This window comes from Triticum urartu, chromosome 7 (genome assembly GCF_003073215.2).
Source record: "Triticum urartu cultivar G1812 chromosome 7, Tu2.1, whole genome shotgun sequence".
NCBI classification, from domain to species: Eukaryota; Viridiplantae; Streptophyta; class Magnoliopsida; order Poales; family Poaceae; genus Triticum; species Triticum urartu.
In genome coordinates, this window is record NC_053028.1 from 601,426,882 (window position 1) to 601,498,970 (window position 72,089).

At 45.0% G+C, this 72,089-nt stretch overlaps 1 protein-coding gene and 2 pseudogenes across 1 annotated transcript in view; 2 read left to right on the plus strand and 1 right to left on the minus strand.

Annotated features, from left to right (window-relative positions):
• Positions 1-33,930: 33,930 nt before the first annotated feature.
• LOC125524033 lies at positions 33,931-36,123 on the plus strand (annotated as a pseudogene).
• Positions 36,124-36,840: 717 nt separating this feature from the next.
• On the plus strand, positions 36,841-51,144 carry LOC125519143 (annotated as a pseudogene).
• Positions 51,145-71,648: 20,504 nt separating this feature from the next.
• The window catches only part of LOC125523903, a 1,482-nt gene continuing 1,041 nt past the window's right edge, over positions 71,649-72,089 (minus strand). The window contains exon 2 of the mRNA XM_048688965.1: positions 71,649-72,089. This exon is cut by the window's right edge and continues 472 nt beyond it. Coding sequence (XP_048544922.1) covers positions 71,871-72,089 — 219 coding nt within the window. The 3' untranslated portion in view covers positions 71,649-71,870.

A 72,089-nucleotide genomic window follows, 5' to 3' on the forward strand; every position in this document is an offset into this window, starting at 1 on the left:
TTTGTATATATATATTTTACATTTTTTGTATATATATATATATATAAACAAAAGATAAAAAAAAAAAGTTTAGAAAGGAAGAAATGATAGAGCGCTTAAGGCCCGTGCACTTATTTTTGTCCCCCATTGGTGCGCCTGGGTTAAACCACAACCTCTTTTTGGACTGTGTTTGTCAAGCCTTGTTGCGATGGCCTGTTAACTTTGTGAACTTTTTTCAGACGGTCAACTATCAACAATTTTGGTCAAAGGTTATCGGTGCTAGGCAAGCGAATTGCAGTGATGAGAACGTTTTTGGTTAGTGTACATTTTTGGTATACATTAGGTACAATTTTCTAATAAATGATACCATTGTTTTAAAATACATGTTGTGATGCCTATCTTTTTATGCACATTGTACATTTCTTATATAAACATATAACATTTTGCGTATATAGGGTTAATATTTTCAAAAAATATTTTTTTGATTCCTAGTTTTTTCCATACACCTTGTACATTTTTATTATACATCAGGAACATTTTGTTATATACGTGTAACATGTTTCAGATACATGATTAACATTGTTTCCTATACATGTTTTGATATCTAAATCTTTTCATACATATTGTATGTTTTTGTACAAATTACAAACATGTTTCTATGCACATTTTACATTTCTCATATCTATCATTAAAAATTTTCCAAAAACATTTTACTGTGTTTTTTAATATATGTATTTTAAATATTTTTTAAGATAAACAAAAGTAAAAAAACGAAAAAAATGTAAAAAAGGAAGAATTAAATGAGCGCTTAAGGCACCGTGCACTGGGCCCACCCATTGGCGCAGGCGCTACAGTGAGCGCTCGTACGGTCTCGCGCTCTTATTTTTGTCCCCCATTGCAGCGCCTAGATTAAACGACAACCCCGTTTTGGACTGTGTTCTCTAGGCCTTGGTGCGATGGCCTGTTAAGTTTGTGAACTTTTTGCAGATGCTCAACGATCAAAAATTTTGGTCAAAGGTCATCACTGCCACACAAGCAAATGCCAGAGATGAGATCGTTTTTGGTTTCCTTTGCAGTTTTCCACCACAACTCTTCATTTTTTGTATATATTGGATACATCTTTTATACATGTTCAACATTTTTTAACATGTTTTGATTTCTATCTTTTTCATACAAATTATGCATTTTTGATGTATATTTTTTACATGTTTAACATTTTTCGATTGGAGGATTAATATTTTTTAAATACACCTTTTGATATCTATCTTTTAGAAATTGTACATTTTTATATATACATTTAATTTTTTTCCAATATATGGTTAATATTTTCAAAAAAAAATTTGATGCCTACTTTTTCCATACACTTGTACATTTTATTATACATCAGCAACATTTTTCTATGCACATGTAACATTGTTCAAATATATGATTAACATTTTTCTATATACTTGATATCTAATTCTTTTCAAAAAATATCTATATATAAATAAAAACATGTTTCTATACACATTTAACATTTTTCAGATGTATGATGAACATTTTCCTAAAAATTTATTTATAATGTGTTTCTGTATTATATATGTTTTAAATATTTTTAAAGATAAAATTAGAAAAACAAAAGAAGAATATAAAAAGAAGGAAGAAATGAATAAGCGCTTAAGGCCGCATGCATGGTTAAAGGACAACCTCTTATTGAACTGTGTTCGTTGCGCCTTGTTGGGATGACCTGTTTACTTTGTGGACTTTTTTTAGATGGTCAAAGATCAGTAATTCTGGTTAAAGGTCATCGGTGCCACGCAAGCGAATTCCAGCGATGAGATTGATGTCGAGCGCTATACGTCGTTAGCCTGCTAAGCGGTTGCGCGGTCGCCGAATAGGAAACACTGATGACGGCAATTAGGACGTGTCTTAGACTAGTCATAATGAAAATAACTTAACTAGTAACATCATACATTTCAATACAAGATTGCTTATGTGGCAGCTAATTAATGAGGAGAAAAAGGTTTGTGGTAACTTAGATAGTTACTGTAACATCACACATTTCAAGGCGTAATGAGTCTATAGTCTAATAAATGAATTCTTTCATGATACCACTCGTATGATACTACCCATTATAAAGGTAGTAACATAGACTAGTAACATCGGCAAGTTACTACTCTACCACTATAAGCAGTCTTATCGCACGATTCCTTTTTAGCTAAACAGTTGGGGCGGTCGATGTAAAATGAGCAGTGATTGAGCCACCCGATCCGATTTTATAAAGATTCTGGATGGTTCCGTGTCTGTTTTTTGGTTTCTCTCCGTCTTCTCTCCGTTGAGTTTTTACTCTTTCTTTCTTCTTAATATTTCTTTTTTTTTAAATTCATTTTTTAAACATTTTGAACTTTTTCCAAACACCTAAACTTTTTCAAAGCTGCAAACTTTTTCAAGGCCATTATTTTTTTGAATTTGCAAACTTTGTTTGAATTGATGAAAACTTTTCAAATATGTGAACTTTTTCACAAGTACAGGAACTTTTTCTTAAATTCCTGATCTTTTTCAAATTCACAAATCCTTTTCAGTTCTGCCAACATATTCTTGAAACCCATGAACCTTTTTCAAATTTGTATTTTTTTAAAAATCATGATTTTTTGAATTTCGTACGTTTTTTCAAATGCATGACCTTTTTTAATCCACAAATACTTTTAGAATTGAAACCTTTTTGTCAAAATCAATGATTTTTTAAAATTGGCGAACATTTTTTTGAACCTGTAAACTTTTAAAAAATCCATGAACTTTTTTCAAATTCACGAGGTATTTTCAAATCCACGATCTTTTTTCGAATTCACATACCTTTTCTCAAAATCGATTAACCTTTTTCATATTCATGAACACTTTTCAAATAAGCAAACTTTTTCTTAAAATTCATGAACTTTTTAAAATTTTGCAACACTTTTCAAATGTGTGAATGTTTTGAATTCTCGAGCTTTTCAAATCCGTGTACGTTTTGTCAAAATCCACAATCTTTTTGCAAATTCACGAGTATTATTTTTGAAATCCACGAATATTTTTCAAACTCATGAACTTTTTAAAATCCATGATCCTTTTTGAACATATGAAGTTTTTAATGTATAAAAATCCAGAAGTCGATTTTTTCTGCTGAACAAGTAACTGTGCGACGAGCTTAGCGAACGGCGAGCCAGGACGGCCGAGTAGTCACCAGCATTTCTTTAATCCACGGGCAGGACGTCCGAGCGAACAAGCCTGTCAACCGCAAGATGCGATACTGGGCCGCGGGCCTTCTACCGTGTGAGCGCCAATGTTAATTCCCGGCGCCTCAAGCGCCGAGTAGGAGAGAGCAACTAACTAACGAGTTTGCCTAAAAAGACACTAACTAACAAGTGCTCGTCCGGGAGCCCCACAAGGGTCACCTAGGGTGGGCTGAAAACGTGCCATTTGGGACGTTTTTAGACGCCGCCACGAGTCAAGCTCTGGGCGTTCCCTCTGATTTTTGTTTTATTTTTCTGCATGCGCTTTTGGTTTTTTGTATGAATGTTTTTTGGGTTTTTTTGGGTTTTCAATTTTTCACTGGTCTTTCTTAATTTTTAGAAAAAAATTGCATGAAAAAATTTATTTTTTTTGCTTCCGCGAGAGGCATAATTTTGCTCATGGCCGTGCTTTTCAGAAACGAAAAAAAATCGTATTTTTTTCCTTTCGCGAGAGGCGCTGTTTTGCTTCCCCGAGTGACACATCCGTGTCTCTCGAAAACGAAAAAAAAACACGTTTTTTCCTTTCCACGAGAAGAATAGATTGGCTCAAGTCATCCAAGCCAAATAAAACGTGGCAAAGTGATGGCTCAAGTCAGAACGCCCGTGAAAAAAGTCCTGTACACATGTGCTTGTATTCGCTGAACTATAACATTCAAGGCTTGAAGCCCACCACCAGTTCAACCCGAGTTTTATTGTCTTGAATTTGCTAAGCACCAAGCACCAATACGTGGTTCGTACTTCCTTGACCGGTGAGTTTCCAGTTTCACCAGTGGAAGCGCGGAGCTGCCATGGGTGCTGCAACGCGAAGGTCCTCCGAGGATATTCTGGAGGTGCTTCAAGAGCAACTACAAGTTTACAGATCTCCTAATTACGATAGTTCAATCTTCATAAGATCTCGCGATCAACTCATGGCTCTAGCACATAAATAGCAAGGTTTCACGCACCTCTGTCCATAGCTAGTTTTGAAAATCTTTCGGGTTTCATCTTCATAAAAGTGACTGAGTTTTTACGTTGGCTCGCTAAGCCTATCACAACCCTCTTATTTTACCCGGGCTTGAGACCGGCTATGTTGAGACAATATAGACGGAGTTTGATAGCCAATAATACAGAAATAAAAAGGGCCCCAATTGATACATTTTACGAGACTAGTCAGCGGCGAATAGAAAGCGGACACGCATGTGCGCCGTACGCAATCACTCACCGGCCGGCTCCCCTGTGCTCAACTGAAAGAAACGCCGAGAAATTCAAGGAAGCAGTTTAGGATGTATTCATCTACTATATATCCCAGTCTCTTTGTACGAGCAAGCAGAACATGCTTTGATCCCAATCTACCATTAGCATTGAGTATGCTAACTGAAAGAAGTTGTGAAGTGTCTCAATATCGTCAACATGGAGACCCCATTGCTTGTATTGATTGATTACAAGGGTCGGTCGAGCCTATGGCAACAACCAGAGATATTACAGTTGGAGAGATAAGAGAGAATAGGAGATTAAACAGGAACCTCTCCTACCTAGCCTAATTAACCTCCTAACTAAACCGACTTGATACACAAGTAGGCGTCCTTGTACAGAATACAACGTGACAGAATAATATGTCTAACACTCTCCCTTAATCTGAACTTCTCAAGTTTAAATTACGTTTAAACTCTTCAAAGGATCTTGTAGACAAGGCCTTTGTAACTTACGTTTAAACTCTTCAAACCAACACTCAAGGTGTTTTTACATATCTCAAGATGCGTTTAGCGGCAGTCCAATGAGCAGAAGTAGGTGCATGGAGATATTGACAAACTTTGTTTACCGCAAAGGAAATATCAAACCTGGTGAGTGTCAAGTACTAAAGTGCACCCACCAAGCTTCTGTACTTGGTACCATCCTCTTGACTCAAAAGTACACCTTCTGCAAGAGACAATTTTTCTGAACTGGAAAGTGGTGTTGGAGATGGTTTACAGCCTGCAACCCTGCCTTGCTCAAAAAATCAGTTGCATACTTTTCCTGAGAGAGATGTAGGCCACCTTCACTGTTTCTCTTTACCTCAATGCCAAGGAAAAAAAATGAAGATCTCCTAGATCCTTGAGAGCAAACTCTGAATTCAAATCTTTTAAAAGAGCTGTTACAACATCATTTAATGAACTAGTAATAATAATATCATCCACATAAACAAGTACAAAGATAGTTGTATGTGACTTATTGTAGATGAACAGTGATGTATCAGATTTGGAAGGAGTAAACCCAAGTGTTTGTAACTTGGAGCTCAAAGGAGAATACCATGCCTTTGGAGCTTGCTTTAGTCCATAGAGAGATTTGTCAAGTCTGCATATGTGAGACAGTTTATGTTTATCCTCAAACCCAGGAGGCTGCCTCATATAGACTTCCTCTTTCAGAACACCATGAAGGAACACATTCTGCACATCTAGCTGTCTGAGACTCCATCCTCTGGACACAACAATGGACAAAACAAGACGAATAGTGGCAGCTTTAACAACAGGACTAAAGGTGTCCTCATAATCCAATCCATACCTCTGTTTGAACCCCTTTGCAACAAGTCTGGCTTTGTAACGATCGACAGTACCATCTGACCTTCGTTTGATCCTAAAAACCCATTTGCAGTCAATCACATTTTTACCTCGAGATGGAGGAACGAGATGTGAGGTATGATTTTCTTTGGAGAGCATGAAACTCGTCATCCATTGCCTGCTTCCACTTGGGATCAGCCAGAGCCTCAGTGATGGTGCGTGGTTCTCCTGTGGAAATAGAAGAAACTAAACCATATTTAGTTTTATAGTTGACTGGTTGAATAACGCCTGCTTGAAGACGAGTGAGCGGACGTGTTGGCACATGCGCAGACGATCCAGGAGAAGCAGCATCTAGCTGTATAGAGGCGGTTTCCAATCCCGAGCCAGATTCACCAAGGATGGCCGGATCTTCTGTGGCAGAAATGGTGGGTGAAGCAGCAGGAGCGACCACAGAGGATCCAGGAGTGCGGAGGAGATCAGACTCGGAACTCGCGCCTGTCCCACCAGCCAGGATGGTAGCATCACGCGCGGACCACCTGGAGTAGACATGCGGGACCGGCCCGAACCAATCAGTCGGCTTGTCTCCAACACTGGATTGGTGCGCAACACCCGTGATGGCCTGGTCAGCCACGGGAGAGACGTGGCAGGCAATGAAGGGTGCGGGGCGGGTGATGGTGGGGGGCCCCGGGCCACCGAGCAGGAAACAGATCCCAAAGAGGATCCGATCGGCCCTGACACGATCAGGGGTGCCGATCTCGAGGAGGGTCATGCCTGATTGCCCGTGGCCGCAGTAGAGCCCCCTGATGCAACGTTTTCTTTCCAATTTTGACTGTTTGCTTGATTTTCCTCCATGCTGCTTCCTGGAACATCAAACTCAGATGGAACAGAGGAGATATTAGTCAATTCTTGGTCAGTAAAATTATCATCACCCCCACGAGAGACACCGGAAAGATGAGAAGGAAGTAGAAGTATTTCCTTTCGAAGGAGGGCACCGACATTGGGATGTAGATTGGCAAATGGAAATTGGGTTTCATCAAAGACTACATCACGGGAGATGTATACACGACCAATAGAGACATCAGGGCATTTTACACCTTTGTGTTGAGCACTATACCCAAGAAAGACACACTATTTGGAACGATACATGAGTTTGCAAGTGTTATGGGGACGTAAGTTTAGCCAACACGCGCAGCCAAACACTCTAAGGGTGGTGTAGTCTGGCATGACATGGAAAATACGTTCTGTGGGTGTTTCATTGGAGATAGTGCGACTGGGCCACATATTAATGAGATGAACTGCGGTCAGAAAAGCTTCACCCCAGAATTTTAGGGGCATAGAGGCTGGCGCTAAAATGGCTAAGCCTACTTCAACAATGTGTCGATGTTTGCGTTCGGCAGAACCGTTCTGTTGATGTGCATGTCCGCATGAAACATGGTGAATGATACCTATCTTTTGAAAAAAAGAATTTAGTTTCTCATATTCACCTCCCCAGTCTGACTACATGGCAATGATCTTGCTATCGAATTTGCGCACAACAAGTGCTTGAAAATTATGGAACACTTGAAACACATCAGAATGTTTTTAAGAAGATATATCCAAGTGCATTTGCTAAAGTCATCTACAAAGCTCACATAATAAGTATGTCTACCAACAGAGGTGGGTGCTGGATCCCATACATCAGAGAAAATCAGTTGCAAAGGTTTTGTAGACACACTAGTTGACACAGGATAAGGTAACTGATGACTTTATGCTCGTTGACATGAATCACAAATAGTTTTTGAATTTCTCTCATGAACAACCGGGAGGTTATTTCTACTAAGAATTTGATGAACAGTAGCAAATGAAGGATGATCTATGCGACCGTGCCACCTTTCAGCAGAAAGCTTGATGGCACCATATACTTGTTTATTGTATTGGCAATACTGAGGAAGCAACGAATAGAGGCCTTGCACGCAAGCACCCCTATGAAGGATTTTCTTTGTGACCTGATCCTTGATAAAAAAAGAATGGGTGAAATTCTAGAAACACATTGTTGTCAAGAGCAATACGATGGACAGATAACAAAGTTTTGGAGGCATCAGGTACATGCAAGATTTCATTGAGTTCTAGATTTTTGTGAGGGGTTTTGATAAAAAAATGACCAATATGACTTATCTCCATACCTGCACCATTTGCTGTGGTGTAGACTTGATCATGGCCATGATACTTTTCATGCATGGTTAGCTTCTCCAGTTCACCGGTGATGTGATTTGTGGCTCCCGTGTCCATATACCAATTGGTATCGACACCATAGGACACATCGGCTGCAGCTGCAACTTTCTTTTTTTGGGAATTATCATCGGCGTAACGCCAATCGCAGTCTTTTGCAATGTGTTTTTTTTACATATTTGACATTTACCCTCATAGCCATCATACCCTTGAAAGTTACTGTTGCGCCCCCTGTTGTTGTTGCCGGGGGGCGCCGATAGTTATTGTTGCCGCCTGAATTGTTCTGGTGATAGTAGTAGCCACCACTGCCACCACCACCACCACCCTGATATCCTCCTCCCCCGCCCCTGTTCTAGTGATAGCCGCCACCAGGGCCACCACCATTGCTGCAGCCGCCTCCGCCAGCAGCATAGCCACCGCCACCAGCGCCATAGCCACCACCGGCGCGATGGCCACCGCTACCAGATCCACCACCAGGGTAGCCGCCGCTGCGACCCCCACTCTGGTTGCGGTAGCCTCCTTTGTTGCCGCCCGAGCGACCCCTAGAGGCAGCATTCATGGATGATTTGAAGCCACTCACCCGTTCCCATGGAACATCTCGACCCGTCGGTCGAAGTTCGCCACCAGTGAAAAAAGTGCGTCGATGGTGATGGGCTCGGTGCGGACGTCGAGTGTAGAGATGATCAGTTGATACTCCATATCGAGCCCAGCGACGATGAAGGAGATGAGCTTCCCCTCCCCGGGTGGTTTGCTCGCCGCCGCGAGCTCATCAGAGAGGGAGCACATGTGGCCGAAGTACGCCGAGGCCGACTGGGATCCTTTCTGTGCATTGGTGAGGGCTGATACGTCTATTTTGCATCATGCTTTAATACCGATATTTATTGCATTATGAGCTGTTATTACACATTATAACACAATACTTATGCCTTTTCTCTCTTATTTATAAGGTTTACATGAAGAGGGAGAATGCCGGCAGCTGGAATCCTGGGCTGGAAAAGGAGCAAATATTGGAGACCTATTCTGCACAACTCCAAAAGTCCTAAAACTTCACAGAGAGTCATTTTGGAATTAATAAAAAATATTGGGCGAAGAAAGCACTAGAGGGAGGCCACCAGCCATCCACAAGGGTGGAGGGCGTGCCCCCTACCTTGTGGGCCCCTTCTGCTATATGGTGTGTTTTGACCTGAAAAAAAACCCAAAAGGAAGCTTCCGGGACAAAGCGCCGCTATCTCGAGGCGGAACCTGGGCAGAACCAATCTAGGGCTCCGACGGAGCTGTTCTGCTGGGGAAACTTCCCTCCAGGAGGGGGAAATCGAAGCCATCGTCATTACCAACGATCCTCTCATTGAGAAGGGGTTAGTCTCCATCAACATCTTCACCAGCACCATCTCCTCTCAAACCCTAGTTCATCTCTTGTATCTGATCTTTGTCTCAAAACCTCAGATTGGTACCTGTGGGTTGCTAGTAGTGTTAATTACTCCTTGTAGTTGATGCTAGTTGGTTTATTGGATGAAAGATTATATGTTCAGATCCTTAATGATAATTAATACTCCTCTGATTATATGAATATGCTTTATGAGTAGTTACGTTTGTTCCTGAGGACATGGGAGAAGTCTTGTTATAAGTAATCATGTGAATTTGGTATTCATTTGATATTTTGATGAGATGTATGTTGTCTTTCCTCTAGTGGTGTTATGTGAACGTCGATTACATGACACTTCACCATTGTTTGGGCCTAGGGAAATGCATTGGGAAGTAATAAGTAGATGATGGGTTGCTAGAGTGACAGAAGCTTAAACCCTCGTTTATGCGTTGCTTCGTAAGGGGCTGATTTGGATCCCTATGTTTCATGCCATGGTTAGATTTATCTCAATTCTTCTTTCGTAGTTGCGGATGCTTGCGAGAGAGGTTAATCATAAGTGGGAGGCTTGTCCATGGAAGGACAACACCCAAGCACCGGTCCAACCACATATCAAATTGTCAAAGTAACGAACGCGAATCATATGAGCATGATGAAAACTAGCTTGACAGTAATTCCCATGTGTCCTCGGGAGCGCTTTGCTTTGTATAAGAGTTCATCCAGGCTTGTCCTTTGCTACAAAAAGTGTTGGGCCACCTTGCTTCACCTTAGTTACTTTTGTTACTTGTTACCCATTACAAATTATCTTATCACAAAATTATCTGTTACCGATAATTTCAGTGCTTGCAGAGAATACCTTGCTGAAAACCGCTTGTCATTTCCTTCTACTCCTCGCTGGGTTTGACACTCTTACTTATCGAAGATAGATCCCCTATACTTGTGGGTCATCAAGACTCTTTTCTGGCACCGTTGTCTGGGAGTGAAGTGAAGGAAATATGCCCTAGAGGCAATAATAAAGTTGTTATTTTATATTTCCTTATTCGTGATAAAGGTTTATTATTCATGTTAGAATTGTATTGATCGGAAACCTAAATACATGTGTGAATATATAAACAAACACCGTGTCCCTAGTGAGCCTCTACTTGACTAGCTCGTTGTTCAAAGATGGTTAAGGTTTCCTAACCATGGACATGCGTTATCATTTGATAACGGGATCACATCATTAGGAGAATGATGTGATGGACAAGACCCATCCGTTAGCTTAGCATAATGATCGTTCAGTTTTATTGCTATTGCTTTCTTCATGTCAAATACATATTCCTTCGACTATGAGATTGTGCAATTCCCGGATACCGGAGGAATGCCTTGTGTGCTATCAAACATCACAACATAACTGGGTGATTATAAAGATGCTCTACAGGTATCTCTGAAGGTGTTTGTTGAGTTGGCATAGATCGAGACTAGGATTTGTCACTCCGAGTACACACCATGAGCATGATGAAAACTAGCTTGACAGTAATTCCCATGTGTCCTCGGGAGCGCTTTGCTTTGTATAAGAGTTCATCCAGGCTTGTCCTTTGCTACAAAAAGGATCGGGCCATCTTGCTGCACCTTAGTTACTTTTGTTACTTGTTACACGTTACAAATTATTTTATCACAAAACTATCTGTTACCGGTAATTTCAGTGCTTGCAGAGAATACCTTGCTGAAAACCGCCTGTCATTTCCTCCTGCTCCTCGTTGGGTTCGACACTCTTATTGAAAGGACTACGATAGATCCCCTATACTTGTGAGTCATCAAGGGCAGATCGGATATTGTTGACACGGGATAATGATACTGCAAAGAACATATTTGCCAACGCAGCCCAGATTGCATGCGATGACTCAAGCGAGGCCACTTGAACAAGTACCTCTTTTGACATATTGTGGATAAGGTATGCTATGATTTGTTGATCTTGGACTAGCCAAGGGGTATAGGCAGGATTGGAGACTACTTGATCCTTGCCATCTTTATCTTTGGTGGAGATTGTTTGGGAGGTTCTTCGATGGATTGATTGATATAGCCATACAAGCCGGCGCCTAATATCTGGGATCGTGCTTGGGCTCGCCAGAGAACGTAGTTCGTCCGAGTGAGAGGCTCAGAGATGTTGTAGTTGAGGCCAAAGAAGACAGCGGCGGTGGAGGTGGACATGGCTGGGACGTGGTGGTTCAGGGATCAAAGAGGATGGAGAGGATGCGCTAGATGCTATGGAAAAGGCCTGCTCTGTATACCATGAAAGAAGTTGTGAAGTGTCTCAATCTCCTCAACATGGAGACCCGCGTTGCTTATATTGATTGATCAGGGAGATTATAAGGGTCGGTCGAGCCTATGGCAACAAAGAGAGATATTACAGTTGGAGAGATAAGAGAGAATATGAGATTAAACAGGAACCTCTCCTATCTAGCCTAACCTCCTAACTAAACCGACTTGATACACAAGTTGGCGCCTTTGTACAGAATACAACGTGACAGAATAATATGTCTAAGACTAACATGTACTAGTATATGTACCTACAATTATTGAAGGTTCTCCACCTGATTGGTCCATTTTTGTATGGCTGCTCATTCCTGCAGTTGCGCATGGTCAAGACTCTCCAAATCCTACAATGGATATTACTCTTTGTCAATGTCCAACAAATAAGAAGCATTATTGTGAGCGAAGGCACACATAATCAAGTTTATGATTGTGAGTGACAATGTTTTTGTCAGGACCCCGATTCCAAGTCACATTGATCTAGCCGGTAACACCTCATATCACATTGCGGCCTCACGCACGGTATCCCCACGGGTGTCGCCTTACCATGGCCAGGGACCGTTTGCGCCTTTTGGCTCACATATATGATAGTGTCGCTAGCATCCATATGACAGAGAACCCGAGCTGACATGGCTAGTCGTGAACCCAAAACGGCACAGACCTATGGGGACAGGCATACATGAATCACATCGAGCATGTCGGTCATCATCGAGTGAATCCGGGCTGTAGCACTGGGCTAACAGGACTCCGGGGAACCCGGGCTGTAGCAGGCTAGGCAGGACTCCGGAAGTCACCGCGTGACATTTCCCCGAAGGGACAGACATAGGAACGAAATGAAACACATGCCGACCAGTCAAGTGTCCTGAGCAGTAGTGCTGGGCTAGCAGGACTCCGGTGAACCGGGCTGTAGCGGACTACTATGGCTCAAGGAGCATAGACTACATTTCCCCATAAGAGAGGCTGCCAAGGATAAACAACTAGATTGTCGGATCCCACACATACCAAGCATTTCAATCATACACACAATATGCTCGATATGTGTAAGTACAACATGGCATCACAACATAACTCTACAACTCAAGTATTTATTCAGTAGGCTCCGAGGAGCAAGATATTACAAACATGGGTATCATGACCCAACAATCATAGCATACAAATCAAAACACATGCGGAAGCTTAACATGTCTGAGTACAGACATCTACAAATGAAAAAGGCTAAGAAGCCTGACTATCTACCAGATCCTGCCGAGGGCACAAGATCGTAGCTGAGGTAGCAAGCTAAACGATGAAGCCCACACGGAACTACTAGCGAGACTAGCGTCTCTCTGCAAAACATAAATTAAGCAAACGTGAGTACAATTGTACTCAGCAAAACTTACATCAGAACTAACTACATATGCATCGGTATCAACAAAGGGGTAGTGGAGTTTAACTGTAGCAAGCCAGCTTTGACTCAGTGGCTAACCTGAACTACGACAGCAAGCAACTCTTTTGAGGTGGCGCACACGAGTCCACGTATTCACCATATCAATACACCACTATGGATCCGCTCCCGTCTCCCTACGAGAAGGCCATCCATAGCACTCACGCTTATCCTGCGAGTTTTAGAGTATCCACTTTCACTTGTCTATGAACTATGCCAGGGGTCCAAGTTTCCATATCCGAGGAATCCGGCTATTCGAATAGATAATGATAACCCTGCAGGGGTGTACTTCTTCACACACGCTCCCACCACTTATCATCATATACACGTCATGTATCTCGGCAACCTTCAAGCGGAAGCCTGGCGAGGGTGTCGGCCACAGCCTACCTAAACACTCAAGTCTCTAGTCCAGGTTTATCGCCTATCTAGGTTCCATCCGCAGGGAGTCCGGCCGAGGTTTCCACATACGACCCCGAACGATGTGAACAGGGTTCCCGAGACACCAAACGGGCGCCCGGTACACCGTGCCACGATGTATCTACCGCATCATAGCCCACCCCTAGGGTCAGCGCTACGCATGGCCACAAACACATAACCTACAAACACCAGAAACTAGTTGCAACTCTTGGATAAGTAATAGGGTGATTAAGAAGCCGAGAGGGTCAATTAAGGATCCCAATGAGTGGTAGTAGCTGTTCATGGATCACAGACACAGAACTTAGTTCCTGAGGACGGTTTCAATGAGACAACCCACCATGTACTCCCACATGGCCTCTCACCGCTACCTTTACCAAATCGTGTTCACACACTTAGCTCACACACAGTAGGACATGTTTACACACCTCAGATTCATCCCCGATGAATCAGACCTGACTCAACTCTAAGCAATAGCAGGCATGACAAACAAACGTGAATGAGTAGGCACATCAGGGCTCAAACAACTCCTACTCATGCTACCGGGTTTCATCTATTTACTGTGGCAATGACAGGTCATGCAGAGGAAAGGGGTTCAACTACCGCAGCATGTAACAGTTGAATCGTTGTTGTCCTAATGCAGTAAAAGAGAGCAGGAGCGAGAGAGTGGGATTGTATCGGAATGAACAAGGGGGTTTTGCTTGCCTGACACTTCTGAATATAATACAGTTCTTCATCGGTGTCATCGATCACGTCGTCGGAACCACGTCTATCGAGAGGGGACAATTACCGGCAAGGGAACACAAACAACATTCAATTAATGCAATGCACAAGCAAATGAATGATATGACATATTAAGGTACTGAATTGACCTAATGCAATATCTAGCCAATTTAATTGAAGTGGAACTCAAACAAGATCAAATTCCAACTCCAAATGTTATTTCATAAGTTGCCCTAATCATAATTTGTCCTATTCAGTGAGGTTAACTTGTTCAAACATGCATGATCATGGCATAAACAGATTCTTCATATTTTTCTGATCATTTTTTCATATATAATTTATTTCATTTGGAGTTACGGTTTAATTTCTATGAATTTTGGAAGTTTTGGGCATTTTCTGGAATTTCCTGATTATTTCTAAAAACTAGAAAATCATTAATTGCGTCAGCACTGCGTCATGCCTGTGTCAGCAGTCAACTGGGTTAACCCAGGTCAAACCTGACATGTGGGGGCCACACTTCAGTGACACAGGGCTAATCCCGGTCAAACCCAGCGCTGACTGGGGTTTGACCAGGCCTGGGGCCCGCTGTCAGCGAGACGGGGGGGGGGGGTTAATTAGGCGCTAAAAGAGCTGGTGCCACGTCAGGGAACGGTGTTTTGCCGCCGGTGGCCAAATCCCGCGGCGGTGGCTCGCCAGCGTTGGTCGGAACGGCGCTACAGGGCACCGTTTCGCGCGTGGTTTGCGGCTACAGGTAGCTGGGGGTGCGGCGCATCCAGAGGTGGCGGCGGCTGGAGCAGGGGTGGCCGGGGATTGCCGGAACGGAGCTCGCGGTGGTGGCCGGAGTTCGGGCGTCAATGAGGACGACGCGAAGGTGCACAGAGGGAGGCTTGGGTGGTGGCGTTGGGTTTCTTGGGAGGTCCTGAGCACGTTCCAGTGCTTGGACGCAAGCGGCGGCGGCTGTGGCCACGACGGCATCGAGGCCAGCGGCGAGGAGCTCACGGCTCCGGCGGCTAGGCGGGTTAGAGGACGAAAATGACAGCGGTGCTAGAGGGGAAAGGTTCATGAGCTCACAGGGAGGCGGAGTAGTAGGTCAGCACGCTCGGGGGCGCCCGGGAGCCAGCGAATCGACGACGTGGAGGTCCGGTGACCGGTGGTGGAGAAGACGACGATGGCGCCGCTGCGGTGCCTCCGGGCTCGCCTGCTTCATCATGGAGTAGCCTTGTGTCGTCGCGGAGCTCTGGTCACGGTCGGATAAGCGAGGGGGAGGCGGTGGACGCGGCGGTGCACGTCGGTGTCCTCGGACACGAGCGAGGAGAGCGGGGGAGAAAGGCAGAGGGAAGGAGAGGGACACGGGAGAGAGAAAGAGAGGGCCAGGGGTGCGTGGCAACGCTTAGGGAGACCCAACACGTCGAGGAGGCAACCAGGCAGGCAGGAGGTGGCCGGCGCGCGGCGACCAGGCGCCCTCGTGCCTTCTGGCACGAGGTTGAAGGAGGCGGTGCTGTGGCAGGGCCGCTACAGTGGTGGGCCGCAGCTGGGCTGGACAGGTAAGCCAGGTACAGTGCCCTCTCTTTTCTTTCTGTTTTTGTTTTTCTATTCTTGTTATTTTGTTTTGATTTAGTTTATAGCCCAAATCATTTTAATAAATTCTGTAGGTTATTATATGGCTTGCTAAAATATATACAAAGCCACTCACAAACTTCCCGAATTATTGAATTTATATTTAATATATATTAAATATAAATCCAAAGCAAATAATTATTGGATTAATTCAAATGGCGAAAATAAATGTTTCTGAGCTCATAAAAATATTGGTTTGAAATTTAGCTCTTGCCAATAATTCTATGGAATAACAAGAACATTTTATTGGACTCATTTGAGAAGATTTTTAAAATTGGTTATTTTTGAACTGATTTCTGAGGGTTTCAACAAACCTCAATTCAACTTTCAGAAATTAGACATGATGCATGGATGCTCTCTTATGCAACTATTGAAAACAATTCTAGGGCTGTGACAACTCACCCCTACTAAATAAGAATCTCGCCCCGAGATTCAAGACGTGAGGTAAGAAGACAGAGGGGACACAAATCTAATGCAATCTTCATGACCCAACTGCTCTTCTCGAATATATTGATCCATTGCATCATATTGGTCTTGGCGTCTTGCTTTGAGAACTACGTCCAACATGACAATGAGTAGAAAGGGACAAATTTTAGAAGAATCGATCTTCTTGAGGTTCGAGCAACTTAGGATCATCTTGACGATCACAAGATCAATTCACGGAATGAGACATAGAAACATCTCTGGAGCTGAGAGGCAAAAATTGCATGAGGAGTGATAGAAGAAACAATTTGACGAGGGTTTCAAAGTAGCGAGGGAAATTGCCATGATTCCAAAACGGGGCACCTTGGGAAAGGTGACTCATTGGATTGTTCCCTTAAGTGGCAAAAAGAATTACTTTTGATCCATAGATCATTGAAACTCTTCATACCAACTTAAAGCAATTTTCAATTGATCGTTTGAAAGAGCTCGAAGAAATGGTATACTCGGACTAGGATGAATGATGTGGACTACCTTGTTGAAGACAACGCAATGGATGATTTGCTTATCATCGGGGACGGATGGGACCCATGGTAAGTCCACTTTTGAAGATAATCCTGGACAACTACTACTGAGGTGCAAGCTAGGAACAAAATGCAAATGCTGGGAATGATTCTGGTAACTGGGAATAACTCAACGAGAGTGATTCCACCGTTTGAATGGTTATAGCATAATCGAAGAAACTGGGAGCACAAGGATCCGTAAGGAACAACTTCTAGAATATGTTGCACTAAATCCTCATGGAGAAGATGGTCAAATAGCTCAATCAAGATACTACAATGATAGATCTTCCGGCTAGGTGTGTCGGCCAACATCAACCTTGTCCGAACCTACATCATAGATCTTGGACTAGTTCCAGCCATCATATCTGTCTGAGATTCAGATCTGGTTGGTAACAGGACATTTCAGACAGCATGTCTGGAAAAGAAAGTTTGCAACACAAACTGACGAGATGACGTTGCGAGATTCTCAGAAAATGAACTACGATAGTAAGCTCCAAAACATGAGCTGGTTTTGCTACAAACCTGTGAACACGCTGTCCCAGACAAGCATGACCACATAGTAGTCTTATAATAAAACACTACCGAGTCCAGATGGGGAACCATCATCGAGGATATCGAAGTCTTGTGCATGAACTAGTATTCGCACAGCAACTCCTTTTCCGTGAACAAATCAATCAGTGGCTTGGGTGCTAGGGAATACATATGGACTAAAGGTTGCAAGTCTTCAAACCATAGAATACTTCGCACATATGCATGACTGACTTGGGATGGTTCCTAAGGAAGCAAAAACAAGCTTTCTCGAACTCACGGCGGCAACTTACATCAAATGCACGTGAATTAGAGGAAGTCACTCCTTTCATCCAAACGTATACCTCATGGGCGGAATATGAAGGCAATGCTTACAAAGTTTCCAATACTAGTGTAATGTTCAACATGAATCATGGGGGAGACAAAATGCTGCTGATGGGCTCAACAACAACTCATCGGAATTTCCATATCACTGGACTTTCACCATCATGTGAACACGGTGATAGCATTGGTCAGACCAAAAGATGTAATGGTGTATGCTTGGGGATCAACCACGAGTAAGACAACATTACAAACATCGTTGGTTCTGATTTGACTTGGCGATAGTCCATACTCAAGTCAAAGTTTTGACAAGGCAATAGATCCAACAACTGATCATGAGGACCAATCGATGGAGATATCATCTTTCTTCAACCCACACACACACACAAAAGATATCCCTTTGGAATGAACTAAGTTGGGCAAGCTTTTATCTTCCAACTCTCCAGGTTGTTGTTTAGCTTAACCAACTAGCTCAGGGGTATCCAACACGGATTCTTGGAGAAAGGGGTGGTTTATAAGAAACCAATTTGATCACGAACTCAACATAGCGGTCAGGTGACAACCTGGTAATACTTCCGAGAAGATATTCGGAATATCACGAACCACCGATATGTTATTAAGCTCGAAAACAATCTTGCTTTTCAGATCAAGATGATATGATCAAATAAGTAAGGGATTGAATAATCCTAACTCATTGATCGAAGAGTGCACTGTAAATAAGGACTAGGTAGCACAATCTATCTTAGAATGATGATTCAATAACCAACACGCTAAGAATGAGAATATTGTCCATTTACTACCAAGCAACTAGTTGCTAGGAGTATTGATTTCACACATCACGGTTCACTTGTCGGTATTCCAGTTACAACAACATGGAACCGAGGAATGAAAAATGATGGCAAGAAGTATCACTAAATCAAGAATTCATAGGAGGTGGTACAATTCTCATGACATTCTTGACATAAGATGGTAATACTCCAGGGTAGAACAGAACAAAAGCTGGATTGGCATTTTGATCTGCGGGATACAACTACTTTGACCCAATCCTAGAAATGGATGAGGTACTGGAGTTTGTTTCTCCTAGTCATTCCGGAATAGAATGGCTTGACGGATCACATGAATAATAGGCATCAATAACACCAATGCACAACTACTCTTGACTAACTATTGATGGACGAGGGTCAGAATACAACTAAAGAGGGACAACTCAAAGGAACATATAATCTTCTGAGTTATGGATGCATGGATTAGCATGTTATTTCTTCCGGACAACCCATGCAGAAATGTTGAACTGGCAGAGTCACAATATAGAATGGAGAACTCCTCAAGAGTACTCTGATTGTGATATTTTTGTTCAAGAGAACTCCTGCCCTATTGGTTCATGGTATTGGAAGAACATTGTACCATGGACCTCGAGGACTATTGCAAAGGTTACTAATATCCTAAAGTAACTATCAAACACTATCAACATGAGGTAAGTAGGGTGAATCTCGGGTTCAAGAACCCATGAATAGAACGCCTACCACTAAGTGGCATCACAGGATGCTTTCGAGAATGGTGGCCAGAATCATCACACCGGGAACACAAAGCATTTCTAGATTACTAGGTGATTCCCTAAAACACCTAGGGTCATAATAGTAGCTCCAACATATATGTCGAGGCAACAGAGTACCTCAACTCACCGATTAGTGTGGTTGAACTGGCCCAAAGGAACATCGGGAACGGAAAGAAGCGATTTGCAAATGCATCAGACTATTTAGAAACCCGGGATGACTCGGACAGCATAGCGGCTGTAAATGCTCAAAATGATTTGAGACATCCTGCAAAATGGTGGCATAACCACTTAACATCACAATATCAAAGTTCTAGGATGAACTGCCAACACACAGAAGTAGTAGGAACCGAACTCGGGCTTAAACTCAACAATCCTAGGCAACTACGGTTTAGTAACACGTCATCCTGATAGATAGATGAGAAGGCCTAGTTCTTAAGCCCTGTAGAAAAGAAGAGGTTGACTCAGATCAGAAGGAGAAAAGGTAAAGGAGTAAAAAGAGCCTTACATTCCCTTCCCCAATCAATTCCCTTATATAACTAAAGCATTTCTAGACTCAACTTCGACCAGTTTGGCTTGGTAATCCTACAGGCAGTCAGGCTCTGATACCAACGCTGTCAGGACCCCAATTCCAAGTCACATTGATCTAGCCGGTAACACCTCATATCACATTGCGGCCTCACGCACGGTATCCCCATGGGTGTCGCCTTACCATGGCCAGGGACCATTTGCGCCTTTTGGCTCACATATATTATAGTGTCGCTAGCATCCATATGACAGAGAACCCGGGCCGACATGGCTAGTCGTGAACCCAAAACGGCACAGACCTATGGGGACAGGCATACATGAATCACATCGAGCATGTCGGTCATCAGCGAGTGAATCCGGGCTGTAGCACCGGGCTAACATGACTCCGGGGAACCCGGGCTGTAGCAGGCTAGGCAGGACTCCGGAAGTCACGGCATGACATTTCCCCAAAGGGACAGACATATGAACGAAATGAAACACATGCCGGCCAGTCAAGTGTCCTGAGCAGTAGTGCTGGGCTAGCAGGACTCCGGTGAACCGGGCTGTAGCGGACTACTATGGCTCAAGGAGCACTAGACTACATTTCCCCATAAGAGAGGCTGCCAAGGATAAACAACTAGATTGTCGGATCCCACACATACCAAGCATTTCAATCATACACACAATATGCTCGATATGTGTAAGTACAACATGGCATCACAACATAACTCTACGACTCAAGTATTTATTCAGTAGGCTCCGAGGAGCAAGATATTACAAACATGGGTATCATGACCCAACAATCATAGCATACAAATCAAAACACATGCGGAAGCTTAACATGTCTGAGTACAGACATCTACAAATGAAAAAGGCTAAGAAGCCTGACTATCTACCAGATCCTGCCGAGGGCACAAGATCGTAGCTGAGGTAGCAAGCTAAACGATGAAGCCCACACAGAACTACTAGCGAGACTAACGTCTCTCTGCAAAACATAAATTAAGCAAACATGAGTACAATTGTACTCAGCAAGACTTACATCAGAACTAACTACATATGCATCGGTATCAACAAAGGGGTAGTGGAGTTTAACTGTAGCAAGCCAGCTTTGACTCAGTGGCTAACCTGAACTACGACAGCAAGCAACTCTTTTGAGGTGGCGCACACGAGTCCACGTATTCACCATATCAATACACCACTATGGATCCGCTCCCGTCTCCCTACGAGAAGGCCATCCATAGCACTCACGCTTATCCTGCGAGTTTTAGAGTATCCACTTTCACTTGTCTATGAACTATGCCAGGGGTCCAAGTTTCCATATCCGAGGAATCCGGCTATTCGAATAGATAATGATAACCCTGCAGGGGTGTACTTCTTCACACACGCTCCCACCACTTATCATCATATACACGTCATGTATCTCGGCAACCTTCAAGCGGAAGCCTGGCGAGGGTGTCGGCCACAGCCTACCTAAACACTCAAGTCTCTAGTCCAGGTTTATCGCCTATCTAGGTTCCATCCGCAGGGAGTCCGGCCGAGGTTTCCACATACGACCCCGAACGATGTGAACAGGGTTCCCGAGACACCAAACGGGCGCCCGGTACACCGTGCCACGATGTATCTACCGCATCATAGCCCACCCCTAGGGTCAGCGCTACGCATGGCCACAAACACATAACCTACAAACACCAGAAACTAGTTGCAACTCCTGGATAAGTACTAGGGTGATTAAGAAGCCGAGAGGGTCAATTAAGGATCCCAATGAGTGGTAGTAGCTGTTCATGGATCACAGACACAGAACTTAGTTCCTGAGGACGGTTTCAATGAGACAACCCACCATGTACTCCCACATGGCCTCTCACCGCTACCTTTACCAAATCGTGTTCACACACTTAGCTCACACACAGTAGGACATGTTTACACACCTCAGATTCATCCCCGATGAATCAGACCTGACTCAACTCTAAGCAATAGCAGGCATGACAAACAAACGTGAATGAGTAGGCACATCAGGGCTCAAACAACTCCTACTCATGCTACCGGGTTTCATCTATTTACTGTGGCAATGACAGGTCATGCAGAGGAAAGGGGTTCAACTACCGCAGCATGTAACAGTTGAATCGTTGTTGTCCTAATGCAGTAAAAGAGAGCAGGAGCGAGAGAGTGGGATTGTATCGGAATGAACAAGGGGGTTTTGCTTGCCTGACACTTCTGAATATAATATAGTTCTTCATCGGTGTCATCGATCACGTCGTTGGAACCACGTCTATCGAGAGGGGACAATTACCGGCAAGGGAACACAAACAACATTCAATTAATGCAATGCACAAGCGAATGAATGATATGACATATTAAGGTACTGAATTGACCTAATGCAATATCTAGCCAATTTAATTGAAGTGGAACTCAAACAAGATCAAATTCCAACTCCAAATGTTATTTCATAAGTTGCCCTAATCATAATTTGTCCTATTCAATGAGGTTAACTTGTTCAAACATGCATGATCATGGCATAAACAGATTCTTCATATTTTTCTGATCATTTTTCATATATAATTTATTTCATTTGGAGTTACGGTTTAATTTCTATGAATTTTGGAAGTTTTGGGCATTTTCTGGAATTTCCTGATTATTTCTAAAAACCAGAAAATCATTAATTGCGTCAGCACTGCGTCATGCCTGTGTCAGCAGTCAACTGGGTTAACCCAGGTCAAACCTGACATGTGGGGGCCACACTTCAGTGACACAGGGCTAATCCCGGTCAAACCCAGCGCTGACTGGGGTTTGACCAGGCCTGGGGCCCGCTGTCAGCGAGACGGGGGGGGGAGGGTTAATTAGGCGCTAAAAGAGCTGGTGCCACGTCAGGGAACGGCGTTTTGCCGCCGGTGGCCAAATCCCGCGGCGGTGGCTCGCCAGCGTTGGTCGGAACGGCGCTACAGGGCACCGTTTCGCGCGTGGTTTGCGGCTACAGGTAGCTGGGGGTGCGGCGCATCCAGAGGTGGCGGCGGCTGGAGTAGGGGTGGCCGGGGATTGCTGGAACGGAGCTCGCGGCGGTGGCCGGAGTTCGGGCGTCAGTGAGGACGACGCTAGGGTGCACAGAGGGAGGCTTGGGTGGTGGCGTTGGGTTTCTTGGGAGGTCCTGAGCATGTTCTAGTGCTTGGACGCAAGCGGCGACGGCTGTGGCCACGACGGCATCGAGGCTAGCGGCGAGGAGCTCACGGCTCCGGCGGCTAGGCGGGTTAGAGGACGAAAATGACAGCGGCGCTAGAGGGGAAAGGTTCGTGAGCTCACAGGGAGGCGGAGTAGTAGGTCAGCACGCTCGGGGGCGCCCGGGAGCCAGCGAATCGACAACGGGGAGGTCCGGTGACCGGTGGTGGAGAAGATGGCGATGGCGCCGCTACGGTGCCTCCGGGCTCGCCTGCTTCGTTATGGAGTAGCCTTGTGTCGTCGCGGAGCTCTGGTCACGGTCGAAGAAGCGAGGGGGAGGCGGTGGACGCGGCGGTGCATGTCGGTGCCCTCAGACGCGAGCGAGGAGAGCGGGGGAGAAAGGCGGAGGGAAGGAGAGGGACACGGGAGAGAGAAAGAGAGGGCCAGGGGTGCGTGGCAACGCCTAGGGAGACCCAACACGTCGAGGAGGCAACCAGGCAGGCAGGAGGTGGCCGGCGCGCGGCGACCAGGCGCCCTCGTGCCTTCTGGCACGAGGTTGAAGGAGGCGGTGCTGTGGCAGGGCCGCTACAGTGGTGGGCCGCAGCTGGGCTGGACAGGTAAGCCAGGTACAGTGCCCTCTCTTTTCTTTCTGTTTTTGTTTTTCTATTCTTGTTATTTTGTTTTGATTTAGTTTATAGCCCAAATCATTTTAATAAATTCTGTAGGTTATTATATGGCTTGCTAAAATATATACAAAGCCACTCACAAACTTCCAGAATTATTGAAGTTATATTTAATATATATTAAATATAAATCCAAAGCAAATAATTATTGGATTAATTCAAATGGCGAAAATAAATGTTTCTGAGCTCATAAAAATTGATGTAGGGTAGAGACCCTAATCGCCCGATCTTTCACGAAAGGAGCGGATCCCGGGGAAAACACGAAGAATACGGGGATGAACGGAAGGAAAACACAAGAGAAAAACACTATACTGACACGAATAAGTCACACATGGGCTAGATCCTCGAGTACATAGGACGATACATGAATCCACGGACAACTAGGGACGATACACGGTAACCGGTTCTTCTCTGTGAGGAGGTCTTGAATCCACAAGGGGATCTTCCCGTAAAGGGGTCTTGAATCCAAGGTGGATCTTCTCTGTAGAGGGGCCGCAGTCTCTCTCGTGGAGTAGATCCGATATGTATGAGCAATGCTCTATCTCTCAAATGAGCTAAACCAATGCTAACCCTAGAAAGTTGTACGGGATAGAGTATTTATAGTCTAGGTAACAAAAGGGTACACAGGCCTTGGCCCAAGTGACTGCGCGCAGGCAGGGCCGGCAATACCGGTCAAGGGGGCGGTTGTTCCGCTGGGAGCTCATGCATGGCGGAAGTACCGGTCCTGGAAGGCGGTAGTTCCGCTGGGAGGTCTGGCGCTGGCTTGCGGAGATGGACGTCGAAGGGGCCAGCGGTTGTACGGGTTGTCGGGGCGGCAGTACTGGTCTTTTGGTAGTTACCGGTACATCCGGTGTAGTGCCGGCCTTGCACCGCTCGATCATAGAAGGTAGACCGGTTGTTGGGCGGTAGTCGGCCGGTTGTTCCACCCGGGCGGTGGTCGGTCGGTTGTTCCGGTCCTTCAGGGCTGGGCAGAATGTCTCCATGTTCTTGATGTCCATCTTGCACCGTTCCATCTCCTTGGTTGCTTACATGGTACCTAAGCACACAAAGCAACTCCGATTGAGGTAGTAGCCATGTCTCACGTGGGTCAAAGGGAAGTTCAACAAGGAGAGAGTTAACCTCGTTCTCGATGGCTCTCGCACGGGCTCTTGTCATGGGTCCAAGTGGTGTCATGGGAGATGTAGGTAGGTCCATGGGGATGGCCTTGGGATGCCCCGCATCATCTCCCCTCCCTTGGGGAAGATCCGTCCTCGGATCAAATTCTTCATCACCATGGAAGGGAGAGAGATCTTTGACGTTGAAGATGTCGCTCACGTTGTACTTGTCGCGCGGGAGGTCAATCTTGTAAGCGTTGTCGTTGTAGCGTGCAAGCACCTTGAAGGGTCCATCCGCTCGTGGTCGAAGCTTGGACTTGCGTTCTTGTAGAAAGCGGTCCTTGCGAAGGTGTAGCCACACGAGATCACCAGTGTTGAAGACCATAGTTGCTTGTTGACGTTGAGCTTGGTCGCAAGGCGTTGTACTTGGCGCTCGATGGTGTTTCTTGTATCTTCATGCACCTTCTTGATATGGGTCGCTCGTGCACTTGCGTCCAAATTGATTCGCTCTTGGAGTGGTAGAGGTAGAATATCCAATGGTGACAAAGGGTTGAATCCGTATACGACCTCAAAAGGGGACTTGCCGGTTGTTGAGTGTCTTGCTCGGTTGTAGGCGAACTCGGCGATGGGTAGACACTCCTCCCACTCCTTGATGTTCTTCTTGATGAGTACTCGAAGTAGAGCGGAGAGTGTGCGGTTTGTCACCTCCGTTTGGCCGTCGGTTTGAGGATGGTATGCCGTGGAGAAGAGTAGCTTGATTTCGAGCTTGGCGCATAGGGTCTTCCAAAAGTAACTAAGGAACTTGACGTCGCGGTCCGAGACGATAGTCTTTGGCACACCATGTAGACGCAATATTTCCCTACAAAAGAGATTAGCCACATGTGAAGCATCGTCTATCTTGTTACAAGGAATAAAGTGTGCCATTTTTGAGAAACGGTCCACAACGACAAATATGGAATCTTTCCCATTGCGAGTCCTAGGCAAACCAAGTACGAAGTCCATGCTAATGTCTTCCCAAGGTTGGTATGGAATTGGTAAAGGCATATAGAGACCATGAGATTGAGCTTTGGACTTAGCTTTGCGACATGTAGAACACCGGTTGGTGAAGCGATTGACGTCCCGAAACATCTTTGGCCAAAAGTAGCTCTTTGAGAGCATGGCGAACGTCTTGTCGCGTCCGAAGTGTCCCATTAAGCCGCCTCCATGAGATTCCTGCAAAAGCAACAAACGAAGCGAGGACTCGGGAATGCAAAGTTTGTTAGCTCTCATAAGGTAGCCATCTTTGATGTAATAGCATTCCCAAGATGTATTCGACAAACACTTGGCATATGGAATGGCAAAATTCGTATCATGCTCATATAAGTCTTTGATATGCTCGAAGCCAATGACATCTAATTCAAGTTGCGTGACAAGCATGCAAATGCGGGAAAGCGCATCCGCCACAACATTTTCTTTACCCTTAATGTACTTTATGGCATAAGGAAAAGACTCAATAAATTCACTCCATTTAGCATGACGCTTGTTCAACTTAGTCTGTCCCTTAAGATACTTGAAAGTCTCATGATCGGTATGAATGATAAACTCATGGGGACGAAGGTAGTGTTCCCATTCATGCAAAACACGGACTAAAGCATATAGCTCTTTGTCATAGATGGGGTAATTGAGTTGCGCTCCAGAAAGTTTCTCACTAAAGTAAGCTACGGGGCGCTTCTCTTGCGTTAACACACCTCCTATGCCATTACCACTAGCATCGCAATGAATTTCAAAGGGTTTGTCGAAGTTGGGTAAAGCAAGCACGGGAGCATGAGTAAGCAAATTCTTAAGCTCATTGAATGCGGTATCTTGGGATGGTCCCCAAACAAAAGGCGCATTCTTCTTGCTCAAATCATGCAAAGGCGAAGCAATGGTGCTAAAATCCTTTACAAAGCGACGATATAAGCCCGCAAGGCCAAGGAAACTACGCACTTGATGCAAGTTGGTTGGTTGTGGCCAAGTCTTAATAGCATTGATCTTGGACTCATCTACATGAACACCCTTAGAAGAGACAACAAATCCTTAGAAAATGAGCTTATCAACACCAAAAAGGCATTTCTCCATATTAGCATAGAGACGCTCTTTCCTAAGAGTTTGCAAAACGGTGCGGACATGGGTGACATGCTCTTGTATAGATTTGCTAAAGACAAGAATGTCATCGAAGTAAACCACAACAAATATACCAATGTAAGGGCGAAAGACATGATTCATAAGGCGCATAAAAGTGCCCGGTGCTTCCGAGAGACCCATAGGCATGACTAACCACTCATACAAACCAAACTTGGTTTTGAAGGCGGTTTTCCATTCATCTCCCTCTTGTATGCGGATTTGATAGTAACCACTCTTAAGATCAATTTTGGAAAATATAGTGGCACCGCTAAGCTCATCTAGCATATCATCTAGGCGTGGAATGGGATATCTATAACGAACGGTGATAGCATTGATAGGTCTACAATCGGAGCACATGCGAAAGCTACCGTCACGTTTTGGCACAAGAATGACCGGTACGGCACAAGGACTCAAACTTTCACGCACATGACCATGGTCTATGAGATGCTTTACTTGCCTTTGAATTTCTTTGGTTTCTTTGGGGTTGACGTGGTAGGGAGCTTTGTTCGGAAGCGGTGCTCCGGGGATGAGGTCGATTTGGTGCTCAATGCCTCGGAGAGGAGGTAGTCCCGGAGGTAGCTCATCAGGAAAAACATCTTGAAATTCCTGCAAAAGAGAAGACAACACTAGAGGAAGAGTGTGAGAGGTGTTAGTTTGTGGTGCATTGTCCTTGCACACGAGGTCGTAGTGTAGGACACTAGATGGGTTCTCACACACTTCTCTCATCTCAAGTTTGGTGGCAAATAGAACGAAGTTCTTGTTTTCGCTCATCGTGGAGGCACTCAATTTGGGCTTGTGGCGCTCACTCTATTTTTGGTGGCTCACTCTCTCACCATTCTCTCCACGACGGGTGGTATGCATGTCGGCGATCATTTGACTTGGCGACATTGGACGGAGGACGTACTCCTTGCCCTTCATCTTGAAGATGTAGTGGTTCGTTCGACCATTGTGGGTGACTCCTCTATCAAATTGCCATGGCCGTCCAAGGAGAAGATGACAAACGGTCATTGGAACAACGTCACACTCCAAGGTGTCTTCGTATGCGCCGATCTTGAAGGAGACTTGTACTCGGTGCTCGACTTGGATGGTGCCGGAGTCACTAAGCCATTGCACTTTGTAAGGATGTGGATGCTTCGTCTTGGGCAATTGGAGCTTGGAGCAAAGTTCTTCACTTGCGAGACTGTGACAACTCCCTCCATCGATGATGACCTTGACGGATCGTCCATTGATGCCGGCCTTGGTGTGGAATATGTGGCATCGTTGGTCTTCTTCTTGGTGATGTTGGAGAGTCAAGACTTTGGAGACAACAAGTGCGGGACTCGAGTCTTCATCACAAAAGACTTGTTCTTCTTCATTGTTCACTTGGCGGTGCATGGCGACTTGCTCAAGTGCTTCCATTACACCTTCACTCATGGAGTCATAAGTGCCATCGTCGTTGAAGACCATGGTTCGCTTGTTGGTGCACTCGTAGGACTTGTGGCCTCGGCCTCCGCAAGTGAAACACTTGAAGGAACTTGTCTTGATGGTCTCATCGGTTGGGGTTGATGATGATGAAGCTCTCGGCTTGAAGTTGCTCGTAGGAGGATGACTTGTAGTTGACGAAGCTTTCTTGGAAGTTGGCTTGTCGGTGTTGGAAGTAGACGTTCTTGTAGTCGGTGTTGGAGTTGTTGAAGCTTGGTTATTGGAGAAGCCATAGGACTTGGATGAGAACTTGGCGTACTTGAAGTCATCTTGCACTTGGCGTTCCACTTTGGTAGCTTGGTGCACGAGCTCGATGAGATTTGAGTATGGTTGGAAGTCGGCGATCTTCTTGATAGGGTGATTGAGTCCATTCAAGAAACGTGCCATAGTTTGCTCATCATCTTCCGTCACATTGGCTCTTATCATTGCAATCTCCATCTCCTTGTAGTAATCTTCAACGCTCTTTGTTCCTTGCTTGAGTTGTTGGAGTTTCTTGAAGAGGTTGCGGTTGTAGTAGGTAGGCACGAAGCGTGCTCTCATGACATCCTTCATTTCTGCCCAAGTAGTGATGGGTGGATCACCTCTTGCCTCGCGGCGCTCAATGACTTGTTCCCACCAAATGAGGACATAGTCTTGGAACTCAAGGGATGCCATCGCGATCTTCTTCTCTTCTTCATAATTGTGCAAACGGAAGATCTTGCCAACTTTCAATGCCCATGAAAGGTATTCTTTGGGATCATTGCTTCCGTTGAACTTGGGCATGGTGAACTTGAGCTTGCCGTAGCGTTGCTCTTCATTGTGTTGGGGTCGGGGATGATGACGCCCATGTTGTAGATGATTGTTCAACTCGTGGTGCACTTGTCGCGGAGGGTTGTCAACCTCGTGTTGCTCTTGTCGCGGAGGGTTGTCAACCTCGTGTTGCTCTTGTCGCGGAGTATTCCCATTGTTTTCATGCTCTTGATGAACTTGATGGTCTTGGCGAGCTTGTGGAGGAGCGCGTCGAGCTCGAGGAGGAATTTGATGATTCATGCGAGCTTGAAGTCGTTGTTCGAGAATTTCTTCGCGAAGTGCTTCCTCTTCTTCACGGGCTTGACAGCCTCGGTCGGCAACGGCTCGACTCACATCGCGTAGAACTTGTTGCGCCTCAAGTGCTTGAGCGTCATGGAGTTGTTGTTCTTTACGTTGAGCCTTGACATCTTGTGCATTTTGGTGTAGACGCGCGCGTTCTTCCTCTTCATGTTGGCGTTGTTGTTGTCGTTCTCGAGCTAGCGCAAAGGCTTCTTCGGCTTGACGTCGTCGACTCTCTTGAGAGTTGGTGTCTCGAAGTGGATTGAGGTTTGCTTGACGGTCGGTGCGCGCGGCTCGACGAAGAGTGTTCGATGTCGGTGTACTTGAGCCAGAGAGGGTAAAGTCGGAATGGCGACTTGAACGGCTCCTTCTTGAAGTGGAGGAAGAGCGGTTGAGCAACAAAGCGCGAATTTCGTCCATCCTTGCGTCATTCTCTTGCTTGTGATCATCGAGCTTGTTGTCAAAGTAGTCCCTCGTATGTTGCTTGGAGAGTCGTAAGTCGGCGGCAAGGTTGTCAATGCGTTCACTCATAGCTTGTTGCTCTTGATGTAAAGCACGTTGTGCACCAAGGAGGTGACTCTTGGTGACGAAGGAGTTCATGTCGTCATCTTGATCCATGAAGAGTGGGTTGGTAGAATTAATTGGCCTATCCATCATTCCAAGACAAATGTGAGTGGTAGAAAGAGAAGAACGAATACCAAATGTACCTTGACCGAAGTTGAAAGTGAATCGATGATCACTCCAATGTAGGACAAGGAAATAGCCCAATTGGTACGAATTCTCGTCGGTTTCTCACACCTACACAAGTAAAAGCTTATGGTGGAGCTTGGTTAGGATGGTGGCACAAAAATTTGATGCAATTTGTAAGTGAGCTTCAATAATGTTGGAAAAGATTCGCAAGATGCAATGTAACAAGTAGACCAAGCATATAAGGTACACAGAAACACGCGCGCAAAAAGATAAGTGGGGTTGTGCAACCAAGGGTGAGCCAAAGTGTGGAATCCACAAAAATGCTCTTGTTGCACAACACTAGAGAGACGCTAGCATGATTGCACGATAGGCGGATACAAGAACTTGTGCACAACCTACTTAGCAAAAATGCAATGACTTCTATCCCAAATATTTTGTATGCAAGGTGTGGCTATGATACGATCCAAGATGATCGAGTATGACAATCTTAATGTTGTATGATGCTATGGTTCTTGCTTAAAAGCTCTTTGCTTATCTTTCCTCTTTGCTTAAAAGCATGTTTGGCTCTTTGATGTTTGAGCTCTTTTCTCATGCAATGCTTGACGAACCAAGATAGCAAGTTAGTATGCGATGACAATTTGGTGACACAAGAGATGATACCAATATAGGCAACAATGACATATGTATGCTATGGGAAGTATGATCACTAATGTGCACAAGTCTCGTTGCCGGCAATACTCAATGGCTAGTCTCGATGGGTAAGCAACGCAAATGAGTAAGGCTACGATGGCTATCAATGTAATGGCAAGAGTGATATGTCCAATAACAAGATGAGGTTACCGGTCTTGCTTCCGGTATGGTGTCAAAATGGTGGCAAGAATACCACGATGTAGTCGAGGTGGTCGTTGTTGATGACGCGTCCGTGGCGAAGATGAGCGGTAGTGGTGTCGATCTCGAACCGTACCTAAATAGCCGAAACACAAAAGGATACGGTACCACAACTCAAATTCTCAAACCTCGAAGTGGCAACATGTGTCGGAGTGTGAAACGGGCACAAAGGGGGTAGTATGCGGAAGTGGTGATGGTGTATAAGTGGTTGGCAAAGATGCCAGTTGGTTTCAACTGAAACTGGGTGGGGCGGTAGTACCGCTTGTGAAGGCGGTGGTACCGGTTGGTGCCTTAGCGGTAGTTCCGCTCGTGGGGGCGGTAGTACCGCTGGGGTCGGGAAAATCACAAGATCTGGATCGGGGATGGGTTTTTGGGACGGAAAGGGATGATTTTGTTGTCGAAATTCGAGCGATTTCAAGGATGGAATGTGGAGAGAAATGGGGAGATGCTAGATCCACTTGAAACCAAGCAAATCCACGGATCAGATCCAACAAAACATCAACACACCAAAAAATCACAAAAAAATTTGGGGCTATTTTTGGTGGGGATTTTCGAATTTAGGACGAAAAATAACAAAATAAGGCTAGCAACACAACGGGGAGGCTCCAAAATCGTGATCAACCTTGCTCATGATACCAAGATGATGTAGGGTAGAGACCCTAATCGCCCGATCTTTCACGAAAGGAGCGGATCCTGGGGAAAACACGAAGAACACGGGGATGAACGGAAGGAAAACACAAGAGGAAAACACTATACCGACACGAATAAGTCACACATGGGCTAGATCCTCAAGTACATAGGACGATACACGAATCCACGGACAACTAGGGACGATACACGGTAACCGGTTCTTCTCCGTGAGGAGGTCTTGAATCCACAAGGGGATCTTCCCGTAAAGGGGTCTTGAATCCAAGGTGGATCTTCTCCGTAGAGGGGCCGCGGTCTCTCTCGTGGAGTAGATCCGATATGGATGAGCAATGCTCTATCTCTCAAATGAGCTAAACCAATGCTAACCCTAGAAAGTTGTACGTGATAGAGTATTTATAGTCTAGGTAACAAAAGGGTACACGGGCCTTGGCCCAAGCGACTGCGCGCAGGCAGGGCCGGTAATACCGGTCAAGGGGGCGGTTGTTCGCTGGGAGCTCATGCATGGCGGAAGTACCGGTCCTGGAAGGCGGTAGTTCCGCTGGGAGGTCTGGCGCTGGCTTGCGGAGATGGACGTCGAAGGGGCCATCGGTTGTACGGGTTGTCGGGGCGGCAGTACCGGTCTTTTGGTAGTTACCGGTACATCCGGTGTAGTGCCGGCCTTGCACCGCTCGATCATAGAAGGTAGACCGGTTGTTGGGCGGTAGTCGGCCGGTTGTTCCGCCCGGGCGGTGGTCGGGCGGTTGTTCCGGTCCTTCAGGGCTGGGCAGAATGTCTCCATGTTCTTGATGTCCATCTTGCACCGTTCCATCTCCTTGGTTGCTTACATGGTACCTAAGCACACAAAGCAACTCCGATTGAGGTAGTAGCCATGTCTCACGTGGGTCAAAGGGAAGTTCAACAAGGAGAGAGTTAACCTCGTTCTCGATGGCTCTCGCACGGGCTCTTGTTATGGGTCCAAGTGGTGTCGTGGGAGATGTAGGTAGGTCCATGGGGATGGCCTTGGGATGCTCCGCATCAAAAATATTTGTTTGAAATTTAGCTCTTGCCAATAATTCTATGGAATAACAGGAACATTTTATTGGACTCATTTGAGAAGATTTTTAAAATTGGTTATTTTTGAACTGATTTCTTAGGGTTTCAACAAACCTCAATTCAACTTTCAGAAATTAGACATGATGCATGGATGCTCTCTTATGCAACTATTGCAAACAATTCTAGGGCTGTGACAGTTTTTCTTGGGAAAAGAAAAAAAATTCGCTGTTGATTGACTGAGAGTGTCACATGATTCTATTGGGCTTGTTGTCTGATGATCAATTTTTAAATCAGAACTAGAATCATAGGATTAAATTGGTCTCCTCACTGCACCAAGTTAATGATGCAGCGCACTGTGGGGTGCAAGTGCAACCTTTCATCCACAGTTGCACACATCAGCCTGTACATGAATCACCCCCGAATCATTTGAAGGATGATCACAAATCCACCTTCAGAACAATTTCCTGATGACACATGTGTTTGCAGTACCTGCAGGATTTCCAACCAAGCAAGAAAAAAAAATAATCAGAAACTTGGCAGGTTGATGGCTCAAGTCCAAATATCGTAAAATGGTCAGATACCCATGTCCAGGTATTCAAGCTGCCTACTGAATCCTAACATTCAAAACCACGTACAGGCCAGCGGAAAGATATTTTGATAAGATAAACCGAAAAGAAAGCACATAATTGAGAAATAAAAAGGGCCGTAGTGGATAAATCTTTCGAGACTGGGCAGCGGCGAATTGGAAGCGGACAGGCCAGCGCACCGTACAAATAATCACTCACTGCCTCATCTGCCCTGAGCTCAACCGGCAAATGCAAGGAAGCAACTTGGCTTGTATTACTATATCTATCAGTCTCTTTGTACAGAATATTCTTTGATCCTAGATTCCCAGTCTGCTATAGTATGAAGCTGCTATCTTGCTAACATGTGAGCGTGTACGATGTAGCTTGACCATATGCAATTATTCGAAGACTCTCCCTCCTGATTGGCCCGTTTCTGCAGTTGCACATGGGACTGACTCTTTGAGATGCTACAATGGATATTACTCTTCGCCAACGTCCAACAAACATTGGTGCATTATTGTGATTATTAGCTGGTGTTCGCACCTCATGTGCCCTGATGACAAAAGAGAGTTTAATACTGCTAACTTAGTGCCTAAGACTCGCCTACCAAATGTTTTTCTTGGAAAAGAAATCAATGCTATTGATTGATTGAGAGTACATCGTGATTGTATTTGATTTGCTCTCCTATGATAGATTTTAAAACCAAGACTAGGATCAGAGGATTAAATTGATCTCCTCATGGTATCAAGCCAATGATGCAGTGCGCACATATAAGTAGCACCAGTATGAGACCTATCTTGACACGGATATATGCATTTGTTTCTCACACTCATACATAGCACCATGGGCCGGGTGAGAAGATTTTACCAGGATTTCATCCATATCAAGCTGCATAGCTTCTGCCGTATCAGTAGATATGTTGTCGATCCAATAGCTTTTGTCTACCGATTTGTTGCATTGCATGTTCACCCCTTCTTGATCCAACTGTCCTACTTCCTTGTCATTGCTGTACTTGGTTCGGTCCTCTTGATGTGCTGAAACCAAGCAATCCTGACTTCAGCCCTCCTTACATTGACATGTTATTCTTGTCAACTTCTTCTCTAACAATTTCTGGCCTCAGCACCATCACGATGGAGGATCTCTCAAGCTCTCAAATTGTGGTCTTGACGCTGTTCATGCTTGTAGGAGGGGAGATCTTTGTTTCACTCTTAGGCCTCATGCTTAGAGTGAACCATCAAGACATGCAAGATCTTCCGAATGTGAAGATCAGCTCGGTTCCCGTCGAGCTTGAAGAGATAGACTCGGCGAATAGCGCGGCACAAAGTGATGAGTCACAGCTTGAAGAAGCAGCTCGTGCAATTCCACCCAAGAAATGTACAGAGTTGAAGAGGAGTAGGACTGTCAAGTGCTTAGGATATGTGGTCTTTGGGTACTTTGCCGTGATCCATGTCTTGGGCTTTCTGCTGGTTTTTCTGTATATAACTCATGTGCCAAGTGCAAGTGCCCCACTGAACAAGAAAGGGATCAACATCGTGCTCTTCTCACTATCAGTCACCGTCGCCTCCTGTGCGAATGCAGGACTCGTGCCCACAAATGAGAACATGGTCATCTTCTCAAAGAATTCAGGCCTCTTGCTGCTGCTCAGTGGCCAGATTCTGGCAGGCAACACATTGTTCCCTCTCTTCCTGAGACTACTGGTATGGTTCCTGGAGAGGCTCACAGAGATGAAGGAGCTGCGGCACATGATCAAGAACCCCGAGGAGGTGCATTTTGCTAATCTGCTTCCTAGGTTGCCAACTGCATTTCTCTCCTCGACGGTCATTGGCCTTGTAGCAGCTAGGGTCACGATGTTCTGCGCTGTTGATTGTAATTCTTCAGTGTTTGATGGGCTCAGCTCTTATCAGAAGACTGTCAATGCATTCTTCATGGTGGTGAATGCGAGGCACTCAGGGGAGAATTCCATCGACTGCTCACTCATGTCACCCGCCATTGTAGTACTAATATTCATTGTCATGATGTAAGTTGATGACTGCATGACACTTCATTAATTGATGTTTCATTTCATATCATTTGATAAGTAGTAGTACTTACTTGCTTTAGAATCTCAAGATCCATGTGCGACAATTTACTTTTTGGTCTTAGGTATTTGCCATCAACAACAACACTTGCACCACCCAATGGAGATATTAAAACCACCGATGAGAACACGAAAGGCAAGAGAGGCAAGAGAGGGTCGTTGGTGCAGAAATTGGCATTTTCACCACTCGGGTTTAATGCGATCTTTGTGGTAATTGCCTGCATCACTGAAAGGAGAAGGCTCAGAAACGATCCACTTAACTTCTCAACCTTGAACATGATATTCGAGGTCATCAGGTGTGTTTTTCTTTGATATAACTGAAATATTTCATTATTCTGCCGGTTGGCAAAGATGGAGAAAAGACAACACGGCAATGGTTGCATAGACTAATGGTAAATAGCAGTTGCAGCATAGCAGAAGAGTGAAGTAAGTTCATAAACAAACCACTTTGTGTTTGCAAGAGCTAAACACGATATACTAAACTAAACTCTCTTAGGACACAAAATCTAACTCGTGAATGCCTTTAACTAAGGTGAATAATTTTGTATGCTTTGTTTTGCAGCGCATATGGTAATGCAGGGTCCACTGGTTACAGTTGTTCTAGGCTGCATCAGCTGCACCCAGAGATCATCTGCCAGGACAAGCCATACAGCTTTTCTGGATGGTGGAGTGACAGAGGAAAGTTTGTGCTAATCTTGGTCATGCTCTATGGAAGGCTTAAGGCCTTCGCAATGGCCACGGGTAAATCCTGGAAAGTATGATACAAGTGGCCAAGATTACTTGGAAAGGCAAATGTACCAAAATGGTATAGCTGTCGCTAGTGTACTGCCTACAGAATCAGGTTTCTAATTGGATTATAGTTTGTGCATGTTGTGCTTGCAAAGGACAAGCTTCGGTTCCCCTGATCAAGTCATCTTTGCATTTGGCAGTCATCATCAAGGTATCGATGCAACTGAAGAACTGAGCCATCTGTTGATGTGTTGCATGCTAGATGTAACCACATGAGTTCCCCGCAATTGCAATTGTAGCGAAAGAGAAAGCAAATATTATTTGCATTGTTGGAGTGGAGTTAATATTATTGCACACAATTTACAATACAGATAAATTTTGTGTTGCTTTGCCGCTTTGGCACCATGTTTATAGACACGAAATGATAGTGTTGCTTATCACTGTGCTACATAGAAGTTCAAGGAGAAACTAGAAAAAAGTTTGGTTAATTATCAAAATTCAAAGCCTAAAATTTGCATTCAAATAATGCCTCGGTATATTTGTTGAGGTCTTTGAATAGTGTTCCATAAAGTTAATTGACCTTACTGATGAGTTAATCAACAGGCTGGGCTAACATGGAAACCCAGCTAACAGGTCTGAGTTATACGCTAATGCTTAAGTGCTTTGTATATTTATTTGAAGAAATAACTCTACACGCAGATCACTTAAGGCCAGTAGGGAGGCCAGAGTCAAAACAAACACACAAATCATGCAAGTGGATAGAGCTATTGAGTTTGCTAAGCCTTCTCTGGTGTCTTTTTTGAAAGTAGTAATTCATTACCATCTTCATAACAGTAACAATTACTCGGTTTAGCTCGAGCTTTCAGTCGAGCAACGCCTTTCCATTTGAACAATCATCATGTTCGCATGTCGGCCCTAAGAGCAGTCCCAGTCGTATGCCTTAGCACATGCATGTTTCAACTGCAAGAGATGTTTTAACAAGGAAAGGTATCAACTCCATGATTTTCTTTATATCGGTCACTGTCTCTTGTTTCACCAATGGAGGACTGATGCGGCCGATGAACGAAAGCCCGGTGGTGTTCTCTTGGGACCAGGGCTTCACTGGCCAGATTCTTGTAGGAAAAATTGAAACACAGGGTTTAGGGTTTTGCGTGGGTGGTTGACATCCAGCCTCACGTCTCAATAGATAGATGATCACAATTACAATTACATACGTGTACAAGGACAATATACTAGACCCTATTTTACATGCCCCCTCAATCTGAACAACATACAAGATTCAGATTGGTTCTAAAACGGTCTAGCATCTGTCTAGTAGCGGGTTTAGTAAATACATCTGTTAACTGATCATCTGTAGAAATAAACCTGACTTCCAGTTCACAAGCAGCTACCCGTTCTCTCACAAAGTGAAACTCAATCTCAATGTGTTTAGTCCGAGCATGAAACACTGGATTCGCCGTCAGGTAAGTTGCCCCTAAGTTATCACACCACAATATAGGAGTGCGTGATGTCTACTACACAACCTTCTTCTTGTAGACGTTGTTGGGCCTCCAAGTGCAGAGGTTTGTAGGACAGTAGCAAATTTCCCTCAAGTGGATGACCTAAGGTTTATCAATCCGTAGGAGGCGTAGGATGAAGATGGTATCTCTCAAGCAACCCTGCAACCAAATAACAAAGAGTCTCTTGTGTCCCCAACACACCCAATACAATGGTAAATTGTATAGGTGCACTAGTTCGGCGAAGAGATGGTGATACAAGTGCAATATGGATGGTAGATAAAGGTATTTGTAATCTGAAAATATAAAAACAGCAAGGTAACTAATGATAAAAGTGAGCGTAAACGGTATTGCAATGATAGGAAATAAGGCCTAGGGTTCATACTTTCACTAGTGTAAGTCCTCTCAACAATACTAACATAATTGGATCATAAAATTATCCCTCAACATGCAACAAAGAGTCACTCCAAAGTCACTAATAGCGGAGAACGAATGAAGAGATTATGGTAGGGTACGAAACCACCTCAAAGTTATTCTTTCCAATTAATCCGTTGGGCTATTCCTATAAGTGTCACAAACAGCCCTAGAGTTCGTACTAGAATAACACCTTAAGAATACAAATCAACCAAAACCCTAATGTCACCTAGATACTTCAATGTCACCTCAAGTATCCGTGGGCATGATTATACGATATGCATCACACAATCTCAATTCATCTATTCAACCAACACAAAGAACCTCAAAGAGTGCCCCAAAGTTTCTACCGGAGAATCACGACGAAAACGTGTGCCAACCCCTATGCATAGGTTCCCAATGTCACGAAACCCGCAAGTTGGTCACCAAAACGTACATCAAGTGGCACGTGGTATCCCATTGTCACCATAGATATCCACGGCAAGACATACATCAAGTGTTCTCAAGTCTTTAAAGACTCAATCCGATAAGATTGCTTCAAAGGGGAAACTCGATTCATTACAAGAGAGAAGAGGGGGGAAGAAACATCATAGGATCCAAATATAATAGCAAAGCTCGCGATACATCAAGATCGTATCATCTCAAGAACACGAGAGAGAGAGAGAGAGAGATCAAACACATAGCTATTGGTACATACCCTCAGCCCCGAGGGAGAACTACTCCCTCCTCGTCATGGAGAGCACCAGGATGATGAAGATGGCCACCGGAGAAGGATTGCCCCCTCCGGCAGGGTGCCGGAACGGGTCTAGATTGAGTTTCGGTGGCTACGGAGGCTTCTGGCGGCGGAACTCCCGATCTATGTTGCTCCCGGATGTTTTTAGGGTATATGGAGATATATAGGCGGAAGAAGTACGTCAGGGGGGCCACGAGGGGCTCACGAGGCAGGGGGCGCGCCCAGGGGGGCGCGCCCTCCACCCTCGTGACCTCCCCGGAAACTTCTTGGAGTAGGGTCCAAGTCTCCTGGATCACGTTCGGTGAGAAGATCACGTTCCCGAAGGTTTCATTCCGTTTGGACTCCGTTTGATATTCTGTTTCCTCGAAATACTGAAATAGGCAAAAAAACAACAATTCTGGGTTGGGCCTCCCGTTAATAGGTTAGTCCCAAAAATAATATAAAAGTGGAAAATAAAGCCCAATATAGTCCAAAACAGTAGATAAAGTAGCATGGAGCAATCAAAAATTATAGATACGTTGGAGACGTATCAGGCATCCCCAAGCTTAATTCCTGCTCGTCCTCGAGTAGGTAAATGATAAAAAGAGAATTTTTGATGCGGAGTGATACTTTGGCATAATTTCAATGTAAATCTTCTTAATCATGGTATGAATATTCAGATCCGAAAGGTTCAAGACAAAAGTTCATATTGACATAAAAAATGATAATACTTCAAGCATACTAATCAAACAATTATGTCATCTCAAAATAACATGGCCAAAGGAAGTTCATCCCTACAAAATCATATAGTTAGGCTATGCTTCATTTTCGTCACACAAAGATGTTCCCAACTTATATACCCCCGATGACAAGCCAAGCAATTGTTTCATACTCAAATAATCTCAAACTTTTTCAACCTTCACGCAATACATGAGCGCGAGCCATGGACATAGCACTATGGGTGGTATAGAATATGATGATGGGGATTGTGTGGAGAAGACAAAAAAGGAGAAAGTCTCACATCAACGAGGCTAATCAATGAGCTACGGAGATGCCCATCAATTGATGTTAATGCAAGGGGTAGGGATTGCCATGCAATGGATGCACTAGAGCTAAGAATGCTCAACAAAAGAAAACTAGTGGGTGTGCATCCAACTTGCTTGCTCATGAAGACCTAGGGCATTTTGAGGAAGCCCATCGTTGGAATATACAAGCGAAGTTCTATAATGAAAAATTCCCACTAGTATGAACAAGACAACTTATGAGACTCACTATATGAAAATCATGGTGCTACTTTGAAGCAAAATATATGAGACTCACTACATGAAGAACAAGGTGCTATTTTGAAGCACAACTGTGGAAAAAGAGATAGTAGCATTGCCCTTTTTATTTTCTCTTTTTTGGGCCTTTCTTTTTTTCTTTTTGGCCTTTGTTTTTTTTTGATTGGGCAATGCTCTAATAATGATGATCATCACACTTCTATTGATTACAACATAATGATTACAACTCGATACTAGAACAAGATATGACTCTATATGAATGCCTCCGGCGGTGTACCGGGATGGTGCAATGAATCAAGAGTGACATGTATGAAAAATAATGCATGGTGGCTTTGCCACAAATACGATGTCAACTACAAGATCATGCAATGGCAATATGACAAAAGTAAAGCATGTCATGATGATGATGATGATGATGGTGGAAGTTGCATGGCAATATATCTCGGAATGGCTATGGAAATGCCATGATAGGTAGGTATGGTGGCTGTTTTGAGGAAGATATAGAGAGGTTTATGTGTGAAAGAGCGTATCATATCACGGGGTTTGGATGCACCGGCGAAGTTTTCACCAACTCTCAATGTGAGAAAGGGCAATGCATGGTACCGAAGAGGCTAGCAAATGGCGGAAAGGTAAAAGTGCGTATAATCCATGGACTCAACATTAGTCAAAAGAACTCATATACTTATTGCAAAAATTTAGAAGTCATCAAAAATCAAGTACTACGCACATGCTCCTAGGGGGATAGATTGGTAGGAAAAGACCATCGCTCGTCCCCGACCGCCACTCATAAGGATGCACAAGCCAGGTACACTTCATGCTTCAAATTTGTTACACAACTTTAACCATACGTGCATGCTACGGGACTTGCTAACTTCAACACAAGTATTTCTCAAATTCACAACTACTCAACTAGCACGACTATGATATTATCACCTCCATATCTCAAAACAATTATCAAGCATCAAACTTATCTTAGTATTCAACCCACTAAAAAGAAAGTTTCACATATCTTGAATACCAAGTATATTAACATTAAGCAAATTACCATGCTATTAACGACTCTCAAAATAATCTAAGTGAAGCATGAGAGATCAAGTTTCTTTAAAACAAACCACCACCGTGCTCTAAAAGATCTAAGTGAAGCACTAGAGCAAAAATTATCACGCTCAAAAAGATATAAGTGAAGCACATAGAGTAAACTATCAAGCTCAAAAGATATAAGTGAAGCACATAGAGTATTCTAACAAATTTCAACTCATACATGGCTCTCTCAAAAGGTGTGTACAGCAAGGATGATTGTGGTAGACTAACAAGCAAAGACACAAATAATACAAGACGCTCCAAGCAAAACACATATCATGTGGTGAATAAAAATATAGCTCCAAGTAAATTACCGATGGAAGTGGACGAAAGAGGGGATGCCTTCCGGGGCATCCCCAAGCTTTGACTTTTTGGTGTCCTTGGATTATCTTGGGGGTGCCATGGGCATCCCAAAGCTTAGGCTCTTGCCACTCCTTGTTCCATAATCCATCAAAAGAATTCACCCAAAACTTGAAAACTTCACAACACAAAACTCAATAGAAATCTCGTGAGCTCCGTTAGAGATAGAAAACAAAAGACTACTTTAAGGTACTGTAGTGAACTTATTCTTTATTTGTATTGGTGTTAAACCTACTGTATTCCAACTTCTCTATGGTTTATAAACTATTTTACTAGCCATAGATTCATCAAAATAAGCAAACAACACACGCAAAACAGAATCTGTCAAAAACAGAACAGTCTGTAGTAATCTGTTACTAACGCAAACTTATGGAAACCAAAAAATTCTACCAAAATTATACGAACTGGGAAATTTGTTTATTGATCAGAAGCAATTGGAATCACTATTTTATCACGTTCTGGTGATTTTTGACAATTCGGGCACTGAGCGCAAAGATTCTGGAAATTACAGCAAGATCAAATAACTATCTCCCAAGAAGATCTAATAGGTTTAACTTGGCACAAACACTAATTAAACACACAAAACCACATCTAAACAGAGGCTGTATGAATTATTTATTACTAAACAGGAACAAAAGTCAAGGAACAAAAATAAAATTGGGTTGCCTCCCAACAAGCGCTATCGTTTAACGCCCCTAGCAAGGCATGATGATTTCAATGATGCTCACATAAAAGATAAGAATTGTAACATAAAGAGAGCATCATGAAGAATATGACTAGCACATTTAAGTCTAACCCACTTCCTATGCATAGGTATTTTGTGAGAAAACAACTTGTGGGGACAAGAATCAACTTGCATAGGAAGGTAAAACAAGCATAACTTCAAAATTTTAAGCACATAGAGAGGAAACTTGATATTATTGCAATTCCTACAAGCATATGTTCCTCCCTCATAATAATTTTCAGTAGCATCATGAATGAATTCAACAATATAACCAGAACCTAAAGCATTCTTTTCATGATCTACAAGCATAGAAAATTTATTACTCTCCACATAGGCAAAATTCTTCTCATTCGGAATAGTGGGAGTATCATAGGAAAGTCGAATACTATAAATTGTTTCCATATTAAAAGAGTAATGTTCAGAGAAGGGGTAATCATAATCATGACAAGTTTTATAAATATAATCATCACTACTTTTTATAGCATAAGTTTCATCACAATAATCATCATAAGTAGCAACTTGTTCTCATCATAATCACTTTGCATATCAAAACATGGAAGGCTAAAAATATCATCATTATTAAACATAGAATCCCCAAGCTTGGGACAGACATTAATTGCAGCAAATATATTCTCAAATATGTCATCCTCATCAAACATAGCTTCCCCAAGCTTGGGCCTTTTCGTATCATAAGCATAATCACTCTCATCATTAATAGCATGGATAGCACCAATAGTATAGCAATTATTATATTCTTCCAAGCATGTGCCAAAAAGATTTTCAAGATCATAAGAAGTATCATTATCTTCCCAATCATAATCATCACAACAAGCAATAGGCATAACGAGATCATCATCAAGTGTATCATCTTCATTTTCATGAGGCACAACAATAATAGGAGCAACTTTATTTGGGAGAGATACCTTTTTACCTCTCTTCCCTTTTCTTTTCTTCTTCTTTACCACATCGTGTGTGGGTTCAATCCTCTTTTTGGAGCTCCTTATTAATGAGATTGGTTGAATAGGAGGCTCCTCCTCGTTGCCTGATTCATCATAAGAGATAATAGGAGGATATTGGGAAGTCTCTTCCCTTTCATTAGTATTCTCTTCATCTTCTATTTGTTTCCTTTTCTTTATGTAGTTGGCAATATAAGGATTTTCAATGCAATTCACCGCACAATACATATAAATATTCTCTAGATCAAAATCAAGAACTCTATCAAGATTAAACTTTGGAATACCCTCAGTTATACGTTTCATTTCTTCATAACCCAAAAGAAGGCTAAGCTCTTTATGATGCTCAAGGGTAATCAAATTATCACAATGTTTGGACACGACTTGATCATGAAACAAATAGCATTGGAGCTTTAAATGACCATGTTCATTGCAAAGTTCACAAGGGGCACGAAAAATATTGAATCTTTCAGCACATTCATCTAGACTTTCTTGCAACAATTTAGTTTCTAAGTACTTATGCCTCTTACAATATCTATCTTCCCTATTCGGTGTGTACTTGCAAACCCAATCTACTCCACAAAAATTGACATGTTTATAGGAGGTATTTTCATCATAACTAGTGCAATCATCATTAGCATCATGGATATTCAAAGAATTTGTACTAACAACATTGTAATCATGCTCATCATTCAAAGATTTAGTGCCAAACATTTTGTAGATTTCTTCTTCTAGCACTTGAGCATAATTATCCTTTCCATCATACTCACGAAAGATATTAAAAAGGTGAAGCGTATGAGACAAACTCAATTCCATTTTTTTGTAATTTTCTTTTATAAACTAAATTAGTGATAAAACAAGAAACTAAAAGACTCGATTGAAAGATCTAAAGATATACCTTCAAGCACTCACCTCCCCGGCAACGGCGCCAGAAAAGAGCTTGATGTCTACTACACAACCTTCTTCTTGTAGACGTTGTTGGGCCTCCAAGTGCAGAGGTTTGTAGGACAGTAGCAAATTTCCCTCAAGTGGATGACCTAAGGTTTATCAATCCGTAGGAGGCGTAGGATTAAGATGGTCTCTCTCAAGCAACCCTGCAACCAAATAACAAAGAGTCTCTTGTGTCCCCAACACACGCAATACAATGGTAATTGTATAGGTGCACTAGTTTGGCGAAGAGATGGTGATACAAGTGCAATATGGATGGTAGATAAAGGTATTTGTAATCTGAAAATATAAAAACAGCAAGGTAACTAATGATAAAAGTGAGCGTAAACGGTATTGCAATGATAGGAAATAAGGCCTAGGGTTCATACTTTCACTAGTGTAAGTCCTCTCAACAATACTAACATAATTGGATCATAAAATTATCCCTCAACATGCAACAAAGAGTCACTCCAAAGTCACTAATAGCGGAGAACAAACGAAGAGATTATGGTAGGGTACGAAACCACCTCAAAGTTATTCTTTCCAATTAATCCGTTGGGCTATTCCTATAAGTGTCACAAACAGCCCTAGAGTTCGTACTAGAATAACACCTTAAGATACAAATCAACCAAAACCCTAATGTCACCTAGATACTTCAATGTCACCTCAAGTATCCGTGGGCATGATTATACGATATGCATCACACAATCTCAATTCATCTATTCAACCAACACAAAGAACCTCAAAGAGTGCCCCAAAGTTTCTACCGGAGAATCACGACGAAAACGTGTGCCAACCCCTATGCATAGGTTCCCAATGTCACGAAACCCGCAAGTTGGTCACCAAAACGTACATCAAGTGGCATGTGGTATCCCATTGTCACCACAGATATCCACGGCAAGACATACATCAAGTGTTCTCAAGTCTTTAAAGACTCAATCTGATAAGATTACTTCAAAGGGGAAACTCGACTCATTACAAGAGAGAAGAGGGGGGAAGAAACATCATAGGATCCAAATATAATAGCAAAGCTCGCGATACATCAAGATCGTATCATCTCAAGAACACGAGAGAGAGAGAGAGAGATCAAACACATAGCTATTGGTACATACCCTCAGCCCCGAGGGAGAACTACTCCCTCCTCGTCATGGAGAGCACCGGGATGATGAAGATGGCCACCGGAGAAGGATTGCCCCCTCCGGTAGGGTGCCGAAACGGGTCTAGATTGAGTTTCGGTGGCTACGAAGGCTTCTAGCGGCGGAACTCCCGATCTATGTTTCTCCCGGATGTTTTTAGGGTATATGGAGATATATAGGCGGAAGAAGTACGTCAGGGGGGCCACGAGGGGCTCACGAGGCAGGGGGCGCGCCCTCCACCCTCGTGACCTCCCCGGAAACTTCTTGGAGTAGGGTCCAAGTCTCCTGGATCACGTTCAGTGAGAAGATCATGTTCCCGAAGGTTTCATTCCGTTTGGACTCCATTTGATATTCTGTTTCCTCGAAATACTGAAATAGGCAAAAAACAGCAATTCTGGGCCGGGCCTCCGGTTAATAGGTTAGTCCCAAAAATAATATAAAAGTGGAAAATAAAGCCCAATATAGTCCAAAACAGTAGATAAAGTAGCATGGAGCAATCAAAAATTATAGATACGTTGGAGACGTATCAGTGCGCTGCCGTGGGACTCCATGTTCTGTGAGAACTGAGTCTATCCAAATGGCTTCAGCTGCGCCATTAGCCAATGCCTTATACTCTGCCTCGGTGCTTGATCTCGAGACTGTGGGTTGCTTCTTCGAGCTCCAAGATACAAGGTTAGGTCCAACAAATATAGCAAAACCACCAGTGGAGCGCCTATCATCAACACAGCCTGCCCAGTCTGCATCGGTGAATATACTCACTCCAGTAAATCTGGACTTATGAATCCATAGTACCATGTCTAGTGTACCTTTGACATATCTCAGAATACGCTTGACTGCTTCCCAATGATCCTCCATCGGCTGAGACAGGAACTGACACACTTTGTTCACTGCGAAGGAGATATCAGGACGAGTGAGGGTCAAATACTGAAGTGCCCCAACCACACTGCGATACTGAAAGGAGTCATCTCTACCCAGTAGTGCACCACTATGATGTGAGAGACTCTCAGATGTAGCAAGCGGAGTGGAAGTGGCCTTGCAGTTCTCCATGTTGACGCGATGAAGAAGATCTAAAGCATACTTTTTCTGCGTCAAGGTCATGCCCCCTGAATGAAAGGACGCTTCCAAACCAAGAAAGTACTCGAGGCGACCCAAATCTTTGATGGGAAAGCTAGCAGACAACGACTGCACAAGACGATCCACCACGGCGGGGGTAGAGCCAGCAATCACAATATCATCAACGTACACCAGCATGTATATCTGTATAGTACCCTGGGAGAAGATGAACAGAGATGCATCTGATCTGGAAGCAACAAAACCGAGCTGCGAAAGGCGCTGACTCAAACGATCATACCAGGCACGGGGTGACTACTTGAGACCATAAATAGACCGTTGAAGTTTGCAGACATGAGACGGATAAGTGGCATCCTCGAACCCAGGTGGCTGCTGCATGTACACATCTTTGGCCAAGAACCCATGTAAAAAGGCATTGGTCACATCAATCTGTCGGAGGCTCCAGCCACGAGACACAGCAAGAGACAAAACCAAGCGAACCGTGGCAGGCTTCACCACCGGGCTAAAAGTATCTCCGTAGTCAATCCCGTGCTGTTGAGTGAAACCACGAGCAACAAGACGAGCTTTGTGCTTATCAACAGACCCATCCGGACGGTGCTTGGTTTTGAAAACCCACTTGCAGCTCACAATATTAACACCTGGTGGCCGAGGCACCAACACCCAGGTGTTAGTGTGACGGAGAGCAGCAAACTCCTCGGACATGGCGGCACGACAGGCAGGTTCACCCAGAGCATCACGATGGGAAACCGGCGCGGCGAAGAAGGCACGATGGCGAGAGTCGTACCGAACCTTGCCATCAGTGTAAGACTTCTCCTTGCGCGTATGATCACGATGGCGTGTAACCATAGCATGCGCCGGAGCTGCATCGCCAGTAAGCGAAGACGACGGCGACGAGGGCTCGGCCGAGGGTGTCGCGACTGAGGGGACCTCAGCAAGAGACGACACGGACCGAGAGACGATGGTGTGCTGGACCGGCCCAGGCGACGGGGGCGGCCCGGGCGACGGACCGAGCGAGGGTGGCGACCCAGCCGCATCCGCGGTCGCTCCATCAGGCGAGGTAGCCGCGCCCGTCTCGGGCAGCGGGACATGCACGTCGGGCGCATCGGGAGGCGTCGGAGCAGCAACATGTACCTGGGGGGAACTCAAAGCAATATCACCTGCAAAAGACAAGTTAGATGACAAATAGGACAGGTCATATTTATGCACATGGACATCCGGAACCGGTTCATCGGAGGGAAAAGTGAGTGCATGTTCAAGAGAAGCAGGATCAACCGAAACGCCGGGTTGAGAGTAAGGGAACACATTCTCGTCGAAAATAACATCACGAGAGATGTATATCCGACCGGAGATACGGTCAAGACACTTATAGCCCTTATGCAAAGGACTATAGCCAAGGAAAACACACATCTTGGACCGAAACTCAAGCTTGTGAGCATTGTACTTGCGGAGACTAGGCCAGCAAGCACACCCAAAAATCCGAAGGGAGGAGTAGTTGGGCTGAACATGAAACAGACGGAACAAAGGTGTGTCCTTGTGGAGAACCGGAGTGGGCATACGGTTGATGAGGTAACATGCCGTAAGAAAAGCCTCATCCCAAAACCGAAGTGGAAGAGAGGAGTGTGCAAGCAAGGCAAGACCGGTCTCGACCAAATGTCGGTGTTTGTGCTCGGCAATACCATTCTACTGAGAGGTATGCAGACATGACACTCGGTGAGAGATGCCCGTGCGTTGAAAGTAGCGATGGAGTTTGTGGTATTCACCACCCGGGTCGGACTAAACGGCTTTGATTTTATAATCCAGAAGGCGTTCGACATGATCCTGAAAGTTGTAGAAAACTTGCTCAACATCAGACTTGTGTTTAAGCAAATAAATCCATGTGAAGCGCGTGTAGTCATCAGTAAAACTAACATAATATTTGTACCCTCCCGATGAAGCAAGAGCGGGACCCCAAACATCTGAATGTATTAATTCAAGAGGTACAGTAGTGATGTGAAACGAAGTAGAATAAGGTAGTTGATGACTCTTAGCACGCTGACAGGCATCACAAACTAACGATGAATTATTTGAACTAGAACACGGAAGTTCATGACTCCGAACAATGGAAGTGACCACATTATTTGTAGGATGACCAAGACGTTGATGCCATTGCGACGACGAAACTCGAACACCAGAGGAGGCACGGTGAGACGATGAAGATGACGCACGAGCGAAGGGGACCGGATAGACCCCCCGTAACTTCTACCATGAAGGATGACGCGCCCGGTTTCTTTGTCCTTAACAAGGAAAAAATGACGGTGAAATTCAACAAACACGTCATTATCACAAAGAAGACGATAAACAGAGAGAAGATGTTGGCTGATGTGTGGAACATGAAGGATGTTACGCAGTTTAAGAGATGAACCGGGTAAACGCGAATGACCAATGTGTGAAATAGACAAACCTGCACCATTGGCCACCTGAACCTGATCCTTGCCGTCATACCGCTCATGAACCTGGAGGCGCTCAAGATCATTAGTCAAGTGATCCGTAGCCCCGGTATCCAACACCCAAGGAAAGTCGACGGTGTTGGTGGAGGCCGAGTTGGCGGAGCGGGAGTTGTGATCCTGATCATAGCGCTTGCGACAGTCGTCGGCTTCATGGCCCCAGTTCTTGCAAATTTGGCACCGGGGACGCCAGCGGTTGCGACGCCCACCGCCTCCGCCTTTGTTGCTGGTGTTGCCCCCTCCACCTTGCCGGCCATTGCCGGCATAACCAGCGTTGCAGTCACGGCCGCCGGTGTTGCCGCCATTACCGCCCTGGCGGCTCTGCCCGGGCTGGCCATGTCCATCAGCCGGGCGTCCCCCCCCCCCCGTGGGAGGGATAGGGATCGGAGTAGGGCGCGCGTCCGCCCGCGCCGTACGAACCCGAACGGGTCACGGCGTTCGCGGAGGGAGACCACCCCTCCACCGCACTCTATTGTGCATGCAGCGCCTCGAAGGACAGAACCAATGAGTAAAAACTGGAGTAGGGCATGGGTGCGTTACTCACGCCCAAGGAGGCGGCAATGGAGTTGTAGGCGGAGCCGAGGCTGGTAAGGATGTGATCGATAAGCTCATCATCACGGATCGGAGAGCCGGCGGCGGCCATAGTGTCGGCCAGGGCCTTCATCTTGTGCATGTATTCCGCGGCAGACAAATCGTCCTTCCTCAACGACTGAAGTTGCCGCCAGATGTGGCGGACATTGGCGCGGCTCTGGGCGCCGAACATGGCGGCGACGGCTGTCCACACCGCATGCGCCGACTCGCAGCCAATAAGTTGGCATGCAATATCCTCATCCATGGAGGTGAGAAGAAGCCCCTTGACGCGCTGATCTTGAACCCACCATTGGTGGTACTCCGGGTTGGCGACAGTGGTAGCAGCGTCACCGGTGCCGACAACGAGTGTTTTAGCCGGTGCCGCCTTGGTGCCATCGAGGTGTCCGTGGAGGTTGGCACCGGCAAGAACGGTGCTGGTGGTGCCTCCCCAAAGCATGAAATTGTGGCGACCGAGGCGGACGGAGATCGTCGGGACGGCGAGCGCGGCGGGGATCGAGGCGACGGGAGAAGAGACGATGGCGCTACTAGTTTGGGCGACGGACATAGCGGCGGACGACATCGCAGCGGCGGCGCGGAAGGGACAGCGCGCGGCGGCAGCGGAGCAAGTCGCGGAAGATGGCTCGCGTGGCAAGTGCGATCGGAAGCGGCGGCGCGGTTAGATGTCACGCGCGGCAACAGCAGCGGGTGGATGGATGCTGATTGATAGCTAGCTACGCGGCGCTGATAGATGGCTAGCTAGCTTGCAATCGGAAGCAGCGGCTGCGCGGAGAGAGGTTCGGGCGGCGGCGACCCGATCTGGCTGATACCAAATTGAAACACGGGGTTTAGGGTTTTGTATGGGTGGTTGACATCCAGTCTCACGTCTTAATATATAGATGATCATAATTATAATTACATATGTGTACAAGAACAATATACTAGACCCTATTTTACAGGCAACACGCTGTTTCCTGTGTTTCTAAGGTTGGCGATATGGGCACTGAGACTCTGAGAGGACTAAGAATAACTAGAGATGAACCTGACGAGTTTGAGTTCATGATGAACAATACAAAGGCAGTGGGTTTCAGCTACTTGCTGCCTAACCAGCAGACAGTATCCCTTGCAGCCACTGGTTGCTGCTCTTATAGCCGTGGCCATCACACTCTTGTGCTGCCTGAACTGGGATTATTCAGTGTATGCGGGGCTGACCCCCAATCAGAAGATCGCCAACGCCTTTTTCATGGCCGTGAACACAAGGAGGCAGGCAGGAGAGAATTCCATCGACTGCTCCCTAGTTGCTCCAGCAGATTTAATACTATTCATCACTATGATGTGTAAGTTCTGTGCCCTCTTAAGTTCTTGTTGCCAGGCAAACAACCGCAGAAACAATTAACGAAGTCTCTGTGCATTTTCAGGTGCATTCCGGCCTCGGCATCATTTCTCTCAATGTATGATGATGATGCGAGAGGCAGCGCACAACACAAGGATATAGCAAACAAGAGACACCTGTCACTAAATAGCATGTTGTTTTCTTTTCACCACTGGCCTGTAATGCTGCAGGCACCGAGAGGAGATCGCTTTCCACCGACCCTCTCAATTTCTCCACATTCAACATGATCTTCGAGGTCATAAGGTGATTAGCCAAACAAACAAAAATCCTCTGAAACTTTAGTACTCTCATAATTCTTCACGAACTGCTTCTGACTGAATCATTGTCTCTGCGTGTGCAGCGCAAACACGAACGTCGGGCTGTCAATGGGTTACAAAATTTTCTCCTTGTGTTCTTCCTCCGGGTGTAAACCTGCAAGAAAGTGATCCCAAATAATGCCTTTTAATGTGTAACTATATGCTTCTGTATCCTGCATCACAAAACAAAAGCCACAAATTACAGGGTGGCGGAGGTCACCAGCCGTGGCAGCAGCGGCGGCGACGGTGGCGCATGCCTCGGAGAAGAAGGCCGAATAACATCGCTGCCGGTGCCCTGCGGCACGCCGGAGCTCTCGCTTCGCCTCGCATCGGAGAAAATTATCATTTCCTTACCATGAGAAAGAGATTTGCAAACATTAAGTTACTAATTGAGTTGGGAAGCGGCTTTGACTTGACGTCATGTGGTGTTGGTGGAGAACTGGAGATCCCAGGGATTGCCCGGCTTTGGATCTGTCACTCGACCATGAACCGGATCCTGGAGGCACACTAGGCCAAAGTCGCCGGCGAGGAAATACGGGCTTTTGATGGTGAATATCGTGCCTTCAGGGAGCGAGGCGAAGGCAGGATGCCACACAACGTCACGACCAAGTCAAGTGTGCCAATCTGTATGACCTACTCTAGCATAGGCCGCCCCCCGATGGCCGGAGAAGATCCTGTCTGGATCGCAGCTCCATCATGTGCACCTGCATTGCACCCCCTACCCGTCACGCCAACTATCATGAGTATCTCTCAGCAATGTACTTATATTTTTATGGATCAGAGAATGCAAGAGGATGATTCAGATGGTTCCACACGAGGAATTTTACCCACGCTAAGTGTGTTCGCACACGAACACGTCACCGTGTACCTCCAACGCCGAGGGTGATGCACCGCAGCTCACGTCGAAGGAGACCCGTCCGAAAGCGCGATACGCAAGCAATCCGGCGGGTGCTTTTGAGAACCCGAAACCCCACACACCCGGGAGGGACCCCGTTAGGGTTTGCGGCGGCTATGGGCTGCCCTAAGTCAACCTGATCGCCCCTAGGGCCTCGAGGTTCGCCGCCCTGCTAACGAAGAACGAGGAAGAAGAAGAACAAGGGAGAGAGATAAAGGTAAAGGTAAAAAGATGCTATATTGATAGATCGATTGTGTGTTGTTTCAATCGGCCGTCACCCCCAACATATATACGAGGTGGCTGGACTTCCCGTACAAGCAAAGAATTTATCTAGGCTTTTCTTACAAGAAAATTACATCAATTCACGTCCAAAACCCTAGTCAAATTCGGACTGGTTTATCCAAACTTTCCAAAACTGTTCAGTTTAAACTGGTTGCACCTTGCGGGTCTTTTTTGCGGTGGTAAACGATCTCGGATGAAAACAAGCCCAAAAGCAATCTTGACCGTTTCGACGAGACGAACAACTTTCATGTTGAAGGTTTTTTTGATCAGGGATCATCTTGAGGGTCAGATCGGTCTCGCAACACAGGCTATTTCCTCGCGCTACCCGTCAGACATGTGTCTGGTGGGGCGCGCCACATCTCGCCTCGTGACAGGGCTGCACTCCGATTGCTCTAACTTTTGCATACGAACTCGGATTTGAACGAGTATCAAAATCGATCGTTTCGACGAGACGAAGACAACCCGTGTAGATCATTTTTCCATCCGAGATCATCTGAATAACCTTTTGAGCCCATCTTCAACTTCTCGTTCGATTGACTATCACAACCTCTAACCCGGCAAGTTTTCCATCCGAGTAAGCTTTCCACACCGGCAATGTTTCTACCCGGCAAGCTTTCACACCGGCAAGGTTTCACTCCGGCAAGGTTTGTACTCCGGCAAGGGTTCCTCCCTGACAAGGTTTCTCCCCCGGCAAGATTTCACACCGGCAAGCTTCCACACCGGCGATCTTTCTGTGCCGGCAAGCTTTCCACGCCGGCAAGCCTTCACACCGGCAAGCTTTCACACCGGCAAGATTTTACCCCGGCAAGGTTTTCGCCCCGGCATGCTGCTTTATGATCGCGCCACTTTTGAGCGTCAACACATGCCCCCCTGTTTTTCGGCAAAGCTAGCGTGCCGAAAAATACTTGTATCAAGTTTGTTCTAAGGACGATGTCAACACTCCATCGGCTATTTATATGTTCTTAGGACGATAAGTATATATCGGCCATGTCTTGTGTGAACTTTCTGATGCAAACTTGGGCGAAACCTTCTCAGCTTCATTAACAATCCGGTGATAAAGTTCCATAGATATGTATCTCAATGTCATCCTCCGAACCATATTGTTCACCCTTTTGCTAGGATTTTGTAGACAATCAACAATAAACTTTCTCCAATCCTTACTTTTGCCTGTATAAAAATTTCATTAGTGGCCGAAGTTGTGGACTTCGGTTCGGCCTTACCTATGTTGACGAGACTAAGCATCGGCTATTGAGAGAAATGCAATACAACATGATGGACATGGTAGCCGGATGCTTGCTATGCCAACTCTCTCCAATTGTCATGTCTAAATATATGAACAATTTTAATGCAACTCAAGGTAAATTCTTCATCTAGACATAACCCAAGATAAACTATAAGTGGTTCGTCAAAACACATTGATAACCCTTGGATATTTGTTGCACTACTCATAACGAATCACCAAAAGCCTCAATATGTATAGCACCTATAGCAAGTAAAAGAGTCAATCCGAATAACAATGCATATTCGGCCTTGATTAATCGTGCATAAAAATATTCTAAGCGGCACGAAGCTTAAAAAAATAGTACCATAAAGAAATATATAAACAACACCAACACTTTGGCCATTGCTATGAATTGAACCATCAAAACATAATCTCCATAGTACTAGAGAGACAAGGCTAATATTAATATTATGCATGACACTAATCCGATGTTCAGTAACAAAATCAACTATGATTTGGCCTCTTATAGATCTCAAAGATGCATAAGCCAAATCATATCCAAACAAAGTATAAGCCCACCAACCAATTCTGCAGCTATGAATTGGTCTATGCAACATATATTCAATGACATCAGTCATGATGTCTCAACTCCATTCAATCATAATATAGGCATACATATAAATTTTCATGAGCACGTACCTTGTCTCGCTCTCCAATCAAACTAAGGACGATATTAGAATACTACACCGGCCATGCATTGACATACTCTTAGGACGATAGATAAATATCATCGGCCATTACCATGTAAACTTCATTCAAAGCACATATAGCCAAAATAAACAAATGAAATGACAAATCAAGTATTTCGGCCCTTTGGATCAGCAACAAACTTGTAGCTAATCAAATGTATAGTGACTTGGTAATACTCTTTCATGACGTAAGAAATTATATTGCATCCATGGATTAAAATAAGCCCATTGAGGGTTACCAATCATACCTGATGACGAATTCCATGGCATATGCGTTAATGGCATAGTTGAAGAATATGGATAATGTGTAGACCAAAGATGTTGAAACCTTCGGCTTAGTCCTTCATAGTTTTTACTCTTTTCCTTCTTCACTTTTGCCGCACTTCTTGTAATGGAGGCTTGCACATAATTCTTATTTTGAGCACTTCCTTTGGGAACCCATGCCATGTTCCTTTCTTCAAGTTCTTGTGCACTAAGTTTGTGTAATTCTCTCTTTTGCCAATACGATAAGCCGAGTGGGCATCTCGGCTGTGATTCTGTTTTGACCAATGGCAATTCCTTTTTGGTCTTGTGCACTCTCAACTTCTTTTCTTCAGATTTGGTACTTTGACTCTCAATAATTGGTTGCTTCGTCTCATTGCCTTTTGTAGCCAATGTCAACACTTTAATTGGCTCTTTATTATTTGAGATCAAATCTGAAGTAGCACACTTACGACCATCTCTTTTCACGCGGTAGACTTGCTTGACCACCTCTTTTTTCATCCATGGTGTCCGGACCGATTCCTTATAATTGAAACGGTCTTTAACGTTTGACTGTTCAAATGTTGATCTTCTCGGAGCTGCATAATATTGGTGAGATGGTCTGAAATAAGATGGAGAATGTGCCCTTGTATCATACCTGTCCCATGATGAATATGGATCTACATGAGCATAGGGAGGCATCCACGACATTGGCATTGGCGGCCAAAAATAAGAATATGAATATGTTGCATTGAAACTCTCACTTTGCCAATACCGATCCTCATATTTGCGCCTTGGGGTGATCTTGATTTCTTTGCATGATTAGGCCGATAAGCATTCTTCTCTTCACTCTTCTTTTGATATTTCTCCAATAGTTCAGCGAAGGTGATTTTTGATCTTTTACACTTGCGCTTATTTCGGCCTTTGTTTTCTTTTGGTTTGCTTTCATCGATCGTTGGATTTGCTTGCTGCCCCCCAGTCCTTGGCGTCTCCATTGTAGCTTCGATGGAATTCTTGCCCTCAAGATTATGTTCATTATGCTCTTTGACAACTTCTTTACTTGAAAGCTTGATCCCATCACCTGCAGTTTTTACCTTCTCTTCAAATGGATTGGCTTGAAGCAGCCGATGCAAAAACTTTCTACCATCGGGACCAATCGGAATAGACTGGTCATCTCTTGGTGTCTCAACAAATTTCAATCGTCCTTTATCAATGGCCGATTTAACTATTTGACGAAACATGTTACAATCCTCAAAATTATGCTTGGACGAATCATGCAACTTACAATACATTCGTCCCTGGACAGATGGCTCAACATGGTGATCAAGAGTTCTAATATAATTATTCCTCAACAACAAATCAAAGATTTGATCACACATGTTTGAATTAAAGGTAAACCTTTCATTTTCTAGCCGATCTTGCTGTGAGAACGGCTTTGGAATTAAGCAAACGAATGGTTCAGATTTTGCACCACACCATTCGGCTATGCATTGTGTTTTGCACTCTATTTCTGATGTCTTTGGGTAAGATATTATACTAGCATCGGTTTTCTCAACAGAATTTAACCTTGGATTTAAATTTCTAAAACGAAAATAGTTAGAACATACATGTCTCAATTGAGACCAAGTGCAAGCCAAGTATGAAATAAGCAAAGCTACCCAAATAGATATGAACTTTAGATAAAGCAACGGGGAAAGCTTTGGCTGTAATAATAAGTCACTATCGGTCTTTATAAATGGCGCAATGGGTTGACCGATATGTTCCATAACAATTTTATTGCTAACAAGTAAATTACCCTTCTTCATTGGTCTTTCAAAATTACTTAAGAGGGTTTTTCTAATGGATGCATCAACAATAAAGTTTAGACAAAATCTGAAAATAGGTAAATTACTTGCTAAACATACCTCTTCAAATATGTTGGGAGAGCATGATAGTGGTGTGGCTTGAACAATATCTTGCTTCATCTTTGGGTGGCTCCCCAACACCTCTTCATCATCTTTTTCTTTATTCCGTGAATCATTACCTTGAAGATCCTTATCAGCCGAACTTTGTTTGGCTACCTGCTCTTTTCCTTAAGGCTTGTCAATTTCTATGGCACGGAACTCATAGGGCAGGAAGTAGGTTCCATTAACTTCAGAAAAATCAAGCACGGTTGTTTTGCTATGCTTTCCATGCCCTTTCTAAATAATGCTTGCCTCTTTGGATTTGATGGATTCGGAATATATGCTACTTGATTCGGCTTTTTCAACCGAAGCACTTTCAAGTTCCAAATCATCCTTCTTTTCATTGATAATACCAATTGGCAAACCTTCTTTTATCTGAGCCAATTCTTTTTCTATTTGTTTCTGACGGCGAGCGACAAAGTTGGCTTTAAGCTTTTTCTCAATTTCAGCCCACTCCGGATACGATTGCACCCCAATGCTTTTAGATTCTTTCGGCAATGACACACGGTTGTTGCCGAAATTATGAAATAGTGGGGGTGTATAATATGATGTAGTACTAGGTGAAGGCATATGCATTGTTGTAAAACCATATTTTTGCTCGCCAATTTTATCAATTGGCAAAGATTCATCTTCTTGCAAAACTCTAGCTTTTATTGCGACATAATCAGGAAATAGCCCCTTTTCATGTTGTTCAAGGCAAAGAGCACTAATCCTTTTATTTTGGGCTAAACTCTTCAATGCAGCCACCACTACCTCATCTTCTACAATATTTGGCACAACCGCTCCCGTAAAATTTATATTTATTCGGCTATGATCAGAAAGGTGTGAAGCCGAATTATGAGCATCTACAGTTATGTATGGTGCCGAAAAATTACTAACATGAGGTGTAGCATATGATGGTTGAGAGTAACTAGCCGAATAGCTAGTAGTAGCATGGCCAATTCTCCCATCCATCGGCAAGGTTGGATTCACATACTGCAAATTAGTTGCCGATGAATAAAAAGGTGAAACACTTTCTTCTATGCTATTGGAAATTTTAACATGAGGTGTTTCAAATTGATTAACCGAACCCATCATGTTGTTCATCGGCATATGGATTTGTGGGGTTGCCGATGCATGAGAGTTATGATACATAGGTTGTATGTTACTAGTATCATAAGAAGTTGAAACATATAAATTACTTTGAATCGGCCTATGCACGTAATTAGATGCATTATTGAAAAAACTAGGGCTGGCCGATAGAGTATAATCATTGAACGATCTAGTAACAACATATGAATTATTTGCATCTATAATAGGGAATTGGGTATTCATATTACCTTTGTAGATTGCAAACCCTAGATGGCGATCTCTTCGTAGCAAGAACGGGCCGGAGACCATTCAAAGTTTCGTCCCCAGCGGAGTCGCCAAAACGTGTGTTCACACACGAACACGTCACCGTGTACCTCCAACGCCGAGGGTGATGCACCGCAGCTCACGTTGAAGGAGACCCGTCCGGAAGCACGGTACGCAAGCAATCCGGCGGGTGCTTTTGAGGACCCGAAACCCCACACACCCGGGAGGGACCCCGTCAGGGCTTGCGGCGACTATGGGCTGCCCTAGGTCGACCTGATCGCCCCTAGGGCCTCGAGGTTCGCCGCCCTGCTAACGAAGAACGAACGAAGAACGAGGAAGAAGAAGAACAAGGGAGAGAGATAAAGGTAAAGGTAAAAAGATGATATATTGATAGATCGATTGTGTGTTGTTTCAATCGGCCGTCACCCCCAACATATATAAGAGGCGGCTGGACTTCCCGTACAAGAAAAGAATTTATATAGGCTTTCCTTACAAAAAAATTACATCAATTCACGTCCAAAACCCTAGTCAAATTTGGACTGGTTTATCCGAACTTTCCAAAACTGTTCGGTTTAAACTGGCTGCACATTGCGGGCCTTTTTTGCGGTGGTAAACGATCTTGGATGAAAACAAGCCCAAAAGCAATCTTGACCGTTTCGACGAGACGAAGAACTTTCATGTTGAAGGTTTTTTGATCAGAGATCATCTTGAGGGTCAGATCGGTCTCGCAACACAGGCTATTTCCTCGCGCTACCCGTCAGACATGTGTCTGGTGGGGCGCACCACATCTCGCCTCGTGACAAGGCTGCACTCCGATTGCTCTAACTTTTGCATACGAACTCGGATTTGAACGATTTTTATATCAAAATTGATCGTTTCGACGAGACGAAGACAACCCGTGTAGATCATTTTTCCATCCGAGATCATCTGAATAACCTTTTGAGCCAATCTTCAACTTCTCGTTCGATTGACTATCACAGCCTCCAACCCGGCAAGTTTTCCATCCGAGTAAGCTTTCCACACCGGCAATGTTTCTACCCGGCAAGCTTTCACACCGGCAAGGTTTCACTCCGGCAAGGGTTCCTCCCTGACAAGGTTTCTCCCCCGGCAAGATTTCACACCGGCAAGCTTCCACACCGGCGATCTTTCTGTGCCGGCAAGCTTTCCACGCCGGCAAGCCTTCACACCGGCAAGCTTTCACACCGGCAAGATTTTACCCCGGCAAGGTTTTCGCCCCGGCATGCTGCTTTATGATCGTGCCACTTTTGAGCGTCAACACTAAGGCTCTCTATTAAAGAGGTAATACGCTACTCATGTTGGATGTTTATCTGGCCTCATGTGAGGAATGTGAGAGTACAATGGAAAAGTAAGGAACGGGATCAAATTTTATGCCAGATGTCCTTGTGAAACAGCTTTCGCCCCGCTTAATTCAAAAATTGTTCGTAACACAAAATGTTTTATTGATTCATAAAATGTTTGCTGATTCCAAAAATGATCCTGCATTTTAAAAAATGTTCGTAAATTTCAAAATTTGTTCCACCAATTTCCAAAAAAATGTTCGTCGATTCTAGAAATGATCGCCTATTCAAGAAAAATATTTTTTTTCAAATTCCACATTTTTTTGCAAATAGTATAGAATGTTCAAGATTTTAGAAAATCTGTAAAATTGTTCACGAATTTGAAAAATGTTCACGAGATTAAAAAAATATTCATGATTTTCAAAAATTGTTGATGATTAAATGAAAATGAGAGTGATAGTGTATCTCGGTGATGCAACAAAATGTGGTCATGGCCATTGGAGATTATTATTTTTTTCACCCGTTGCAACACACGGGCCATTTTGCTAGATAGCTCAAGAGTGTTTGCTCCTTCAACAATGGTGAAATATTCTTAGGACTCTCTTGGTGTGACGGCATCCATTATCGTCTGGACAGACACAGGTGAGTATGTCACGGAGATGCTGGAACAAAATAACGAGAAAAAAAATGGCAACCTTTTTTTTAAATCGTTTTGTATTTTTCCTCTTCTTTTTTCCACTTTAAATAATTTGAGACTAAAACAAATCCGATTTTTTTAAAATGAGAATTTTAAAATACAATGTTTAATAATTCATACATTTTTCTGGAATCGGAAAATATTCGCATATTCAAAAAAAATGTTAATAATTTTTAAAACAAATGTTCTGAAATTTATAAAATGTTCATGTTTTTCTAATAAAGTTACTGTATTAAAATATTTTAATGAAATAGAACAAAAATAATCTAATAAAAAATATTCATGAATTGAAAAAATCCTACAAATTTGAAAACTGTTTGTGACTTACAAAAACGTTTATTTATTCATAAAATGTTCGATGATTGAAAAAATGATCATGTATTTCAAAAAGTATTCGTTAAAGCAAGAAAAATGTTCATAAATTTCAAAATGGTTCCACCAGTTTCCAAGAAAATGTTCGTCAATTCTAGAAATGTTCGTCTATTCAAGATTTTTTTTAAATGTTCATAGTTCTTAAAAAACGTTGCAATATTATAAAATGTTCATGAATCCGAAAAATGTCCATCATTGTAGAAAATGTCCGAAAATCTGTAAAAATGTCCATGAATTTGAAAATGTTAATGATTTCATATATTTTATGAGTTTTAAAAAATGTTCATGAATTTCAAAATTTGTTCATGATTTTCACAAAAATGATGATGCTTGTGTACCTTGGTGATGCATCAAAATATGGGCATGACCATCAGAGATTATGATTTTTTTTCTCCCGTTGCGACGCACGGGCCGTTTTGCTAGTATAAAGTAACACACCAAAGTACACGTGTGAACGATACAATGTGGTGAGGAGGCCCTCTTACCAAGCAGATCAAAAGATACAACACAAAAGCCTATACCTAGCCTAACACCTCGCCGAGGCCTAATTTGACGACACCTGAGCTCCACGACGACGCCCCTAGGAGGGTGACATCACGAAGCATCATCGCTGCCAATTTCGAGAAAACGGACAAATGCTTTCACCCGGAGCCCTCACACAAGGACGAGACCCTCGATGACGACTTCAGTAAGCAAGAGGAACCCATGGGCGCCACCGTCATGGGCGCCAAAGAGCACGAAGCTTCTGCTCAGAAACTTGCTTATACCACTAAGGGGTACCACGGTAACCACCACAATGAGGGCCAGCCCATCCACACCAGATTTGGGCACCACCAAAGCATGCTAGAACCTCCCTTCACTACACCCCTTGCGGCCAACAAGACCAAGAGATGGAGCCACCACCTCCACCATGGAGCCTGCCGAAAAGTCACCCATGCAGCCCGCCCTCCGATGCTGCCGCCCCGAGATCCTCACACGGTTGCCAGCAAACCAATCTATAAGACACTGCCTTGACGAGCGCAATGGGGGACAAGAGCACATGCGGGGAGCAACCAATCCCCGAGGGGAACAAGTCCAACCCCTCCATTGGTGGCCAACCCACACCACATGCCATCTACCAGTCAGCACTACCGAGAGGGCTGGGTGCCACCCCATTAGATCTGGCAACTCCAGATCCAGACGGGGCGATCCCTTGTGGTAGCCGGCACCTCCGGTCACCCGGTGATAGGTGGTACCTCCGATCCACCTCCGTCGGCAAGTGATGATGTACTCTGTGTAAATAGAGTAATTTTGTATTGTGAAATTTGTTCGTTCGTCATAGATTCTTGGAACAAAGTGTTGATGTATATTGTGGTGTGGTGTTCTCATTGTTGTGCTCTGCACTTGGACTATTGGTTCCGAATATCCAATTCTGTGCCCGGGCCCATCCGCACCCGGTCAAGAAACAATTCATAAAAAAATTAAAACAATTAAATAAATCCAATTTTTTATGGAAGGTAGATAATTTGGTGTGCGAGGTGCGCTCCATATTTCAGAGCATTTGGACATTTGAGTAGCTCTCAGCAAAAAGACAAATTAGGTCAGAACAATATATGAACAATACACTATTTAACAGACCCTAAATTTGTTTTTTTTGCCGAGAGCTACTCAGATGTCCAAATGATTTGAAATTTGGGGCGGACATCATGCACCGAATTATCTACAATACCAATTTTTTTGAAAGTTTTTGAATTTTTCTAGTATTTGTTTTGATTTTTTTACTCAGCACAGGTGCAGATGATCCTGGGAGCCAAAACGCCTCACTCTATTGGTTCAGGTTATTTTAATAAACAAAATTCTTTGTCGTCTGTGATTTTTGAGGATGACGGCAAAGACAAATTCTTGCTGACAACAACGACACTTTTCTTTGCCGTCTGTTATTTTTAAGGCAGACTGTAAATCTATAGTTGACTTACGGAAAAATCTTTGCTGTCTGCCCAATGAAAAGCTAATGACAAAGTATTCTTTGCCAATTAGGCTTTGCCGACACACTTTGCCGTCAACCATCTGGCGGCAAAATTTTTGTCGTCTGTAATACTGTCTTTGCCGTATGTAGAAGCCTAACAACAAACTAGTTGTTTTCCATAGTGGACGGGGCGATCCCTTGTGGTAGCCGGCACCTCCAGTCACCTGGTGATAGGCGGTACCTTCGATCCACCTCCGTCAGCTCCATGTGGCATGTTTCACCACTATCGCCCCACCACTGAGGCCAAAGCGCCAACCTGCAATGCCCCGCCGCGATGCACCGACGGAATAAGATTGTCACCACGAACCCGACACTATTGTATAGGCACCGCCGCCGCCATGTTGTTGCCTCCTCCAGGTGGAAGCCATGGAGAATGCCACTCACACCGCAGCCCTAGTAGGAGTTGAAGCGCGTGTTGGGCACGCGCCCAGCCTACTGGCCTGAGTAAGTTTCTCTGTCTCTCTCGTTCTTTTATTTAATTCTTTCTGTTTTCTTTTTTCTAACTCTGTTTTTGATGTGATTTTCAAACCATATCAGATTTGTTGATTTTGAAAATTATTGTGTGGAATAAATGGAATATTCTAGAGCCCCACAAAAAAATTCATTTTTTGGAACAATAAAACTATTTATAGTCATTTATAGTTCCAATTCAAATATTTGGTGGTTAAATTAAATCCCTAAATAAATCCTTAAAAATATGTATCATTTTTGTTGTACTTTTCATCTTATGCCAAAAATGATGGATATAGATGAAGGGCATTTTGGGTTCATTGATAAAATTTGATGTTCGACCTAGTTGATCTGATTTAATGCTAGGGTTTGATCATTACCCATTTCAAGTTTAAGATAAATTTAAACATGATGCAACATGGAAATGCTAGCCTAGGTGCATTACCAGGCTAGGGATGTGACAAGAGGCGAGGAAGGTATTCATACAACAATAACGGTACAATATTGAAGTCTTCCTCAATTGGACTAAAGATGGGCGGGCAATCATCCAGAAGCATTGGCCTAAAGTTGCAAGGACCTTCAACATCCTTGAAGGCTCAACATTCGCCTTCCGCTTCAACAGTTTTCCAGATGAGACTCATCTGTCTATTTGCCCTCTATGATGCTACTTTCCAAAGATTTTAGATGTTGCATGTGAAACTTGCTGTTGTTGTTTAATTGGCGCTGAACTAACTATATGGTGTAACCGTGTAGAACTAGCTATATGATATTGTACCATGATGTATGTCAATACTGAAATCATGGTGACCATTATACGAGTATGAAATATATTGTGTGTTTGATATGAAATGTCAATTAGCTTACTAAAGGTATTACAAATAATAGGCTAATTAGTCCCCTTATTGGGTTTTTATATTGCAGACAGGTACTCACAAACCTTCATGGGTGATGTCCACAGACAACCCACGCAGTTTCTACAAAATACATGTGTGGGATCAAAGAACAACCACACACACAATGTTACCCTTACAACCGCTTGCTTTACGTCATCTTGCACAAATGTTTCCAACAAGTGTGGTGGATAGCCCTATGTTATACCACTTTCTTGTAAGCATCATGTGTGATATACTCGAATAACAAAAATGCTTAACTGAGGAAAAGCCTCTGTGATGGCTCTACCTATCACACTCGTGTTTTTGCCAAAAATTGTGTGTGATGCACTATACCAACGCAAAATTTTGTTTGGAAACCATTGTGTGGGATGTTAAGCACATCGCACACGACTTGCCCGTATAATTGTTTGTGATAACTTTCCTGAACGCACATGAGCACTTTTGCTCAGCGTGTGTGACCAATGGTGCTATCGCCGATGATATCTAGGTCATATGGTATGGACCCCCTATTGCATACGTTACAAGACCACGGTTTAAAATTGTGTCATCGAAAGGCGGTAAAAACAGTTTGCATAGGATGTGTCTACACTCTACACTAGTGTACTGAAGGCCTCATCATGCATCTAGTATGAACTATATTTTTTCGTTAAACAATTTTTTTTGGAGGGGGGGGGGGGGGGGGGGGGGGGGGGGGGGGGCTTCGGTTTAAACATTTTTTCAATACAGTGCAATCACGGAGGCAAAATGGCTACACTGCGTCTGTTGGCAAAGAGGAAGCTTCCTCATGGCCTGTAGAACTTGATTCTGCCTTCTCTGTTTTCCCTTCCCTGCTGCATGCCTTTAGTTAAACTCAACGCAGTCAAACCTCATGGCATGTGTGATACAGTAGTTTCTTTTAGCATAACGTCAAATCAGATCAGATCGTATCCCATTCATTAGGTGAGTATTTTGCCTTGAGATGTGTACTTTCCTAGACAAACTAAATTTAATTTTGAGTGAGTCAACTATTCCACGTACGCATGCATGGTATGCAATGGTACTCAACTGCACAAGAGGTTGGTCCTTACATCTCACGCCTTTGGATCTCCACTTCTCAGGTTAAACACCTCCTAAAAGGGTGGGACTAGAACAGGGCGGGCGAGAGGAGCGGCTCCCCTAGGGTTTCCCGCGCCGCCGCCGCTTGCCCTCCCCGTCCCCCCCACCTCCTCCCCTCCCTCCCCCCTCCCTCCCCTGCAGTGGCGGATCTACAGGGTGGCCAGGGTGGGCCGCGGCCCATCCTGGGATTTTTGAGCTGCTTATGTACATATATGACTCTAAATGAGCTAGAGAGAAAAAAAGGGCCCAATAACGCAATCCAGGGAGGAACGACTGCAGGCATGGCCTATCCACATCGAGTAAAACGCTCGTCCCCCTCGCACATCTGCCCGACCCCGACACCCAGCCGCGCCGTTCTTCGCGTCCTCGCCGACCGGAGCCCAGAGCTCAGCCACCCATCAGGCTCCCGCATTCCTTTCCCGGCCTCCCGCGCGCCCCCTGCCCTGTGCGCTCGTCCTGCTGTGCCCCCGCCCCCCCCCCGCCCGCCGCCCGCGCCTTGCGCCCCCGCCCCCCCCCAACCCCCCCGCTGCAAAGCCAGTGGCAGCCTCTGCTGGTCAGTCATCTTCCGATTAGCGTGACAACAAGTCAACCAATGAGCAACCAATTTGGTACCTTAAAATGCCCCAATTTTAGATTTAGGGTTTGCTTTTTTGCTCCAATTTTCTGCACATGAACACAGACATAATTTGTACATAATTTTTCTCATTGAGATTTAATTGAGAATTTTAATGCGTTTGTAAGATCATATTAATCTATTTCTTTTTGATATTGTTAATCAGTTAGAACTTTCACATATCATATTACTTATTAAAAAAATTAGGAGACCACCCTGTAATCAAATGCTAGCTCCGCCACTGCTCCCCTGTAACCCCCGCGTCGCCTCCCCGAGCGGGGCGACCAGGGGCCTCGACCCGTCTCTCCTCCGGGCTTCCCTCGCTCCTCCCTTCCCCCGCCGCCGCTGGGCCCTGCCCGCGTGGTGCTGCCGGCGGCGGCGGGCCCGTCCTTCCTCGCGCGTTGTCCCTTCTGCTCGGGCGGTGGTGGCCGGCGGCGGTGTGGCAAGGCGGCAGCGCTGCTGCATGCCACGGTGGCCCTCGACGCGGCGGCACGACCGTTGGTCGTGGGGCGGCACGGTGGCGCCCACCGAGCCCAGATCTGGGCCCGTTTGGGCCCCGTCTGGGTTGGGTCGGGCCGGTGGCATGGCGCTCGGCGGCGTCGCTTCCTGGTGATAGTGGCGAGGCGGCGGCGGTCTACGGGCGGCGAGTAGTTCGTTGGTTGGCGTGTTGCAGCGCGGTGACAGGGACTGTCCGGGCCCACGTGGGCCGGCCGGGCCGTAGGGCCCGGCAAGTCCTCGTCGCCGCGTCCGGTCGGCTTCGCTCTTGTGATGGAGGCTATTCCCTCCCACCGGTCGAGTAGTGCCCGCTCTCGTGACCGTTATCTCCTTTCCCTCTCCAGGCCTCGTGTTGGCAGCTCCAGAGAGACAGCGAGGGTGGTCCGGTAACCGTGGTGGCACATGCTGGTGGGCGGCTGCGTGGGTGGTGCACTACGAAGTGTCTGGAGTGGTGGTGGTGGTCGTGGATCGGGAGAAATCCCTGTCGGCCTGTCGACACCGATGCGATGACGCCTGCGGGCGTCGTCGGACCTTCCTGAGGGGCATCGGGTATATCCCTTCCTCACTATCCCTCGCGTACCGGGGAAACCCTTGAACTTGTTCGGGCGGCATCGTCGCATTCCTTCTTGAAGGTGTTGTTTGGTGCGCGGCGCTTCGGGATGCTGGAAGCGTGGTGGTACTTCTTCGGAGGGTGCAGCGGTTGCCGATCTTCCTTTCTTCGTTGATCTGCCGATGTTGGCATTTATTTCTCTTTTTTCTTCTTGTTTTTCTTTTGGGATTTTCTGTGCTGCGGCCCTAGCAAGCTGAATGTATCGAGTGTTTGCTTTATAATATAAAGTGAGGGAAACCCTTTTTTTAACACCTTCTAAAATCTCTATTGATTTCTCATGAATTCTAAACGAAATACCATGTAATTATATGTTTCCGTTCTTTCTCACAAAGTTCCTGACCTTTCCGTCTTCAGCGGCCGTAGCAGTATTAATTAACATAGTATGTATTCCACTGGATTTTTCATCATTTAATATTGTAAAATTATCCTACCATTGCAATAGTCGACATTCACTGGAGTATCACAACTGATAGTAACTTAGACTAGTAATATGCATAGGTTACTATCTATGTTACTACCTCTATAGTAGGGAGTAACATATACATGGTGTCATGCAACACTTCATTTATTAGGTTGTAGACTCATCTTGTCTTGATATGTGTGATGTTACAATAACTAGTATGTTACCACATGCCCCTCTTTCCTCATTAATTACTCGTCACATCATCTATTTTGCCTAAAGATGTGTGATGTTACCAGCTATGTTACTCCTACTGTGGGTAGTAACTTATACTAGTGTCATCATATGACACTAGTCTAAGTTATTACATTCATAATACAAAGTAACATAGTAATAGTGTCATACATGGCTTCATTTATTAGCTTGTAGACTCATCTTGTATTTGGAAGCGCTATGTTACAGTAACATGTTATGTTACTAGTTCTCATTAACTATTTGCCACATAAGCAAAAAAATTTGAAGTGCGATGTGTTACTCGCTAAGTTACTCCCACTATAACTAGCCTTATGGATACTACTAATATTATGAGTTAGGTTTGAAATTATTCAAACACTGTGCCATCTTGTAGATTTTGATTTTTCATCATTTAATGTTGTAAAATTATCCTACTATCGCTTTCGGATGCTTTTATTTTACGGGTACTGCTTTCGGGTGCTATACATTATAGTAGACAATGTCATCATACAGGTAGTATATATGGACTGTTTTTAATCGGTTACAGAGAGGTTACAGTACGTCTGTTGGGAAGAGAAAGCTTCCTCACGGCCTGCAGAACTTTTTTTTAGAAAAGGAGGATAACCCTCGGCCTCTGCATCTGGGTAATGCATACGACCACTTTATTAAAGCTTCCTCAAGACATTATAAAGTCATACAACAGCAAGATTAAAGCCAACGTCTAAGCAACAACTGTTGCTACACCTATTCAATTGATGAAGGGGCCCTGATAGTCTGTGCCTAATATCAAACAGACATCGCAGCCAAACTTAAACATCTAAGACCCGAGGTCCCAACCAGGACGCCTACCGGGTATGGGGCACCTACCAGTCCGGCGCACTCCTCAACCAGGACGCCTGCCGGTATGAGGCCGCCGCAGCCACCTGCCATCTTGAGAGCTGTACTGTTGCATCTACCTTGCACGGTCTAGCTACCGTCCATGCCACCACGATGCCAGAAAACTTCCTCCTCCTGCGTGAGTCCATCTCCGCACATCGGATGGCGAGACTCCACTACGCCATGCCGCCGAGACCCACCGTCGATGATACTGTTGATGCCACACCGCTCCACCTACATGCCATCTCGCGTCGACTTCGAACTACCAGCAAATCCACCACCCTGAGCAGTCCTCGGCCGACGCCTTCAGGAAGGAACACGACATCAAAGTGCCATCGTCGCCCAAACAGAGGAACAGAGGCTTTCGCCTGCGCTCATGGCAGAGGTGGGGGGCATATGATCCACACTGAAGCCTCCAGGAAGGTAATTGGCGCCGAGGGCATCGACTTTGGTTCGGCCGCCATGCCGGCCTGGAGTTTCCCCCGGATCCATGCCCACCCGCCAGATCCGTCTAGGCAATATTGCATCGACCGTAGTCGCTATCGTAGCCAGCACGAACCGGAGTAGGTCGAGTCGAAGACGACGCCTCCCATGAAACTCCGGGCGGCCATCGAGGAGCCACCGTAGCGCCGCCGCCTCCACGCCGCCCACGCAGCCGTGGGAAGCCCCCCATCTGCACCCGCAGGTGCCGCCCGCCAGGCAGGCCGCACCGCGCGGCACCAATCGAGGCCGCCGGCCCGAGATCCCCGCGTCGCCCGAGGCACCGGCGGTCAGATCTGAAACAGATCGACCACGGCCACCATAGGCGCGCCCCGAACGGCCCCTCGCGCGACCACCGGGGGAAGCAGCTCCTGTCATCGCCCCTTGAGCCCTCGCCGGCACGCCCCGTCGCCAACGCGCCTGAGCCCTCGCCGGCACGCCCCGTCGCCAACGCGCCTGAGCCCTCGCCGGCACGCCCCGTCGCCAACGCGCCTGAGCCCTCGCCGGCCCGCAGAACTTGATTCTGCCTTCTCTATTTTCTTCACCGTGCGTGTTGCACGCTTTTATTTTTATAATCAACGCAGTCAAACGTAATGGAATGCATGGATAGTTTTTTAGCGTGACAACGTATCAGATCAGATCGTACCCCGTTAGGCTAGGCGTGTATTTTGGCTCGAGAGATGTGCCACGCTATTACTTTCCTAGATAAACGAAGTTTAATTTAGAGTGAGTCAACTATTCATCGTGCTTGCACGCAGGGATGCATGGTATGCAATGGCACTCAATTGCTCATGAGGTCGGTCGTTAGATCTCACGGCAATTTTCCTTTGGATCTCCTCTTGTCAGGTTAAACACCTTCGAAAATCTCTATTGATTTCTCATCAATGCTAAACAAGATACCATAAAATATTTGTTTCCTTTCTCTTCTCACCATGTTCCTTTTCGTCCTCACCAGCCCTAGCATTATTAACACAGTACTTTGAGTTGGCTTTACATCATATCTAGTATAGTAGTAACTTAATTCTTAGAGCATCTCCGGCCGCGCCCCCAACAAGGCCCCTCAGAAGATTTTTCGGCCGCCGGCGCCGAAAAATCGGCCCAGTCGCGCCCCGAAGGGCTCAGTTTTCGCCGGCTCGGGCCGAAATTGGCGCCGGCGGACCCAGGCCGAACCCGGCGCGCTGGGGGGTGCCGGACGAATCGTTTTTGGCGCGAAAATAGGCGGGCCCTCCTTGGCAGCGACTCGGCTCTTCTCACCCCTTCGTCGTCCTCATCGCCTCGGTTCCCGTAGCGGAATCAATGCCAAAGCTGCCGCGCGCTGCCGCGCCGGTCAGCCTCCTCCATTGATGCCTCACAGGCGACGCAGTGAAGACGGGATGCCGCACGCCCCTCGCCCGCCATGCGTACACACGGCGACCACGCGTACGCGCGGCGCCTCCGCCTATATAAGCCGTCCCCCCAGCATGTCGATGAAGCACAGACTGTAACGCCCTCGATGCGGCTATATCTCCCACGTGTCGAAGCATGACTTAGAGGCATAACCGCATTGAAAGCAATGCCGCAAGTGAGGTAATCCTCACAACAACCCATGTAATAAATAAGTGAAAAAGATACATAGTTGACTTACAATCGCCACTTCACACAATACATGAATAAAGCATTACATCATCCAGATACAATCAAGGTCCGACTACGGAACCCAAAATAAAAGAAGACTACCCCAAAAGCTACACAGATCCCCGATCATCCCAACTGGGCTCCACTACTGATCATCTGGAAAACGGAACAACTTAACGAACACGATCTTCATCGAGCTCCTCCTTGAGCTCGGTTGCGTCACCTGCACGATATCATCGGCACCTGCAAGCTGGTTTTGGAAGTAACTGTGAGTCACGGGGACTCAGCAATCTCACACCCTCGCGATCAAGACTATTTAAGCTTATAGGAAGGGTAAAAATTATGAGGTGGAGCTGCAGCAAGCGACTAGCATATATGGTGGCTAACTTACGCAAAAGAGAGCGAGAAGAGACGGCAAAGCACGTTCAAGAATCTATGATCAAGAAGTGATCCTAGAACAACCTACGTCAAACATAACTCCAACACCATGTTCACTTCCCGGACCCCGCCGAGAAGAGACCATCACGGTTACACACGCGGTTGATACATTTTAATTAAGGTAAGATTTAGGTTTTCTACAACCGGACATTAACAAATTCCCATCTGCCCGTAACTGCGGGCACGACTTTTGAAAGTTCAAATCCCTGCAGGGGTGTCCCAACTTAGCCCATCACAAGCTCTCACGGCCAACGAAGGATATTCCTTCTCCCAAGACAATCCGATCAGACTCGGCATCCCTGTTACAAGACATCCTCGACAATGGTAAAACAAGTCCAGCAACACCGCCCGAATGTGCCGACAAATCCCGATAGGAGCTGCACATATCTCGTTCTCAGGGCACACTCAGATGAGCGCTCCATACAACTAAAACCAAACCTCGAGTTTCCCCGAGGGGGCGCTGCACAGGGCTCGGGGGGTTTAATAAAGATGACCCTTGAGTCCCGCGCAAGGGAAAAAGAGGCTAGGTGGCGAATGGTAAAACCAATGTTGGGCATTGCTGGAGGAGTTTTATTCAAGGCGAACTGTCAAGGGGTTCCCATTATAACCCAACCATGTAAGGAACGCAAAATCCGGGAACATAACACCGATATGACGGAAACTAGGGCGGCAAGAGTGGAACAAAACACCAGGCATAAGGCCGAGCCTTCCACCCTTTACCAAGTATATAGATGCATTAATTAAATAAGATATATTGTGATATCCCAACAAATATCCATGTTCCAACAAGGAACAAACTCCAATCTTCACCTGCAACTAACAACGCTATAAGAGGGGCTGAGCAAAGCGGTAACATAGCCAAATAACGGTTTGCTAGGACAAGGTGGGTTAGAGGCTTGGCTTACAATATGGGAGGCATGATAAGCAAGTGGTAGGTATCGCAGCATAGGCATAGCAAAAGAGCGAGCAACTAGCAAGCAAAGATAGAAGTGATTTCGAGGGTATGGTCATCTTGCCTGAGATCCCGCAAGGAAGAAGAACGAGTCCATGAAGAAGACAAAGCGGACGTAGTCGAACCAAAACTCACAACTCTGGAACGAAACCGAAGCGAACGCGAGAAGCAACCCGGAAAGAAGCAAACAACACGGTAAACAACCATCACATAAACATGGCATGATGCACAACCTAGAATGATGCATGTCCGGTTTCAATATGCATGGCATGGCAAAGTGCACAAACAACTCTACAAGTTAAGTGGAGCTCAATATGCAATGAGTTGCATATTGACGAAACACCACATCAAATATTTAGTTCTCTCTCGGTTAGATACTCAACAAATTTAAATGTTGGTTAACATGGCAAGAGGTGAAGCATAGCAAAACTATACTATCTAAACAAATTAAATGGGGCCGTATATAACAAACAACAAATCCGATAAATCCCCATATGCGTTTAGCAAATTAATGCAAACAACAATTTAAACCATTCAAATGTTGTTATCATGATGCGGATGCCATGTGCAAGTTTTATGCAATTTTTGTTAAAAGTTGACATGAGCATATTTTGAAGCATTTGTCGCCATGTCGGAACAAAAGGGGGCCATGGCGGCGAAACGGGAATGGTGCCACGGTAACGAATCCGAAAATGATGCCACGACAACAAGTCGGTACCGGTGGCTCACGGAGATATCGGTGCAAAAGAAGCAAGTGTGCGGATGTGTGGAACACGCAAGAGATGGTGGGGGTGCTCCCGGTTACCGGGTTCCCATGGTTCGACGACGGTGTCAATAAGGGAACAACTAACGTTCACGGGCAGATACAACATCCAAACATGCATCTCATACAACACGTCACATGCATACGGTCCACGACATCGTTCCGGCGGATATACCTTTCAAGGGTGCATTTTCGAAGCGAGTCGAGTTTGGTGCAATGAAGGGGAAGTAGACGTTCTCGGGACGGTCGTAGTGGAAGTAGTCATTCATGTTCTGGAAGCGGTAGAGGTATGGGTCTCCGACAATGATCGTCGTACACGCTTCGAGGTCATCGGTAGAGGTTCTCGCGATCTC